Raw genomic sequence first — 72,089 nt, 5'->3', positions numbered from 1 at the left:
CCATATTACACAAATTTTACTCACCAAGCAAAGCTAAATTATATCAATTTGACCCAAACATACTTTGCATTTCCAAATCATGGTACCATTTTCCAGCACCTCTCAATTTTGGAATTTGAAAGCTGAAAAATCCAGCGCACCCTAAAGCCATGGTGCCGATGCAGGGCCTGTTTGCCACGGCCCCCGCTGCCTGCTGGTCTCTGGGTGGCCATTTGGGGGGCCCCTGGGCTGTGGGGGCCCCAGCCTTTGGCCCCAAGGCCTCCCTGCCTTTGCAGCAGCTCCCAGCCTTGGAGAAGCAGGCCCAGCTGGTTCTCCCTGGAGGTGGGGGGGAAGGGAAGAGGCCGAGCCGGACTGGGCTGCTGTGCTTGCGCCCGTGTGGAAGAGGGCGAGAGAGGTAAGGGGGTGGGGGGGCAGAAATCAAGCAGCCATGGGGCTGGAAGAGGGTCAGGGAATGGAGTCGCTGTGAGAAGGGACGGTGGGGGGGGGGTGAAGGGAGAATACTGAAGCATCCTGGAGGTAGAAAGGGGGACTGGAAATCTCCGCCTGCAGGGCAGCCATTTTGTGGCAGTGCTTGAAACTCCAAATTTCTGACGTCGTCCCGTGGGGCCAAGAAGCTTTCAGGAGCCTTCAGATTTATGGCTTCGTCGTGTTTTATTCCCTTCCCACACCTAAAGCCTGTTAATGTCGTTCTGCTCCCGGTATATAAATGCAGGTAGCTGGGAAACGTTGGTGCCGTTGGCTTTCGTTGAAAAGGGCATGGAAGGCGAGAGGGGGCTGGAGGGGATCCATCTGTCAGTTTTCTGCATTTGAGGCCTTATGCTCTCAAACTTCCTCCGCAAAAATATAAATAAACATAAATAAGAGAGGGTCAGAAATAAGAAAGCACATTCAATTTGCACACCTTTGTTTATGCTATGGTACAGACGAGGAAAAATAATTCAGATTGAAACATCCTTTTGTATTGCAGTGCAGATCAGATCATCAGAAGAAATAAGCATTAGTAAAAAATAAAAAAAAGATTAACTTACTATTTACTTTTTTTTAAAGACCTTTTCTGGCCTTTTTTTGCGGGGGAAAAATCAAACCACCGCATGAAAATCAATTGCTCTGGCAAAGTTTGATTCAACACTTAGCCTGGCCAAATCCACAAGACATTTCTGAGACATTGTAGATAATTATTAATTAGCTAATGTTTGCTAAACGACCTCTCAAGAAGCTACTGTTGCTGGAATTGTTAACAGTATACTTAATACTATTAACACAAACATTTGGAAACAGGTCACAAGCTTACTAGATCTAATGGCTTTAACTTGATTGATTTGATTTATTATATTTCTATGCTGCTTTTCATTCAAATGAATCTCAAAGCAGCTTACAAACAATAAATAACAAGAACATAATAGAACATAGTAGAACATCAGAAATACAGCATAAATCATAAAATAATTAAGAAATCATCAGTGAAACAATTACAATCTATAAAACACTTAACAAAGCAGCAACTAAAAAAATATGCTAAACATCACAATTTCCCTCCCAGATCCCCTTTTTGACCCTGGGCAGGAGTACAATGTACCCCCTGTAACCCCCCCCCCCCCCCCCCGGTTTCCATGTGTTGAGATCTGGAAACCAAACATGTGTCATTGTGTCGATGGGACTTTGTTCTGAGTAAATGTGCATTATTGTATGAGGCCAGCTAGTTGCTACTTCAAATCTTACTTTGAATTCAAATCTTACTTTGAATTCACAAAGTGGCCCTAACAATAGGTGGAAAACCTACATTCTGGGTAGTTCAATAGATTGCTGAGAATTGAGCTGGGCCTGAGTGAAAAGTGCTTGGAAGCTCCTAGAACACTTACTGTTGCAGTATTGTGCACCTGTTTGGCTTTCTTCTAGAATCTAGCCTGATTGCATTTTTAGTTTCTGTTCTCCATTCTCATTCAGACATAGTTGAAGATGTTTCCTCCTGCTACTTCCACTTCTCTGCTTTAAAAAGGTCCTCTTCTTTCTCAGCAAAACCATAGCTTATTTCTCACAAGGGCAGAAATATCTGTTGTGCCTTTCTCCCCCCCCCCCCCAATTGAAATTCTATAATATTCTTAATTTGATTACTTAGGTCTGTCTTGCCATCCTTAGTCTCTCTTCTTATTGACTTTAAATTGTTTTCCCCACACACATTTCTTCACAACACAGAAGAACCCACCAGCTGGGATAGGATTAAATAACAGGATGACCCACCCCCAGGAGAAATGGTACTGTATTGTAGTTCTCTGCTTATTTTAACAGGGATGCAATTTTCATATCCTTTACTGACCAAATTGGGCAGTATGCAATGTGAGGGTCTCCCTCTAATCTTTACTAGTGCTATTATGTGCCTTCTCCATGTAGGATCTAATTTCTTACCCCACATTATGCCTCAGTCTTCTCCTGCAAGGGAAGAAAGATTCAGACCAAACATATTTCTGGCAGCATGCTTGTGAAACAGACAGGATCAGGAAGTGGTGGGTTCTTTATCATTTGCAATATTTTTAGCAGCTGTCGGATTACTACCTGTCAGGGATGCTGGAATGGTAGATTTCCTGCATTGGGAGGGGTTTGACTAGATGACTTTTGAAGCCCATTCTAATTCTGTGATTGCACGATTGGCTACCACTAGCATGTTGTTGTTGTTCAGTCGTTCAGTCGTGTCCGACTCTTCGTGACCCCATGGACCAGAGCACGCCAGGCACACCTATCCTTCACTGCCTCCTGCAGTTTGACCAAACTCATGCCAGTCGCTTCGAGAACACTGTCCAGCCATCTCATCCTCTGTCGTCCCCTTCTCCTTGTGCCCTCCATCTATGCTTGTGCACCACTAGCATAGGATGAATAATGTTGAAGGAAAAAAAATCATGTCTGGACTATCAGATGTTACAGGGAAAGGGAGAAAGTTACAGGGAAAGGTGGATCCTTATCCGAGAGATGTTCACAGATGACGCAGACTTGACAGCACACTCCAATGAAACTCTACAGAGACTCATCAGCCATTTTGCCCAAGCCTGCAGGGAGTTCAGCCTTACCAATAGCCTGATGAAGACCAACATCTTAGGTCAGGACATTGCCAGCACTCCATGCATCAGCACTGGTGATCACACACTTGAGGTGGTACACAATTTTGTCTACCTACGTTCCACCATAACCAGCAATCTCTCCATCAGTGTTGAGCTGGCAAGGCAGCTATGACAGTGGCTCACCAATCCAAAAGGGTATGGGAGAACATGATGCTAATGTCCAATACCATGATAAAGGTTTACTAGGCTTGTGTGTTGAGCACACTGCTTTATGGAAGTGAGTCGTGGGCAACTTACAACCTATTTAGAGTGATGTCTCAACGCCTTCCACATGAGCCGTGTCAGAAGGATGTTGGGTATCAAATGACAAGACAGAATTCCAAACAAAGATGTGCTCACATTCTCAGCATGTTCACATTCCTGTCTCAGCTATGTATATGCTGCCATGGTCATGTCCACAGAGTGGAAGATGTCAGGATTCCCAAGGATGTGTTTCCAGCACCAGGCCAATTGGCAGACCAACTCTGCATTACAGAGATGTGTGCAAAGGTGACAAGAAGGCTGGTAACATCAGCCATGCCATGTCTCCAGGCACTTGCAGACAACTGCATATCAGGGCCGGATTTAGGTATGTCCAGCTGTCCTTTGTCAACAACAAATTGTCACTGTTTTTGTGTTGAATATATACTATATGGTAATTTATGGACCTAATGGGTATCTAAAGCCATTTGCACATAGAATCATAGAATCCTAGAGTTGGAAGAGACCACAAGGGCCATCCAGTCCAACCCCCTGCCAAGCAGGAAACACCATCAAAGCATTCCTGACATCACAAATAGGATCCTACACAACACAAAACACTGTTGCTATATGTAGGTTTCATTTTTTATTTTCTTAATCTTATATTTTGGAAATGTACATCCAGTTTTTTTCCTTTAATTTTTTTTGGGGGGTGCCCGAGAGATTGGGGCCCTAAGCTATAACTTGTTTAGCTTATACGTAAATCTGGCACTGACCGCAATGCCTGGAGACAGGTAATCAAATTGTGCATCCATAGCAGTGACCACAGGAGAAATGACCCTTGGTAGGAGCACAGAGAGAAGAAACACTATAGTCCATTTACAGCAGCCCAATGGGACGCCTTCGTCTGTCCCAGCTGCAACAAAACAGGTCTCTCCCACATTGGTCTCTACAGCAGGCACTAAAATCATCCAACAGCTTGACCTCACCCCCCAAAGGTACACTCCTCCTTTGTCTCCCAAGACAGACAGATTCCAACCTCAGTGCAGTCCAGCCTCAAAATGCAGGAAATTTTGGTCCTGACACACTTCCTCCTCCTCCCCATTCTGCCTCCAGTTCACCATCTCTGCACTTACTGCAGCACTACAAATGCATACCACACCTTTAATGTTTAAATGCAGAATAGTTTTTTGTTTTGTTTTTTAAGCTGCTGTTCCTGCCATTACTACTATAATAAACACCGCTGACAGGAGATATTTTCCAACTGGAAGAAAGTCAAAAGATGAATGGAAGATTGGCATGATGTTTATTGGACACATGACTAAACAAATCAGTACCTGTACTGGATCTGGGAGTTCAGAAAGTAGAAGTGGAGGCTCGTTCAGCCTGCTTCAGTTCCCTCTGAGAAATCTGCATGCAGAAAGAAGCAATCTGTTCACCATGGCAGATAGATGTAATACAATTCTAGCAAGACAGAGGCCTGTGGATGATTGGTTATGCTGTATGAGAATTATGTCAGTTTCCTGTTCTGGATGAAGCTACCTTCCCTCTGCAGGAGCATGTTTGTAGTCTGGGAGGATTCGTTGATCCATCATTGTCATGGAGGTCCAAATGACTAGGAATGCTTTTTACCAGCTTCAACCCATGTGCCAAGTCCAACCATTCTTGGATAGGGATATTTTAGCTACAGTGGATGATGCACCGGTGACCTCAAGACTGGATTATTGCATTTTATGTGGAGCTCCCCTTATGGTTGGTCCAAGAAAGTGGTAGGCAAGTGCAGAAGGCAGTAGCGTGACTTCTAGCTACTTCTGCTTTCCAACAGTATAAACATGTGGACATTATGCTACTAGGCCACATTTAATATTTTGCCATTAGTTTATAAAACCATAAACAACTTGATCTGAGGGATGACCGCCTTCCCTACATTTCTGTCCTGCCACTGTGGTCATCTGTAGACACCTTCGTGGTACTGCATTGCATCAGAGAATCATTTTGTGGCTATACAGGTTAGGTCAGCAGTGGGGATTATTTATCTTTAACCAGATATTTATCTCCCCTCCACCCTGCAGGCCAACTTTGTCAGATGGGTTGAGACCAGTCAAAGTTGCCCCATGGGGCTGGAAGTGACCAAACAAGATTGAACTCCCCACACATCAGCTGATGCACGGAGAGCTCAGTCCTGCTTCCTGCAGGGATCAGCTGTGCGAGCCACAAATCTATCTCTGCCTGCGCCACATCTGACATCGCACATGATGTGTGCACTAGATTTAAGACTCCTAAGTATTGCTAACAGCTGAGCTAAAGAAGGCCTCCTTCTTTTTCATGTGTATGGAGTAGGGAGAAAATGCAGTATCTCAATAAGTGCTAGATTGATGGAACTTGGCACTTGGCCAAATGTGCTAATCTTCACTTGAGAGACAGAAGCTGAGAAAGAAAGGCAGGGAAAGGCAGCAAAGACACTTTTGGCAGAATAGTTGCCTGTTCTTGCCTCCTGGTTGGCTGGGGACTGGAGCTAGTACAGGAAAGTATTTGCCTTTTGAGCAAATATTGTTGGGCAAGAACTTATTATGAATGGTGGCAGATATGTGAGATGGTTGGCTGGGAGCATCTTCCATGATAATCAGAGTGCCTTTTCCTGAACCGATCATCCATTGATAGAGCTCTTCTCTGACGTTTTCTGGTGCTGCTCTGTTTTACATCATAGTGAAACCAGGGTGTTCTGTCTTATGACAGACCCTGGGCATCTTATAATCCTAATTGAATAACATTAATGGAATTAAAATAGCACAAACAGGATGTTCTTGTGCATTCAGTACAGTGGATCTGGTTCTCTGTAGAAGATTTCACTTTTTGAAAGCTTTTCATGTCATGACAGCTTTGTCATGAAGAAACAGGTTTTCAGTTGTATTTTCTGCCTGATTTGTCTTTTTGTGTGTGCAAAATCCCACCTTTTCGTCCAAGAATGCAGCTTGCTGCACTGTATTTGGCTACATCTTTTCTTTTGCAACATTCAAAAAGGTCAATTGAATCTACAGCATTTTTGGTCAAGAGGCAAATTCAGTAGAACCATGAGGTCAAATGGCGTTAGAGCTAAGCTGTAAAGACCCCTTCCTTTAGCTTCCATACTCAAGGCAGAGAAATGGGGTGGCCAACTGGGCCATTTTTTGCAGCAAGAAGTGAAACTACCCTAAAACATTTCAAGGGGTACTTCAAGATATAGTGCCATACCTTTGTACCCAGCCACTCCCACACCACCCCAGAGTTCTCTCTCTTTTTGCTCCGTAGAGTTGAATGGGGACATCATTCTTAGCCACTGAAACTGTACCAGGTTTGGCCCACCCCTACTGTAAATACAAATTGAAACAAAAAATTTACTATTGAACAAAAGACATAATTTTATCAGATGCTTGAAGAAAGCACCCCTTTTTGTTGTGATTAATAACTGGGAGGGGGGAATACAGTTTTTCCCAAGGCCTGTGAGACTATGGTGGTTTGAAGAAGTGCCTGAAATGTGATTTCATGCAAATCACCATTTGCATAGAGCCCACGGCATCACTGATGTCACAGCTCCTCTTCTCCCCGATGTTTACGCCATGTTCGGATTGAAACACCAGACCTCAGTCTGCTAAGAGGCGTTTGCATGGCATAGGAAACGTCCATAGTTCAAGGCACAATGTGAAGAAGGTGCTTTAAAACTATGGCCAAAGTTAGTTTTACTTTGGGAAGGGATTAATCAGTAGTGGGTCAACATTGCACCTCACTCTGCCCTCCCAACAGAAGATAGCTGGCCTCAGGTGCTGCTCTGTGAATTTATACCTTTTGTCTCTGGAATAGCAACCATATAGTACCTGGGTAATACAGGGCAGAGAAAACCAGTCTCTGATCCCTAATTGAGAATACTTTGTTATACTTTTGAAATTGGCTAGCATCATTTTCAGACTTTGCCTTGAAAACCTCTCTTTGAGCCTCCTGTTTATATGTTGAGGCCCCTTTCCTCTAGTATTGTACAGGGGATATATACTAGTTCATATGCTGGCTTCTGTGTCCCCTTTGAGAGTAGGGTAGCCATTTTTATGTTGTGGACAAAGGAGATCTGCCTCTTGCAGAAATGCAGTGAGCACAGCTGTGGTAGATCCTTGCCTGCCCGTTTAAGGCACAGAATCTTGGCTTGTAAAATGGCAGTGGGGGGCACTATTTGAGTGTCATGGCAAACGACTTATACACACTCCATCGGGAGATGTTTGTATTTGTCCTATATTGAAAGACAGGTCACTTATAGGATGTGGGCCCTTTTGGTGGATACGAAGAATTGCAGATAGTGGCTGACCTCTGCAGAATGCTAGTTTTTCCACTACCTTGCCATCCAGCAATACTTTTAATCAGGGCTGGCTCAAGACATTTTGGCACCTGAGGCAGACCCCAAAATGGTGTGTCTCTCCTTGCCATGGAAGAAGAGGTAAGGGGATATCAGGAACAAACGGGGAAGAAAAATCTATATTGGGATCTGCTGCCCTGGTGGATCCTGCTGCCTGAGGTGGTCACCTCACTTTGCCTCATGGGTGGGCCAGCCCTGAGATCAACATCGGTATCTGCTGCCCCTGGGGATCCTGCCATGCAAGGCAGTCACTTCACCTTGCTTGATGGGTGGGCCAGCCCTACTTTAACATTCCTTGGGAGCATACAGAAGCTCTAGGGGAAAGATTCCAGGAGCACTGTGACAGATTGGGAAGGATGGTGAAAACATGCTGATAGCAACTCCAGAAAAATGAATGTGGCCCTCCTTTTTAGCACTGAAAAAATAAGTATTACCCTTATGTATCTGAGCTAGCTCACCCCCTCTCCACTGACCTTTTTGCATAGAAGCAGAGGCTATTGCTCAAAAGCCTTGAACCACATAGATGTGTCTACACTGATTTATTTAAAGTTTCACATCAGAGTGCTGAGTTCTTTCACAAATGAATACTGAAAATATGTGACTGCAACCCCTGGGAAAGGTTGCCTACCATTCTTCCTATATTGTCAAGGACTGTGTACACACTAAAGCTTTAAAACACATTCCAAGCACATTCTTCCCCTCAAGGAATTCTGGCCACTAAAGTTTGCCTGTCACAGAGTTACAATCCCCAGCAATCCGTAACAAACTAGAAGGCCCAGAATCCTTGGAGGGGAAGAATGTGCTTTGAATATGCTTTACAGGTGTTGTGTATACCCAGCCCTTGACTATGTACAAAGAATGGCAGGCATGCTTTCTCAAGTGTTGCAGTTGCATAGCTTTCAGTATTCACTTTGGAAATCAGGAGAGCTGGGTCTGCTTCCATCCCTGCCCTGATAAATGTCCCAAATGACCTTTGGCAATGCTTTCTTCTTACATAAGAGGAAAACTGCATACCTGCTCCCAGGCTGCTTAATGCATGGATACTAATGCAGTATGTTGATTATGTGTCTTTCTTCTTATTGCTGCAACAAAGTGCAAGAATCTTGTTAATGTTATGATTCTTTAGCCTTTGGTAAAGGGAGATTTGCACAGCATTTGGTTTGGGGTGGGGGCTGCCAAGTCAGCATTCCAGTGGTACCTTGGTTCTTAAACTTAAATCATTCTGCAAGTCCGTTCCAAAATCAAAGCATTCCAAAAACCAAGGTGCGCTTTCCCACAGAAAGTAATGCAGAATGGGAAAGTAATGCAAAATGGATTAATCCGTTCCAGACTTTTAAAAACAACCCCTAAAACAGCAATTTAACGTGAATTTTACTATCTAACAAGACCATTGATTCATAAAATGAAAGCAATAATCAATGTACTGTACTATAAAATAAATAAGACAGTATTATAGACACTGGAGACTGTGGAGGAGCATCACAGTCTGGAGAGGTTTATTGATCCCAAGTTCCATCAGTGGGTGAATCTGGTACAATAAACAATACAGTATTACCTTTCTGGTTTTTTTTTATAAGGTGGCACTTAATTGCTTGTCCAGATAGTTGAGGAATTGATTAATAGTTTGTACAGTATGTACAACGTCCTGCCTTCCTTTGTAACTGTTTTTTATTTTTCCACATTTGTGACTACATTTTAAGGGTTTGCATTTAAAAAAAAAGAAAAAAAACTTTATAGAGTCTCATCAGCTCTATTGTTCCAGTGCTGGAGTGCCCATCTAGAATTTTAAAACACCATCAGCAGTGCAAGCTTTCTACCTCCTTATGCTCAGCAAGACACCACCTTGGGTGTTTTTCTTTTCTTTTTATTCAGTTCTGTGAAGGCCATGTAACTCTCTTTTCAATGCCAGATTTCATTTCTACCTTGATCTTTTCCATAAAACAAAACAAAACAGAATAAACAACAGTGAGGCATAATTTTTAATTTTTTTTAATTATTTCTATGCATTTAGCTTAGATTTCTATTTTAGTTGTACATCACCTTGAGTCCCTGTCAGGGGAAAAGGTGGAATACAAATAACTATATAATAACGTATTTTTCTGTGAATAAGACTAGGGGTTTTTTTTACCAAAAAATTAGGTTTAAAATTGGGGCTCGTCTTGTACACGGGTAGTGCTGAAGGGTGTTTTCTTAGTTTGGAGTGCCCAAAAAGAGGGAGTGTCTTATGCGTGGAAAAATACGGTAATAATGATTTGCCTATCTCAATATTTTTACATATGAACTGGATTTCGCACTTGACTTTGAAAAGGAACTTGGAAGGGTATCTCACAAAAGCTAAGACATAGGCCAGACATTCTCTGTTTTCCCTTCTGAATCCAGCTTCTCTGGCTTCAAGATGATGATCCACGTTCCAAAGTGTAGCCAGATAGCAACTGCTGAACAAGTTTCTATGACTTCTGCGTAATGTCCCCCCCCCCCCCCCCGGAATGAGACACGCATTGTCTGGAGAGATAGCATGACAGGATTGTAGCTTTAAAATGAATGTGTTCAAATTCCCCACCCACCAGTCACTTCTCTGTATTGCCTAAGAGGGAATTCACTTAACCTCTTTCAGTTTTATTTCCTTACCCGTAAGAGAGAGAGGGTAAGCACAGTACTGTCACCAGGAACCAATTAATAGCTTTAATGGGTTTACAAGACACAAGCCCTGAGCCAAAAAGACCCTACTTACTTCTAATTGGGGGGGGGGTCGTTTCAGGATAAATGGGGTCCTTTGTGGCTGTTATCTTGAGGTGAACACCACACTTCTCTGCTTATGAAAACAGAAACTACTCAGGAATGAGTAACGGTTCATTTGGTGCCTCCTATCTCTTCTTTTTCTTCTTCATTTCAGTTTCCTTAGCCAGGGCCAGATTATATGATGTGTTACAGTGGGGCACACAAGGTTCAGAGAGAGAGAACAGTGAGAGAACATTCTAGCAAAAGGATCTGATCATTGGAAACTAAAAAAAAGGTATGTGTAGTAAAAAATAAAAAAGTGCCATGATTTGTGCACTTAGAGAGTGACAAAGGATCCTTGATTGTATGTGTAAAACAAAAGCACAATTCCTCATTGCATTCCATTTGCATTTAACATTTTTATTATTTAGAGGCAATTTTAAAAACTAATTTATATACCACTTGACTAACAAAAAACTAAGTAGTTTATGAAAATGTTAAATAAAGCATTAAAATGACCAGTGACAACAGTTAAAAACAGGTATTTATAAACATTCAAAACATTAAAATCAACAGTAGCTAAAAAGAGATAAAACACACATTATTTCTACATGTCTGGATAGGCTTGTCTGAACAAAAATGTTTTAAGAAGGTTCCAAAAATAGAACATTGCATTAACTGAGTCTTGAAGACACCAGTGCATGAACTACTGTGGCCAAGGTTTCCCCGTCCAGGAATGGCTGTAACAGTTACACCAGTCCCAACTCATAAAAGCCACTTCTAGCCATTAAGGCTACCTGGGCCTCTAGTGACAATACTGGATCTAGAAGCACTCCCAAACTGCGGTCCTGTTTCTTCAGGAGGAGTGCAACCCCTGCCCAGGGCAGGCAATTGACCAATTTCTGGAAAACAGGAACTTTGATCTTATATTTGTTCTAATTTTAAATACAGACCATAGGTCTGCAGAGGTGTATGGGGTGGTAGGGAAGGGGTAGAACCCAGGGGCGTAGTGAGCCGCTAGGCTGCCGGGGGTGGCAAGCCAAGCGGTACCCCCGGGGGCAGGGTGTCGCTCCGTGCACATGATGTCATGATGCATGTGCACGGAGCGACGCCTCCACCCGGGCCAGCAAGGAGGGGCGTCATGCTTGTGGCTGGCGTGACACTCCTCCTCGCTGGCCCGCCCCTCTCCATTCCCTCCTTGCTCGCCCGCCCCTCTCCATTCCCCAGCGGCTTTTTTCGCCACTTGCTGGAGGCGCCGATCGCGGGGGGTGGGGCCCCGCCCCGAGTGTCACCCCCCAGGGCACTACCCGGGGCAGCCTGCCCCCCCCCACCCCCTTGCTCCACCCCTGATAGAACCTCTGGTGGGGGAGACACATCATGCTCCTTCTGGGGTAGTTTGTCCACCTTTAGTCCCCAACCTGTACTCAGCTCTCATCTGTAGTTCCTAGAAGCTGTCAGCATGCAACAGCAACCACACCCCGGGAACTGGCCAGCTAAACTAGGTGAGGGTAGCCGATGGGTCTTAAACCCTCAGTGAATTCGGGACTTTCCCTGCATACAAGGACAGGCTCCAGCAGGTTGAGTAGACGAGACCAAAAGTGGGTCCAACGGCCAAGAAGGCAGTTTCTGCATGTGGTGTAGAGGGAAATGAGGGGCCGGTGGGCCTCATCAGCCTGGGAAGGTAGCCCATCTAAATGAAGGAAAACGCTGATCCTTAACCTTCATTGCCTTGTCGGATATCTTTGGGAGAAGAAAGACTAAGGAGTAAACCCTAATATGCAGAGTGGAGTCCCTAAGCCTCCTGGATGGTGCCTTGTATGCCTTCTTCCAGTAACTCTTGCAGCCCAACTGGCGCCAAATGTATTACTCTGCTTTCCTTTGGACCACATCAGTGAGGCTGAGGGGGGGGGGCGGCTTGTCGTCTTGGCAACCCAGGACTTCCATACACCAATGGCGTAGTTAGGGTGTGTGCGGCAGGGGCTGATCGCCCAGGGCGACACTGGGCCTGCAAGGCACTTGAGCTGCCGCATCCCTCCTAGGCACCCTCCAGCTGGGGGACGCCTGGGAGGGATACTCTTTATATTGGCACTCAGGTCTGTCCATCTTTCTGTTCTTGCATTGCACCAGGGTGTTTTGTTTTGATTTGGTTTTTTGTTATTATGTCAAATAGGACTTAGACAATGCCTTTCTTAATGGACTTATTAAATGAAGAGCCCTTTGACCATTTATCTGAAATTTGGCAGATGTGCTTCATTGGGGGAGAGGGAGGAAAATGACTGAAATTTTTGTGTCAGCTGGATGGAAAATTTGTGTTTCTTCCCTATATCTTATCATCTGATTGAAGGTTAGTGAAATACAAATGAGAATCCAGCACATGATACTTCTTTTCAAGATCTCCTGACTACAATAAAGTGTTTCAGATACTAACCACCCCTCAGTCTTTCTGGATTAAATGATATTTTAACCAGAGCCTTGTGGCTTCCTCAGACACTCCTTAATTCTATTACAGACAGTTCTTTCATTATGACCATCTTAGGAAAAGGGGAGCTTGCTTTTGTAAAATGGGATCTACATCAGATTTTGCTATTCTTGAATTGTATATTTCTACCATTGGAAGCATCTTGTGAGTGGAGTTCCATTCACAGGATGCTCCTGCTGGTCCCTACAGCCCCTGAAAATGTGCTCAGTAAGGGGAGCCGCAAGCAGAGGGGAGAATCAGTGAAAACTGCCTCCATTTTTCCACCCATTTGTTGGAATGACAAAATTTTACCAGTTTTCATAATTCACAGTTGTTCCAATGATTTGAATTAGCGACTCTACTTCTGCAGCCTGAAACATCTATACTTTCTGATATTGGTGACATTTGTGAACATTTGATAATGGGATATTAAGTTTTCCATTCTGAAATGACTTATTCCAGAAATACCTGCACAGAAATTACAGCTGCCAGCTGCTTTGTGAGTGCAGGGTAAAGGGGAATTATCTTGGACGACGGGAGGGGGGGGGGATACCCATCATTAATTAGTATAAATATGGGCAACTATCGGCTTCTTGCCATCTATTTAACTTTATTTCTGCCTACTCCTTGATGTGAGATTAACATTGAACATTTTGTGGTTGAGTCATGAAACCATCAGTGGTGCCTCTGTTTAAACAGTATGAGCAGCTGTTTACTAGCTTAGGATAAATGACTGTACAGTTCAAAAACCCATTAGTCTGGTACTTGTTGCATTAAAATTTATTTAGATGGACAACCATGTGTAACAAAGGTACACATATTCCTTGTGAGGTAGGTGAAGCTGAGAGCAAGAAGCAGCCACCACCCACATTATATTACCCTAGTCTGAATGTGTAAGAATTCAGACCTTTTCTGTGGAGAACAGCAGATCTGGGCCAGTTTCCTTCTGTTAACCAGGTAGCTTTAGGCACAAGTAGCCAACTGTGGGTGAGTGTGACTGTGGGCAGGCAAAACCTTATTCAGTCAGCTCCAGGTCTATCATTAAAAATTTTATTGAAGGCTTCAGAATAAGCAAGTAGAATAAGAAGCAGCATGAAATTTAAGAATAAACAAGTGATTTCTAGCTAACCACACCCTGATATAGATTCTAAGCCAGGTTTGATAATTTGGATGTAGAATCCCTTCAGGCGCCATGCAAACAAGTCATTGCAGGGTACACTAGAAGGCATTCAAAGGGATGACAGAAGCACCAGGGGAGATCTCATTGTGTGGAATTCAATGTAGCCCAAAGTGGGTATGCATGCATGCATGCCTAGAACAAGGCTGCCACCCTCTCTTCTCTCTGCATGCACCCCCTTAACTTGTGCTGGGGGTTCCCCAAAACCCTACAGAACAGATTTAGGGGATGCAAGGGTGGAATCCCATTGCACAAGTGGACCTCACTGTGGTGTACACTTCAGCTTAAATGAATCCTGCCCATTCTTTTTCTCTCTGGACATTCAAGAAAAGGGCTGGTCAGGAAGAAATGAATTGAAAGCCAATTCTTCTTGTGACACCTGAGGTACATCATGTACCGTATTTTTTGCTCCATAAGACGCACTTTTTTCCTCCTAAAATGTAAGGGGAAATATATGTGCGTCTTATGGAGCGAATGGTGGTCCCTGGAGCTGAATTGCCATGGGGCCAAAAGAGGATCATGCTTTTTATTTTACAAAGAGAAAAGGGGGTGTTGAAAGGATCCCGCTCAGCAGCTGATCAGCAAGAGATCAGGAGAGAGATAAAGAGTCCCGGCTCCCTTTCAGCCCCACCCTCCATTGTTGAATGTGCTGCAGAGGGAGGTTGTTTGTTTCCCCAGCGACATGTGACTGGCTGATTAAATTATCTGTCTGGAATCTGTAGAAAAGGCTCCCTTTCCTTTAGCAGCATCAGAAATGTGAGTTAAAAATGGGCCTTTTCCTCTTTGCTTTTCCCCCTTTGCAAAAAAAAGCTGCAAAACTTTTAGCTGATCCTCAAAAAAACCCCAGTGCTTTTAGAGGAGGAAAACCAGAAAAATATTTTTTTCTTGTTTCCTCCTCTAAAAACGAGGTGCGCCCTATGGTCCGGTGCGTCCTATGGAGCGAAAAATACGGTACACAGAGGGGAATTGACCATTAACACTTTCCAACAACCAAGTAAGCTAATAGAGTAGGTATGAATGGTAACAGTCTCCTCTTGGTCCCTATCCGATGAGATTAACTAAGAATAAACGCAACCTTGTCTTTATTGGGTGGGGTGGGGGTATGCTCAAGATGTGTCTTGTTCATTATAACAGAGTAGAAAGTTTCTAGACTGAGACGGAATTTCTTAAAGTAAAGAAAATCTGACCTGGTTTGTATAATTGAGGCCTGGGAGTCCCAGTAGCCAAGTCACCAGTTCCCTGAAAGTTTGGGTCAGTAGAGGGGATGGCATGAATCTGGTGTCCCCTTCTATTTTTCTGATCACTGCCATTAACTATGCCATACCTTCTCCTCCCAGAAATAACTTGCAGCAGGATATTCATACTCCCCTCCCACCATGCTTACTCCAACACATCCCGCCATGCTCATCACACCACAATTGCTTCTCCATGTATGTAGCCACATCCTCTGCCATGTCTGTCTGTATCCCACTGAGGAGTGACCCATTCACTCCAGGATCACAGATTAACATCCACAAACAAATATGTTCCCAAACAGGGTAGTGGCCCTGTTCCACACAACATCATATGAACTATTGATGCAAATTCTGCATTACAGTCCCAGCATCTAGCAGATTGCATCAGTACCCTCAATATATATACATATTTTTAAATTAATATTTTAATTTTAGGTCCAAGGAGACTGAACAAATTGAAGTGAAAGCTACCATCCGCTGTTATCGACACATTTGAATTCTCTGCTTCACTCCTCTCTTATTCCTTGTGAGTTATATTTTGTCTTATATATATATATACATATAGTTTTTAAAGGTGGTGAAAATGTGGGCCATTAGCCAAAATAATACTAATTAAAATAGGAATTTGTTCAAAAATGAATTGCAAAAGATTTTTTAAAACTGCACAATCTTTTTTATATTTTACTGTATAAAACTTTTATACTTTTATGAAACCATATAAAAATGGAGTTCTCCCCCCATTATGAACATTTCTTCACCCACCCATGTTTATTATTCTTGTTACACTAAATGGTGGTTGCCTTGAAACTTCTAAGCGCAACTGAAATTGCAAAGAAATTATAATAGTGAGTTGAGACTACTACTTGAGAGTGGAAGTACATTGCTTTATATTAAGATGAAACTTTATTCACACGGGTGGCGCTGTGGTCTAAACCACAGAGCCTAGGGCTTGCCGATCAGAAGGTCGACGGTTCGAATCCCTGCAATGGGGTGAGCTCCCATTGCTCAGTCCCTGCTCCTGCCAACCTAGCAATTTGAAAGCACGTGAAAGTGCAAGTAGATAAATAGGTAATGCTCTGGTGGGAACAGGGCCGTCTTAAGTATATCAGGCACCCTGGCGCGGCCGGCGATCTCATGCTCCTGCGCTCCGCCGGGTGCGGCCGGCGAACTTGCGCTCCCGCGCTCCGCTGGGCAGCCGGAGGGCACGGCACAGCCAGCCAGCTCGCACTCCCGCACTCTGCCGGGCAGCCGGAGGGCGTGGTGCGGCCAGCCAGTTCGCGCTCCTGTGCTCCGCCGGGCAGCCGGAGGGCGTGGTGCGGCCAGCCAGTTCGCGCTCCTGCGCTCCGCCGGGCAGCCGGAGGGCGTGGTGCAGCCAGCCAGTTCGCGCTCCTGCGCTCCGCCGGGCAGCCAGAGGGCGTGGTGCGGCCGGCCAGTTCGCGCTCCTGCACTCCGCCGAGCAGCCGGAGGGCACTGCCGGTGGGGCTGGAGGGTGGAGGCGCCCTCCAGGCCATTGTGCCCTGGTGTCTTGTGCCAGTAGGCTCAATGGTTAAGACGGCCCTGGGTGGGAAGGTAAACGGCATCTCTGGTTCGCCAGAAGCGCTTTGTCATGCTGACCACATGACCGGGAAGCTGTACGCCGGCTCCCTCGGCCAGTAAAGCGAGATGAGCGCCGCAACCCCAATCGCCCGTGACTGGACCTAATGGTCAGGGGTCCCTTTAGCTTTACCTTTTTATTCAACTTTAGTGCCTGACAGTGGTCTGAAAAGCAGGAATACTGGACTTCATTGTTTAACAGTAGACATTTCAACTTGTTATATACCCCCATGGATTGTTATAAATTGTTTCTTTCAACAAAAAGCTCTTACTCTGGGAGGGACATGGAAAATGATAGTCATGTGACCATCCCAAAATGTAGTTATCTTCCCTCTTCCCAAATATGTTCATTTGGATTCCCAGAGTTTTTCACTGCTCTCCCTGTGAGCAATTTTCCCTTTGGTCTTTTATTGGAAGAACTGTACTCTCAGGGACAGACCTATCACATGCATGTAGTGTTATATTTATTGTGATTTATTTAAAATATCTTCACCTCACCTCACCTCACCTCACCTCAAAAAGGGTTCCAGAGCAGCTTACAAAGATAAAATACAAGAACATATCTGACATTGTCCTGATAATCTGAAAGATACAAAACAAAAGAAGGCATTGAGAGGGAGGGAGAAAGAAACACTCAGTCACTAGACCTCAGTGAACAAAGTTCTTGACCACCTGGAAAGGAGCAGTTCAAGAAAAGGAGGAGCCAAAAGTTGCTCATCTCCCACGGAGGGTGTAGCGACACTTGCTTCCTCTCTGCTGCAGCTTGATGGGATGAAATGACTGCTGCCAGGTGACAGTGGATGAGGGAGGAACATGATGCAGGTGGTTTAAAGAGATTACTAAATTCCTTTAGGATGTAGGGAAATGTTACAGTATTATTTTCTTAAGTGATCCAGATCCTTTGTCTTCAGTATTATACACTGTACAAAGGTCTCTATTACAGATTTTTGCTTCTAGCTGTTCCAGGCTCTAGTCCCAACCATACCTGGACGGCAACTTCACATGTGTGACAGAGAGAGTGCATGGGCAATAAACATATGGTAACAGTGCATTGCAAAGTAGACCCAGATTGGTCATGCTTGTGGAAAGTAAAACATTAATGCACACAGCGAAGAAGATTTAAGAGGTTTTCTGGTGCCATGTATGGCAAGTTGAAGTATAACATAACCACCCACTCTTTGATTCTATGATTCATGCCATTGCGTGTAACATTTATAGACCAATCAAAGTCAATTAAATCCCATTTGGGGAGAAAACTGAGGGTTATGCATGGGCTTCTATCATAGTTTCTTCCTAAAGTTTGAAACACATGGTTGTCTTTCTTACAAGATGACTGTAATATTTGATTAGCTTTCCCTGGTGGAAGGCTTACCCTGCGAGGTGGCATCAGCAGAATCCAGGCAATCACTTTCACTCTCAGTTTCCATGGCTGTTCCAGATTTGTATTGCTGCAGAATTGACTCCGCATATGTGCCAACGAAGTACTCAATAGTCTTGTCAAAGAAAGGACTCAGATTGTGGCCTTGTAAGCGTCCATCACTGATTTAGGTTAAAACTGAATGCTGAAGGCTTTTTGGATTGCTGAGAAAACAATCATTTCTGAGGGGAACGAAAGGAAGCAAAAAGTGAAGAGAATGCCTAAGCTTTCTTACAACACAACGTCACAGCAACATGCCTGGGGCAGGCAGTATTGCTGAACTGAGCTCTGTGTCCTTCAGTCATGTTAATCCTTTCGTCTGAGACATTACATAACCATTCCCTTCCATATTTCTGTCCTGTCTGGCCTTTCAGCAGCCTTGGCTTCACGTTGTGCTAATACGAACATATCCCAGGCTGAATCTGGTAGCGGTGGCTTTCATGCTAAATAAATAGCTTTGTAAGCCAAATTATGTTGTGTAGTCAAGTAGAAATTCATCTTTTCTTATGAGCATTTATTGGGGGAAGTCATTGAAAGCTAGGACTATAATTTTCTCAGTTATGTACTCTGAAATTTGGAACGCTACAAAACCCAGAAGCTTTAAAAGAACAGAAAGCAAGGCAAACTTACCACACTAACAAAGGAGGTACTTGGGGGGGGAATCCATTGGAATCCAGTAAGATCTTATTTTGACATGGGTAAATAAGGCAAATTTGTTTGTTTGCAGATGTGGGTATTCTAAGCAATATATAACATGTGTTCTCAGCTTCAACTGGAGGAAGACTAGGTTTTGAGAGTCCTGGGGACAGTTTGAAAGAGTGATCGCATCTTATGGTGAATATAGTCATCCCACCTTCTCTACTAGTAAACAGGTTTTGCAGTTTTTTGTATCTTTTCATTTCTATATCTCCCTCCCACAAGTTGTGACCATGATTGACTCATAATAGAACATAACCCTAGAACCACTTCTGAATAAGAACGTAAGAGTAGCTCTGCTGGATCAGATCAAAGGACCACCAAGTCCAGCATTCTGTTTCAAGCTGTGGCCTTCCAGATGTCTTTGGGAAGCCCACAAGCAGGACATGAAGGCAAGAATTCCTCCCCTAATGTAGGTGTCAAGAATCTGGTGTTGAGGGATGCTAGGCTCCACCTGCCATGCAGGGGAATAATTGAGAAGGCCTTGCATATGCACAGAAGAACTTTGCTTTAGAACTGAGTAAGCAACAAGCAGCCTGCAGGGATCTGGGATAAAGAGAAAGCTGTAGGGCAGACCTGAAACAAGTCTAATTCCTGTTGCTTCAAATTCTGTCATATAATTCTTAGCTATATGCACTTATATATGTGAAGGTAATCACTAGGAAGTAAGCAGCTGCTATAGCAAAAAGTTATTTTTCCTGAACTCATTCCAGCATTTGGATCCTGGCCTGTTCCAGCAATTGGTCAGTTTTGCTTGTACATGGAAGACTGCTAGTTGCAGTGTCTAATGCTGATGTTGTTTTATATACAGAGAGAAAATGAAACATGCATTCTAAAAAAAAGTTGCATTCTGCAAGCATATATAAATGCAACCCATGTTTGCCTTTTAGATATAAAAATGCCCTATTGTCACTGGGTGTCTCAGAGAAGCTGACATTGCATTTTTAAACATGTTTACATAGAGATCAGTCCCACTGTTGTCAAATGGTTTTTCTTTCTTTCTAGAATTGGGAGCCATTTTCAATGGGGTTCCATTACAGGACATGTGTAAGTGGGGATTCCCCCATTCTGCCCACCACCACACCCCATTCCACCCTTTTTGGTGCAGAAAAAAGAGGATTTTCTGATATGCAGAAAGCATGGCTGACATGAAGAGGGAGAGAAAGAGAGAAGGAGGGCATCCCACGGTACCCCATACCAATTGTTCAGTCACCCAATGGTGCCGAGACACACAGGTTGAAAACCTCTGGTTTAGACAGATAAACAAGCATGTATCTAGTTATGACTGTTTTATACTTTAAAAAGAGGAACCCTCCTACTCTGAAGCATGATTATTTCCTTTTAACAAATGAAAATACTCCCCTTAAAATATTTGTATCTGTACATTACATGAGAAAAGACAGTCATTTCCAAGGTAATAGAAGGACATGATACAAATGTGAGGGATAAATAATTACTTGGCCACATCAGGAAATAAAAATTAGCTGCCTCATCACACACTAGTGCTTCTCATCCCATTTCAGCAAATAATAGCACCACACTGCAAGGATCAATATTACAAGCTATACAATGTAAACACCATCAAATCAAAGGAAAAATGCCCCTTCCTTTTTTCTAAGTCCATAAGCAACAGAGTGAAGGTGAAATTTGCAGTGATTTGCTTCATATCTCACACATACCCACTGAATACAATAAGGTGAGGCTTGATCTGGCAAGCAATAGTTCCTACTCAGTTATTTCCCAAGAGAGAAGCATTCAAGGGCTTTCACCTCAACTTTTATCTTATCGTACATAATCAGTCTTATCTTTCAAGTCTACTTCTCATGTTTCTTTTTCTGGTGCAGAGACAATCTGATGTTGCAAAAAGTCTGTATCTTGTACTGTCTGATTTAATTTCACCATGATTCTGCAGAATTCAGCTTCCTGAGAATCTCATCTTTCATTTGGAAAAAAAGCATGTTTCTTGCCCTTACCTTGATGATAATATGCTTGAAAGTGCATCTGCTAGGTCAGATGTCAGAAGTCCATTGAAATGCTAAATAACATCTCCAATGATTGGGGGAGTGGGGAAAGTGTGCAGGGCTTTTGTGCCCTGCATATGTCATAGAATCATAGAGTTGGAAGAGACCACAAGGGCCATCCAGTCCAACCCCCTGCCAAGCAGGAAACACCATCAAAGCATTCCTGACAGATGGCTGTCAAGCCTCCGCTTAAAGACCTCCAAAGAAGGAGACTCCACCACACTCCTTGGCAGCAAATTCCACTGTCGAACAGCTCTTACTGTCAGGAAGTTGTTCCTAATGTTTAGGTGGAATCTTCTTTCTTGTAGTTTGAATCCATTGCCCTGTGTCTGCTGCTCTGGAGCAGCAGAAAACAACCTTTCTCCCTCCTCTATATGACATCCGTTGATATATTTGAACATGGCTATCATATCACCCCTTAACCTTCTCTTCTCCAGGCTAAACATACCCAGCTCCCTAAGCCGTTCCTCATAAGGCATCATTTCCAGGCCTTTGACCATTTTGCTTGCCCTCCTCTGGACACGTTCCAGCTTGTCAGTATCCTTCTTGAACTGTGGTGCCCAGAACTGGACACAGTATTCCAGGTGAGGTCTGACCAGAGTGGAATACAGTGGTACTATTACCTCCCTTGATCTAGACGCTATACTCCTATTGATGCAGCCCAGAATTGCATTGGCTTTTTTAGCTGCATCAATAGGAGTCCTTGCCCTCAATGCTTAAAAAGACACATACTGAATTTATAGTAATATACAAATTGATTTACAGTTAATACATGGATTGCTTAATCAGTTAAAATATAAATGACTAATCAACTAAACATTCATCCCCAGGCGACACCTTATCTAGACTATACTGCCTTGTAACCACTCTTTTTGACACATAGGAAGTCAAAGAATAGATTTAGAATATTCTAGGAGAAACAGTTAGCTGCATACATGAAATAAAGAGCTGAAACTGGAGTGCAGCTTTATCCTTTTAGATACTAATACCACTGTTTCACAGGAACTATTTTTAAAAAGTGCCAGTTCTACACAAGGACCACTCAGGTGTAGTAGACTGTACTCTTGTATACTTGTTTCATCAAAAGCAATGATCTTTGCTCTAATGAAGGTTGACATTAAGGAAAGTGCTATATAAATATTAAATAGGGATCACATTTAGAGACAGAAGAGATTAGTATAATTGCTGTGCAATTTTTGAGTTTCCTCTTCCCTGGACTGGCCCCACCATTAGGCAGATGCTTGGATGGGGAGTTGGGCAGGGTGAGATATGGAGGGGCAGCAAAGTGGAGGAAAATAGAACTGCATGTGCCACTTGCCTGCCCTGATCTCCCAAGCTAACCTGCATAATTGCATAGTTTAGCTACCAGTCCAATTGGCTTCTTTATGTAGAATGGGAGAGGAGTGGCACCTTACCCTTTACCTTAGGCATCAAAGTGTCCTGGGGTGATTGCAGCCCTTCTCCAACCTCTGTTGTCCCTGCATCTTGAAAGATGGGTCAGAGAGAATGTTGTTTTGATCACTCCCAAATGATCTCGGTCTAGTCATTGAGCCAGTATTAGCTCCTTGAAACTGTAGGGTCTATAGCATAAATGGAAGAAGACTCATAAGGATTACGTCGGAACAGAGATGAAAACCCACTTGCAGTCTTATTAAGTTGTGGCAAACAAATTATACTTTGCCACCACTGTCTGTTCAACATAGTCCTGCAGAGATCTTTCATGTAGTGAAGGGCCTCCTGGGTGCAGACCTGGGGAGAGATTTATTATTAAATTTCTATACCGTCCTTCATCCGAGGATCAAAGGGAGGTTTACAGTATAAACGCAAAAATACATATTAAAAAACAAAACAATAATCCTCAAAGAATTAGTTAAGTAATTAACAGATAAAGTCATTGCATCCATGCCTACTTTGATGCCATAGTTGTGACAGTGTGCGCCATATGGTCATGTCGTGATGGATGCCTCACAGCTTGTGAAACATGAAGATGTGTACCACCTACTTGGAGGGATAAGGTCTACTATTTGTCTTCTGGAGTCATGCCTATCTTAGCTGATGAAAACTGCCAGGCCAGGGCTGGGTGTGTGAATCTTTGATGTCGCGAATACCATTTTTGGGGGGTGGGGGAGAATGATCCCTGCTATTTTTAAAGAGGCAGTAGTGAGACCCATGGTAAGCAGCTTAATTTAGACATTTGGTTTGAGAGCGCTACCTCCCAGTTTTTAATGTTCCATTATTGGTAAGCTGACGTGAACGGTGTCAGGTGATAGTAGTCTGGTTTCAGGCCTAGTTTTGGAGCAGAAGCAGCCGTAATTGCCCAGATGGATGACTTATGCTGGAAATGGATGGACTGGGATGTAGTGTTGTGGTAGCTCTGGTTCTTCTTGGAGAATCAGTTACAGAAGGTGCTGCTGAATTTCTGTTTCATAGGCCTTTGACTTATGCGGTGCCTCAGTTTTATTCTGTCGCCCATATGTTTTAACATCTACATGAAACCACAAAAAGATATCTACCGTACATGCATAAATGAATTGTGTGTAAGTGAGGAGCACCCCACTACATCTCCAGCTCATGAAGAGACCTTCGCCAGAACCCAAAGGAGACATTCCCTTCAGGCTCCACGGAGGGTCTCCTTGTGAGCCAGAGGCACAGCAGGGCTTTGATAAGGCTCTTCAGGTCTCCCCCCCCCCCACTTCTGGGTTTCTGGTTGCACATGACTTGAACACACGTGAGATGCCTGTACACTAATATTGATCCAGTTCTCCGTTTCCATGCCCAATTCAAAATGGTCATGAATTTTAAAGCCCCAAATAGTTTGGGGCAGGTTACTTACACCTGTATCAACCTGCCTGTACCTTAAGTTCTACTCTAGAGGACCTGTTGAGATACCCACCTGCAGAAATCACTATGAACGTTGAACAGAACCTTCTCTGCAGTGATTCCCTCAATTATGGAACTTGGTTCAGCATGAGATCAATTGCTCATGAAGAGGACAAATGAACCAGCAGAGACAGCAAGGAGGATGTAGTGGTACTTGTAACATGGAATGGTACGTTCAATTGCATGACAGCTTCAGTTACAGAAACTCCATGTCTATTCCAGTTTTCTGGCATTTAGGTTCACCTAAATGGCCACTGGTAGCCATACAGCCCCAACGTAGTAGTGAAGCTTTGGCTAATCATAACATAGGACACCATCCCATATCATATCCACATTTGAGTTTTTAAATCCTTAATAGCTGCAATTTTCTGGTATTTTGGAGCTTGGATATATATGGAAATCCCTTAATACAACATGTTAAACCAAAATATTTTTTGTTAGTTGAATACATGCAGAAGTCTCAAAGGCATGGCCTCTTCAATAGTTTCTCAAAGCAGATGCAAAAATGGTGGGAAATTACAGTGATTCCCAAATGGTGATAGAAACCTGATGGATTTATTGCAAGGCTACTGGTAGTGGACGCTGGATACATTTTAGCTAAAAGGAAGCCTTAGTGATCAAAGAATTAATCATAAACACAGGCTTCCACTTGTAAAACAACAACAGAGCTTAATAACAGTTTGATGAACCAGAGTTTTGTAGAGTTTTGTAAAACAGTAACAACAGTGGTTAAAATGGTGAGATTGTGCCAAACTATCTTTTATGTCTAGGATGAGGAATACAGAGTTCTAAATCTTAGGGTCTATGCGTGCACAGGCTTCCCTCTTCAGACCTTCTTCCAAATGTGCAGTCAGAGACGGGCAGCAGGCATGGCCAGCTTGCAGAGTTTTAAGTGCACAATTTTTGACATCTAAACGGTTTCAGAACTACTATGGGGAAGGATATTTGTAAACATCAACTATGCCAAAACCAGTAAGTCAGTGAGTTTTGTTAGGAACTGCCTGCTTATTGCAGTGGTTAAGATGTTTTTAAGCAAGGAAACCTGCAAAAGATTCTCATGATTCTGAATGGACTGATTTTTTATTTGTTGCATAATTTTCAGTTTCTTATCTGCAGTAGGAATTCAAATTATTCTATAATCAAATTTATACAAACACTAAAGGTCGTGCTGGCTTGTTCGTTTGTAATCTTAAAAAGTTATTTAGTAATCACTGGATTTGTCACATACATCAATGAGAAGGAGGTAATACCTTTGGATTTCTTATGTATTCCTTCCATTACATATAAGAAATCCAACTTCCGTTATAAACAATCTAAATATGAAATCCTAAGCCTACATTTAAAATGGGGAACCTATACAACTGATTCCATACATTCAAGGGGCATTAGAGTTTTGACTCTTGAACATGTCTAAAGTATCTCTGGATCCTAGCCCTTAGAAACTTGTGAATGTCCCCAGAAGAGGGAGACCAAAGTTTTTCTTATTAACTACACATGGCTTCTACTTATCTGAGGAAACAAAATGCATTATATTGATCTACATCTACGTTTCCCAGCAGCTTCCCTCAGTTACATCCCTTGGCACCTGCCAGCTCCCTTGCCTGGAGTTTGGCTTTGTTGTTGCTGTTTTGTGGGATGACATTGCCTGTAGTTTTGGGTGAACTATTGCCTCCTTTTTTCTGTGTTACTTATTTTTGGAGTGCAAATAGCTGTTATGCTGGAGGGGCTGTTGCATGAAGGAGTGGTCAGAGTATCACTAGTTTTTCTGGTGTGAATTGAGCACTTTGCGGTACCCACAGCAGTTTCTTAGATTTCCAAATCTGTTCCCAGGCCCAAAAAGATTGGGGACCCCGATTTACATTAAAGCAGAGCTTTCCAAACTGTGTGTCGTGACATGTTAAGTGTGTCATGCAAACGCTCCCCACACTCCTCCTGGGGCTGGAAAGGGATTAGTTTAACCTCTGGTTTGCTAGTAAAACTCAATTACTGTGTCACGAAATGATGCATGCCTAAAAAGTGTGTCACCAACATGAAAAGTTTGGAAAGCTCTGCATTAAAGGCTATATTTTTTCTGAGCTCAAAAGACACATGCTATACAACTATACTCTGAGAACTTTGCACTGATCTATAAGTTTTAGCAGGATGATTAATATATACTGACATTAAACTGCATGGCATTAATTTAGAAATTTGATGACATGAACTCTCTTACACAAAAAATATAGTCTATAAGACATAGTGCTACAGTGTGAACTAAGAACTTGTTTACATTTTCCTGTATGACTTGTGTTGGGAGGGATGGTGTAACTGCAATTCTATCCTAAGTGGGGTTACTTTAAAGTTGAACTGAACCCTTAATTTTGTTGCATTCGGGTGAGAGAGGAGTAGATGAGCTGAAAGTGCTGGAGGGGGCAAGGGGCTCCATACTTTTTAGATGAAAAATGGACTGGCAATATAGAATCCTAGCTCTCCCATACACTTTGCGATTATATGGCTCACTTCACTGCTGCTTATAAAAGCAACATGAGTCAGCTGCTATGGACATACAACCAACTCAACCGAGTCTATTTTAAGTTTATACAGTACATAAATTGTTTCAGTGTACAAACATACCACAACAATGCTCTCAAACTACACTGCTTTGTAACAGTTTAACCTCAAACTTACAGTACATGAGAGCTGGATTGACCTTTGGAACCTGATGACCCTTACTCCTTTCCTCCAGAAATAGCTTTCCCCTTCCATACAATGTTCTGAACTGTTGTCCTGTTAATAGCAATTATTACATTGATTTTGGTAATGAAGTGACTATCAGAACTAGCAGATGTCTTGTAGAATTTAGACTGGCTGACAGCTGGAGACGATATGCAAGGATCCATTTCCTTGTATTTGTGCTGAATTCTAATGAGAATTTACTCCAGCAAACCCCTAGAGAAGATACTGTTTTGGTGCACTAATTGCTTGTGTGTGTAATTATGCCAAATGTAGATGAAAAACTGAAGCCCTAATTTGCCCTGATGATAGTGAAGGAAGAACAGGAAAGCAACAAAGGAATTGGGGGGCTTCCAGACAAAAGAGTTAATTTTGGAATGAATTCGTGAACATATGTCCACATAACATTGTGGGCATCAAAATGTTAGCTTGTGTTTATTTATTTATTTACACAAACACACACTTAATCCAGATTTCCCCTTAATGTAAAAAATCTGATAAGTAAAAATAACCCACCCACCCATCCAATCACCCCGGTAGAAGATTGTTAGTGTATTTTTTTGAGTTGGCCTTTTGTCAGACATGATGTTTCAATGAACAGCCTCATATCACCACACCCCTAATGTCTATTTGGCCCTCACCTGAGCACAGTAGATGGTCACTCATCACGCCAATTTCCTCCAATTGCTGTACGCTGAAATTCTGCTACCTGTACAACTCTTAAACAAACCTTATGCAAGTCAGGTAAATACCACTCTTCCACAAGATCTCAGTATTTAAACAAAAAACAAAAAAACAGGGATGGATATTGCCTCCTGCAAATAACCACAAGCTTCCATTTTTCCTATTGTGAAGCAGAATAACCAAGGCTATTATTATTATTATTATTTATTAAATTTGTATACCACCTTTCATCCAAAGATCTCAGGGGAGTTTACAACAGAAAAATACAAAACAGCTAGTAACATTTGTTCTTGTGTGCTTCCTGGGATTATTTTTATAGGTGCACACAGGTGCAGAAATGCCTCTGTACATGCCCAGAATGGAAAGAGGGCTGGCAGACCTGTGACTGAGGAGCGGGCCAGAAATATACAACCCAAACAACCAAAACCCACCCACCGGTGAAGAGGGCAAGCACCAGAATAGCCACGGCTGAAGAATCAGGAATGTGGTGGGGCTAAGGTGCCAAACCCACGTGGGGGGAGGGGGAAAGGATCTTTAAGACCCGTTTACACGGAAGGCCCTTGCAGACGCCCTCGTTAGCATCTCATCCGCGGGGTTTACAGCAGAAACCCTACCAGATGCTCCGGGGGGGGGGGCATCCTGCACCTGCCAAGGTGCCTTAAAGCCCCCCATCCCGGCCGCCTCCGGTTACGTCGAGCCCTTTCAGGGACGTGCTTAGCCCCAGCGGCTGAGGGAACTTTGAGCAAGTTTGTTCAGATGTGGCCGCAATGGGCGCGTTTCCTCGTTAGATCCGCAGCCGCTGTTTCGCGGGAATCGCCAGCCTTGCGTTTTCCGACGGCCGCGTTTCGCTCGCGCGGTTTCGCCGTGCTCTTCTTCCCAATTCGCCACCCGCTCCCTCCTTTTCTAAACTTGGAGCAGGCGCAGGGACGGAGCGGGACTCTTTCTGGCTCCCCGTCTCTTCCCGCCTCCCCCCGAGCGCGCGAGGCCTGTCTCAGAAGCGGCCGAGGGGCCGCCCAGGAGGTGGAGCCTGGCTCCCTTCGCTCCTCTCCCCGTTTCCCGTCTGTTTCCTCCGGTGGCAGCGGTCGCGTGGCCGCCTGAGGGGCTGCCTCGGGTTCCTGCGCGAAGAGGAGCGAGAGGCTGCCGGGAAGCGGAGCAGCCAGCCTCGGAGGGCACCGGAGCAACAAGTCGCCGCGCCGCCCGCCCGCCCGCGCCCACCTGACGAGGCCGGCGCCCTGCCCTCCCCTCGGAGCAGGTAGCGTCTGGCCAGCATGTCCCCCGGCACCCGGGGAGGGGGCCGGCTAGCTCGCGGGCCCGCGGCGGTGTTGCCGTCGCCGAAGCTGCTGCTGCTGCTGAGTTAGGCACTGTCAGCATTGCGCCTTCCGAGACCGCCGCCGCGCTCTCCTTCGGAGTCGCACCGCCAGCGAGGGAGTGAGTCACTCTCGCGCGCAAAAGAGGGAGGAGGGAGGCCGGCGGAAGCGGCGTTGGCGGCGTTTCCACCCTCCCTTTCCCGGACTTAAACTCTCCCTTCCCTGCTGCCGTCGGGGAGAGCCCGGCGAGCCGAAGGAAGCTGCGCGCCCCGCCGCCAGGCCTCGAACGCGCCGCGCTCCGGCTGCTGCTGCTGCTGCTGTTGCTTCGTCCCGCACCGGCCTCGTTCCCGGCGAGAAAAGCGGAGGGAGTCGCACCTGGGGGTGGAGTGGGGTGGGGGGGGGAGGCACGCCGGGCCGCCGCTGCGGAAGCGGCGCGCAATGGGAGCAGCCGCGGCGGGTTCTGGAGCCCCCGACGAGGCCATCGCCACCTGAAAAGCGATGGTGGCGGATCCACCGACGACGGCACGAGTAGGAGCAGCAGCGGCGGCCCTGGCCATTGTCTGCCAAGGTAATGCAAGCCTCCATGCCCAAGGTGTGTGTGTGTGTGTGTGTGGATCGAGGGATGGGGTGGGTGGGTGAGGTGGGGAGACGCAGGGCTGGAAGCGCGGCGACAGCCCCCCCCCCCCCAGTCTGGAAACCTGGCGGGCTGCTCTGGCGTAGTTGGAGGAGAAGGGGAGGATGCGCTTTTCAGCCGGGCGTCGGAAGGGGTCACGCGCAAGTAGTTGGCTGAGTTGGCGCCCTCCCTCCCTGCCCTCCCTTTCCCAGCCACAGACTCAGGCGGGCGCCCTCACGCCGCAAGCCTGCCTCGGATGTTTTGCTCGCTTTCCACCCCGCTCCCTGGGTGCTAAAGGCGGACCAGATTGCATGTGGAAAATTCTAGCTCAGACTGTGGCTTCAAGAATGGGCGTTGAGGTCTACAAGACAAACTGGGGCATTTCCTCTTCGGGCATCCTAGGTGGCCGCGTGCAAGCCGCCAGCAGTGAGAGGTACTCACATTTGTGGCGTTGAGATTGGAGCCTGTCTTGTTCTGGTGTGGTTCTTTTCTTCTGTTTCTCTTCTCTCTTACCCCACCCGCCCCTAGCAGTCCGCTGCTTGTCCGACTTGCACAGTCTATTCATCAACCTTGTCTATTTTGTATTCAGGAATGGTAGAGTTCCCATGGGCGCAAGTGAACATGTAGAGGGGTTTTGTCTGCAAAGACATTTAGGTTGCAATCCCATACACGTTTACTTTTACGTTTGATGGAGGGGGCGACGACTTCTAAGTGCATATGTACAGTATATAGTTGCCCTGTTGGGAGGGGACTGGGAGTTGACTAAGGGTGATGGCGAAATCTGGATAATAAAAAGAAGTTGGGCCAGATTTCTGCTGCTGTTACTCAGGTATCAACATGACACAGAGCTGTTTCTGTAGCGTGTGCTTGAGTGAAAAAGTAAGTTGGCCTTGAGATTTGTTTTCTACTCTCACACTAAGCAGTGCTCCCCCTAGTTACAAATTTGGAAGGAGGAATAATAGCAGGCGCTTGCCCAGGCTGCTCTTAACATCGTGATCTTCTGGCATTGGTCATGAATTATATTGAAGAAAATTGCAACACAGAGCCCTTGTTATGAAGTGGGGCGGTTCTACTGACAGTTGCCCCTTAGAAGCTGCAGCCCTCTTCTGTAAAGTGGAAAAATAATTCTCTCTAAATTGGAAGTGGCAAGCACATGCCAATTTGCTCCAAACATAGAATTAGGAATTAGATAGGAGTTCTTTTTTTAGCATCTGTGCAGGTTTTATTCTTTCACATTTAGTGGAGTTAATTTTATTGTAGGGTTTGAGACTTATACATAGATGTAATCTTTTATCTCCCCTTGGATTACTGCCGAACCCCTCCTCAGATTTGGATACTTGTAATGTGGCATGCTGTGACTTTCACAAAAATGGTTGAAGTCTGCTTTGAAGATATAGTGTGGCTAGAATGTGTGCTTCCACAAGATCATGTCTAATTCTGAAAAACTTGACACAATGATCTCACTCTATGAGGGTGAGTTCACGCATAAAGAATTTACCACACTGATACAGGTATAGACATCAAACATGAATAAGCGTTAAAATAACCTACTTTAAATTTAGTTGGTCTTTAATACAAGAATGTCTAGCAGAAATTGTTTAAAACCCTTTAGCATGACCTCCAGATAACAGCCTACCATGGTGTAGTTTAATGATTAACTTTAGGATTCAGCTAGGTAATATGGGATCTGTTCTGACAACAATTGGTTACCTTTCATCAGATAAGGGGAATCCTTGATTCTTTTGTACTCTTGAATCTTTCCATTCTTGCCAAAAATTACGTATTGCAATGAGTTTTTGTTATGTTATGGAGCACTTTATTAAAAGTGGTAAATATTACCGTTTCATAGATAGGGATATAGTCATGGTTATTTATGTTTTCTTACCTCTACCTCTAACTAGTCACCTGCATGGCAACAGTAATGTTAGCTTTCATAAAATGTCCCATGCTGTAGGTTTTTCCCATTAAGTGTCATTTAATTTTCATAGAAAATTTTGATTTTCTTTTTTAGACTTGAGTAGATTATATCTGGTATAGCCTAGGCGAAAGCTAGCAAAAGGGTGTCTTATGAGGCTTCTCATAATCCAAGGAAGTAAATGGACTATTTCCATAATTCCCTGGCGTGTCAGTGTTATCAAGGTGTTAACAGGCCTTCCCCTTTTATGTCACATGCTGGGTCGGTTGTACAACAACCTGGAGAAAAGTTTCCATGCTGCAAGTAGGGAGGGATCAACTGGCTACTTAAGAGTAACCAAAGAGTAGCATGTAGCCATGGTAGAGAAATTAACTTTTAACATAAGCAAGGGGGAAGGCAAAGGTGCTGGAATTTTGTGGTTTGTGATATACATGAAAGAACCTCAGCCTGCTATAAGCATGTATTCTGCATTCCTCAGGTTCTGGGACAGAACTTAACACAGACTTACTTATGAGAGACAAACACACATGATTCTAAGACACTTACTTTTCTCCTTGGGAATACAATCATTAAATGCCTGTGTGTCCACACTGACCTTAAGGAAGGGAGGATGTCTGTCTATTGTGGATATCCTCACCTGTTTCGTTTTGTACATTACAATCAAAAATATTTTAAAGATTGGGAAAAAGCTGAAGTAACCTTCCTCAACCTGGTACCAGCCCGATGTTTTGTGTACTTTAAACACTCATCACCCCCAACCAGGATGCTTAATTCTTAGGATTGATGGAAGTCGTAATCTAAAACCAATGTTGGGCACCAGATTGGGGAAACCTGGAATGTTGGGGGAGAAGGAACTGTTGGCAAGGGAGTGGTACTGGAGAGTATGGAAGGCAGTAGCAGAACAACAGCACGCTGACTGGAGCCGAGGCAAAATGAAGACCATTATGGTGAATCTGATTCCTGGCTATAGGAAGTACTGAAGCTCGATAACTGCGATCATTCTGTTTACAGACACTGGTTAATGAAGGCAACTGCTCATTTTCAAGTGTCTTCCAAATATGCTGCTTGGTAGTACAGTATTTGCATATGTGTTTTCATGAGAGAAACCTTAGGGTTCTTTGTGCATGACGCAGATTAAAGGTAGATTACAGAAACTGAAAAAAGAGTGTTTATGTTTGGAAGTAAATCCTGTTTAGTAAATCCTTTGTAATAACTCAGTGAAAGTTATTATTGAATGAAGGTTTAAGTGTACGTCAAATGTTTAGATTTATGGACAAAGGACAAAACAAACCTAGAGAAGTGTGTTAGTTAATGCATAGCTCTTAGATGCCACCCCACTTTTTCAAACTTTGAAATCTATATGCTATTTTGTAGTTAATCAGCATTGTAAAACTCAGGAGTCTGCTAGTCTGACACAAACACTTTAAGGAACAAGTTATAATAGAAGGTGAGAATCTCTTAGAAGACCATGTTCTTAAAAAGTCAGGATGTTCTGTGTGGGTGGATCAAGGGGATTTAAAATCATGCTTTGAATTGCCAGGGGAAAGGGCTGATTATAAAATGTCATGAATGTTTAACCCTGTCTTGGTTGCTGTAACAGTTAAAACTTACAGAATCTTCAAACTGTAGTAATGTAGTCCAACCCCCTGCAATGCAGGAATCTTTTTGCCTAACGTGGGGCTCAAACCCATAACTTTGCGATTAAAAATCTCATTCTCTTCTAACATTATCAAAGAACCTCTGGTCATGCTTCCGGGAGTGTAGCCCACACATGTGAGCTGCAATGATTTGTGATTGCTTGGGGCAGCAATTGTGAAATTAAGGATATACCCAAGCAGCATAACACATGAAGACTTCACCTGTCCAGAAGCAAGGACTGCTAGATAGTTGACAGAAATGTTTCTCCTTGTTACAAAAGTAAAACGTTCTTGCCACCTGATTGACAGTAAAGATAGTCCTAGCTTGCCGTAACAATACACCACACATTTTAGGGTGGGCATACTTTAGGCTGATGGGGTCTATTTCATTTTTTCATTCCAGAGCCCCAGATTCACCAGCTGGAGTTGCTCAAAAACAGCAACATAAACATAAGGGTTAGTTGCGGCAATTCATAAAATAGCAGGTCAGATTTTAGCTGAATGTTGTAGGCCTTATAGTCCTTGGTGGGCCAAAGATTGTACCTGGAATAAGGTAAAGGTAAAGGGACCCCTGACCATTAGGCCCAGTCGTGTCCGGCTCTGGGGTTGCGGTGCTCATCTTGCGTTAATGGCCGAGGGAGCCGGCGTACAGCTTCCAGGTCATGTGGCCAGCATGACAAAGCCGCTTCTGGTGAACCAGAGCAGCGCACATTCAACAGCATACACTGCATGTTTACCCAGAAGTAGCCCTGTCAAGTTTCTAGACTTGATTCATTGTGTTAGTGCTTATCTTTTAAAAGCCCTATGTAGATTGGGACCCAGGTACTAAAGTACTGCCTTCAGCTGAATGAACTGGCCCGTATGCTAAGTAGGCCTTTGGAGAACCTTTTCTCTGTATATCTGCTTTCTTTGGTGTTGGCTTCCTGCCTCTGGAATGTCTTCCTTAGGGAAGCTTCTGGCACAGGCTCTTACACATAAGTGTTGTTATGCAAATGCCTGCTTATTTCCCCAGACCACCTTGGCTGAATTTTGTTTTATAATGCTGTTGCAATTCTATGCTTTTGCTATTTTATTGCCCTTTGATTTTATTGTTTCTAACTGCTTTATTTGTTTAATTTCTATACTGCCCTATACCCGAAGGTCTCAGGACGGTTCACATAAAATATCAAATACATAAAATCAAAACAAAAATAACAACCCAATAATCCCCCCCCAAAAAAAAGAACCAGCATTTTAAAAAGGGTATAGGATGTTAAATCAAGTCAGGCAAAGGCCTAGTTAAAAATGAACGTTTTTGCCTGGCACCTAAAGGTGTATAGTGAAGGTGCCAGGCAAACTTCCCTGGAGAGTGCATTCCACAGACGGGGAGCCACTGCAGAGAAGGCCTGTATGTTCTCGTGTTGCCACTCTCCTGACCTCTCAAGGAGGAGGCACACGAAGAAGGGCCTCGGAAGATTATCTCAGGGTCTGGGTAGGTTAATATGGGAAGAGATGGTCCTTGAGGTATTTAGGTTAGCCATCCTGGCAGCAACAATGTCACTTCAGCAATACTGAGGAAGGGGGTAAAAATATTCCTAAATAAATAAGCACCACTTATTCTGCTGGGCACCAACACAATGTAAATTCTGGATCTGAGAGAGGGGGGAAATACCAATGCATGATACTAATTCAACTACTGTGAGAGAGAGCATACTTCCAATGAGTACTTACATAATAATATGAGATAACTGAGCAGAGAAAACAGTCAAGAATAGGGCTGTGCAGTTCTAACCTTGCTGGCCTAGACAAACATTGCAGTTGCTAGCCCTACCCCCACCTGTTATAACCCCTACTCTGATCCAGAAAGAAGTAGGGAGGATCGTGCACTATTGGGCAATATTTCCTGAATGCACACAGTGGGCTTTAGGCCCTGGTAGCAAACATTTTGCCTGCATGCCTCTTTCACCTGACGGCCACATTGTCTTCTGGGCAACTTTCCAGGGACCTCATGTAAATTGTGGGCAGGGCTAGAGGCCAGGGTGGGAAAAATAATAAATGTAATCATGTGAGTTTATACAGTAGGCTACCTTCTACACCCACACCCACACCATTCTCTCTTCCATCCAGGCAAGCTAGGGCTGCCATATTTCAAAAGGTGAAAATCCGGACAAAATCTCCCCCCCCCCAAAGGAAGTTGTTGAACTATTTTTTTAAGGGAAATTGTCAAAAACAACACTGCTGACATGGATTGCCATACGTCCAGATTTTCCAAGACATTTCAGCAATTTCTGCCCAGACACATTTCCTGACGGCTGAATCCTGGCTATGTCCAGGAAATTCTGGGTGTATGGCAACCCTAAGGTAAGCAAGAGTCATTGTTAGAGTTGAAGGACACAAGCAAGGTCATTGAAGGATGTGGCCTGAGGAGAGTTCCTAGAGCTAGTCAGAGATCTTGAGGGCCACATTTGACCTTCAGGCCTTTGGTTCTCCCATCCACGATATGTAGCCTTTCTCCAAACCTTGGAGCTGGAGAAGGAGTGGGGGGGGGGTCACCACACAGTTGTTGGAGATCTCTATGTACTTCGGCACTTTCAGAGCTTGGAGGGTGGCTGGCAGTTTGTCATACTAGAGAGTAGCAGCATTCCTGCGTTGATGAATGTGCCCTGACCAAAAACTTGAAGGCACTTCAGCTGGTGGCTGAGACTGATAGACGCTACTTGTTCTTAGCCATTGCTCAACCAGCCATCATCACACTTATGATACAAGCAGAGCCGTCTCATCCATTGGGGCTGGTGGCGCGGCGCACCAGGGCGCAATGGCCTGGAGGGCGCCTCCGCCCTCCAGCCCCGCTGGCAGCGCCTGCCGGCAGCGCCCTCTGACTCCCGGCAAGGGAGCTGGCCGGCCACGCCCTCTGGCTGCCCAGCAGAGCACAGGAGCTCTGCGCGCCCTTCCAGCGCTTCCGGGACGGGAGGCGAGGGCAGCCGGCTCGCGCTCCCGCGCGCAGCCGCCCGGCTACCCGCCCGATGCAGCGCGAGCTGCCCAGCCGCGCCGCGCCGTCCGGCTGCGCGCGGGAGCGCGAGCCGGCCGCCCTCGCCTCCCATCCCGGAAGCGCTGGAAGGGCGCGCAGAGTCCCGCGCCGCTCCAGCGCCACGCCCCTCATCCCCCGCTCGCCCACCCCCCTCCCAAGGGGCGGCAAGCGTGGGAGGGAGGCGGCGGAGAGGCGGCATGGCGGGGGCGCCGGAGGGATAGCCGCGCCAGGGCGGCAGATCCCCTTAAGACGGCTCTGGATACAAGCTCTACTATTGGAGTGTCATTCAGGATTGCAGACTACTCTGCATTCTGCTACCACTTGACCAGAAAAGGAGTGAAGCAACTGATAGAATATAATAATATTTATTTATTTATTTATTTATTCATTCATTCATTCATTCATTCATTCCACGCCCATCTGGCTGGGTTTCCCTCCACTACCATTTCAAATTATACATGTGCCCACAAGCAGTTTTCCATGCTTTCTCCCCACCTTCCCTGCATGCATACATGATCTCTGCTGTTATGGATGGACTAGCACAACCTGAGCATCACACTTAAAGAGGGAACACAAGTGACAGTTTCTACCATGACCAAGACAGTAATCAACATGTCCCCACCTCAGAGCTCGTGACCTATTTACAATGGCTTCACCTCCAGAAGTCAAACATTTTTTGTCCCTGGGTTTGTTTTTAAAATAGAAAAACTTTGGGTAGTATTCAACTAAATTTTACTCTGAGTAGAGCCATTGAAATGAATGAACATGACTGTTAGATCCATTGATTTCAGTGGGCCTACTCTGAGTAAAACCTAGTTGAATACCACTCAAACTCTAGTAAAAAGTGTTGGATGAAATTTAATGGGTTCAGTTCAAATAGATTTTGTGTTTAGACCTTTAATAATGCAGTCACATAATTTCAAACCATGACATTTTAAAATGAAATGTGTTGTTTTATGTTTATATTCTTCAAAGAATCTGATTTAATAAAAGCTTTTGCTCCCATGTAGCAAGTGTGTAATGATTGCAGTCCTAATATTTTCATCTTAGTTCTGAAATGTGGTTACTTGGGTTCCCTTTCAGATAAGAAAAACTTAACATACTGGCTCTTTACACAAAGAGTTTTTTTTCATGTGCATCTTTAACCAGTGACTCAGCTGACACTTCACAGTAAGCCAAGGGTTGCTAGTGTGGCACCCATGGGCAAACATGTGCTAGCAGAGGCTTTCCCCCACTTTTCCTGGTGTTTCCTTTTTGAATGTCAAGTGGAGAGACAGCTGGGAGTGGGAATAAGAGAATGAGAATAGAAGGAGGACAAAGTGTGACAAAACAAGTCATAGTTCCTTTGGTCAACTGCAGGCCATTGAACCTGGCCATTGTGTACATTGGACAGAACAACATGGATAATAAACAAATGCTAAACTTGTAAAGTAACTATTTTCACTCTGGAAATTAGCGCTAGCATTGGTGGCAACAGCTAGATAAGTCAAACGTCTTTAGAACATTTAGATGCAGCACAGAAGATGAATAATGAAATGTTGCATTACTGTATATTCAGCTAAGAAAAAATAAGAACAGAAACCCCTTGAGAGGCAATTGGTATTTAATCAAATAGAAGTCCTAACCAGTGTTTTAATGCTGGTTGGATTTTTTTTTTAAGCAGAGGGAAACTTGATGAAATAATTTCATCATCAGTAGCTTAGTATAGAGCCTAATTAGACATTAGTAGAATGTTACTTGGCATGGTTAAATATTTCAGAGGTCTAAACTTACTCATGGAAAACATCAAGGCTTTATTTCAGGCCCCTGCAGTATAATGTGGGTGATCCACTAGCAGATTGCAGCACCTCTTCAACAGTTGTTGGATAAACTGGGACAAAGCTCACCTGCATTGTGCATGATCCCATTCCATGAGCGCTGAGCAATAACTGCTCTTTCTTTCCATTTTTTGTTGGCCATCTCATATGGAAGGGACGTAAGCCAAGTAGCCCAGTTTAGTTCAGAAAGCATAAGATTACATGGGTATAGAGCAGGGGTGTCCAACAGGTCGATCGCTATCTACCTGTCAATCATGGGGTGTACCTGGTCAACCGCAGGACCCTAATGCCCCCCCCCAGCAAGCAAACTCACTCACTCAACAACAACTTTGGCTTATCCTCCCCCTAAAAAAGCTCCACAACTCTGGTCAATCCAGTGGGTAGATTTGTTTATATCCAGTTTGTTTATAGTAGGAGTAGATCACAGTCTCTTGGAAGTTGGACACCCCTGGTATAGAGATATAAACGGAGGACAAGCATGAGGGCTCCTGTCTAGTCTTTGTGGCTGGTTTTTTTTTCTTTTTTTCTTTTTGTTTCATAGTTGAAGAGTTTGGGTTCATCGCTGTGGAAAGGTTGTAATTTTAGTCACTACGACACTTGGAAAGTGTTGCATTACTCAATCCTTTCTTTTTGACACATCATTGACTATTCAGGTGTTACTAAGAATCTGAACACATGATGGATGCATAACAGAGTGCAACACAGGGTTGGCCCTTCTGAGCTGCCCTCATTGAATTGCTGATATTCTTCCACAAACATAGTCAAAGCAGTTGTAACTGGCTCATGGTGTTTACCTGTTCACAACATCACTGCTTATCTTGTTAGATGGTGATGCATTGCAAACAGTAATATTTGGGTTAAAGATCTGTTCTTTGCTGGTGGAAAAAAACCCAAAAAGTTTCAGAAGAGGCAGCCAAGCAACTAGTGATCCATTTAACCCCTCTTGTCTTCCAGCTTCTGTTAATTAGTAGCTGAACTCCAGCTTTTTATCATTCTTTTTCATAGTAGTATAGCTGCTAGGAGCTCTGCAAGCTGTTGAAAAGCAGTCGGAGATTAATTCAAACTCTACTGTCTTTAATTTTGACTGACGTTACTGAAATAAAAGTTCTCTTTTTACCATATAATTCATTATCCCGACCATCAAAAGCTAATTGTAAATTCCGTCATATCATTTTGTTATTTCTTTTAAAACAATATTTCTGAATTTTATTTCAGTCCCTTGATGCCCATTACATGAATTTTGTAATTTTGTGGTGCTGCTTACAGCATATCAGAAGGTTCAAAGTATACAGAACACATTTCAAGGAACTGTAATACAGGTTTACCGCAAAAGAAATTGACTAAGAATTTGACACAGGCATGGGCTTATGAGAACTAAATTAACCAGAAGCTGAAATTCTTTACTATTTCTACCTTTACTGGCTGCAGTCTTAAATATTCTTACCAAAAAGTACCTCGTGGGATCCAGATTCTAAGTGAACCTGTTCAAAATCAAGGTGAATGACAGGCAGAGCAATCCTAAGAATTCTTTCTCAGAAATAAGTCTTTTTGAGTAAATAGGACTTACTCCTTAGAAAGTATGCATAGGCTTCTAGAATTGGATACTTGAAAACTAGACATTAACTTACGTAAGTGCAAACTGAATTTTGTGCCTTGTGAGCAGAACCTGTGTTCCAGGAAGGGAGAAAATGTGATTAAGTAATCAGAGTTTCTATAGTCGTATCACAGGAACAAAATTACCGGTAACCTACCGGTACTTGGGCATCTGGAAATTCCCATGCTCTAACCAGTTTGATCTCACTATCCAAATACCATTGATTCAACAGCTTTTTTCATCAGCATTACAAAACAAGCATTTAATATTATCCCTTGGACATTGTGGCTGGGGTTGGAAGGATTCTGGCTGAAAAAAATTAATACTTGCATGATTGACTTTGTGTATCTTAACCCTGTTTCTTCTTTTCATGTGGAGGGGCTAAGGCAATGGTCTGAGTTTACACAACGAAGAATTAATAAGCCATTTATTGCAGTCTGTACAATGTAACATAGTCGACACTAGAAAGATCTTTTTGGTGTAACAGTAGATAACCGATAAGTAGCCCTTTTTGAGAGACTAACAAATAAGCTCTGGTTGACATGTGGACAGATCAAGAAGGGTGGCTTCACCCCAGTGGTTTGATTTTTATTTAAACAAGATACTCACTTCCATTCTCATGTTCAATAATATATCAGTACCCAATTTTGCCTTATTTGTAACCTAAAAAGAAAATGATTATTATCCATATTCAGTTTTTAGCACAACCACAAAGATATTTGATTGGACAGTTGGCTATGTGATATTGAATGTTAACTGTTACTTTTATCTTGTTTAAATTAGTTTATAAACCAGGAACCTACAGGTGAAATTCGAAAAATTAGAATATCGTGGAAAGGTTCGTTTCTTTCAGTAATTCAACTAAAAGGTGAAACTAATATATGAGATACTCATGACATGCAGAGTGAGATATGTCAAGCCTTTATTTGTTACAATTATGATGATTATGACGTACAGCTGATGAGAACCCCTAATTAACAGTTTCAGCTTGAGGGTTTTCACCAGCTGTACGCCATAATCATCACAATTATAACAAATAAAGGATTGACATATCTCACTTTGCATGTCATGAGTCTATCTCGTATATTAAACTCCAGTAGCTAATGAAAACAATTGCTTACATAAATGGACTTCTCCACAATATTCTAATTTTTCGAGTTTCACCTGTATATATTGGCCACTAACCACAAACCAAATGTCTGAGATATTTTTGCAAACGTGATAGCTATTTTTGTTATCCATGAATGATGACACAAGATGGTTTTGGTCTATTTATTTGGTTTATTTATTTATAACTGTGGTCCTTTATATAAAACCCGATAAAAAATTATTATTTTTTTAAAAAAACAATACAGCCAGTAGCCAGTGAAAGAAGAAAAGTTAGAAGTATCTCTTTCTTACACTGTAATCCTTCCCAGGATTAAAGCTGCATAAAACAAGTGAAGCAGTTTGAGGATTGAGCTGCTAACTTGAATTTATTGTTGTCTGACACTTGGAAAATACTCTGCAGAATATTGAAGCATTAAGTTGGCCTTCCCCAATTTGTGGCCTTTAAAATGAGACATAGCTCTCATCAGCCGCGGTCCTCACTGTTTAAAATTCACGAACATCAACCCCAAATCTTGATTTGCTTGTTGCCCCCCTCCCCAATCCTTTTACTTCCACAGAACTTTGCATATAATTAAATTGATGATAACTTTACTGTTTAAGTGCCGGGTTAACAGAGGCTAGCCATAATTCCACTTTTATAATAGAAGGGAAACTTTTTTCAATAATATGAAAGCTGCTGTATTTACTTATTTATTTGTAAGATTCCTTGCCCTTTGCCATAAATTCCCGGGGCGGGTTGCAACAATATACAATTACAAAAAACAAGTATAGCAATTATAATTGTTAAATGCCGGTAAGTAAAACACATAATATAGGTAGCAACCATTTTGCACAGGGGTTCCATTCCTGCCCCGCCCCCCAACGTCAGTGGATCGTACTTAAGCTTACTGTGTTCCATCCCTTGTTCTGCCCTCTTTGGGTCTCAAAGGACCCAAGTGTTGGTGGTTGTGTGTCAATTGGACGTGCGCAAAATGGTCGCTGCCTTTACAGTTACAATAACCTGAATGGTACATATTCAACAAAATGCATCCACACACTTAACACCTTTTCTGCGGTGGCTCCCAAGCTTGTGAAATGCTCTCCCCAGGCACCTTCATTACATATCTTTAGGTGCCAGGCAAAAACATACTTCTTCTTTCAGGCCTTTGGCTAATTAGCCAATCTATGGCCTTTTAAACTGTTAGAGGGGGTATTGTTTTTGTTTGTTGCTATGTTATCTTTTTTTTGCCTTTTTTAAGATTGTAAACTTCTCTGTGATCCTTGGATGAAGGGCAGTATAGACATTTAATAATTCATCATCATCTTATCTAGTTTCTCCTTCCCACCTAGACTGTCTTAGGAAGTGGAGGCAGCTGAAAGTTAGGTGGAGAAAGCAGACCATGTGTTGAAAGTTGAGGATCTGAAGGTGAATATCTAGAAGCCTTGAAAGCAAGTGACGCTTTAGGAATCACATACATTTTTGTGCTTCAATCCCAGAAACAATGCGCTGTGCCTTGTAATTTAAAACGATTTCATAGATTAACTAAGACTGCAACCCCAATCCCATTTACCTGGCCTATTGAGTTCAGTAAGATGTATTTCTTAGTGGACACGTTTAGGATTGTACTGTTAAGTTTCTAGAGATGGGCAGCCTGATCCTATGCATGTTTACTCAAGATGTACCGGTAAGCTCCACCAAATTCAGTATGACTTGCTTCCACATAAGTGCATAGTCACACATCATTATGCAGAAGTTCCATTTAATGCTGTGGGCTTCATGACACACTTTGTATTTATAAAATTTAGCTCAAAAAAACAAAATAAACTACACATATGTAAATTATTGTGTAAAAAATTGTTTAGAAGATTTGTTCTTTTTCATGGCAGTTTAGCAGATGACATTTGCAAAAGCCTCTGAATTACACAATCTCTGCAGCTCCAAATATGGATAGCAGTTACTAATATTGGCCTACCTGAATACATAATATTGTCCTACCTATATAGTTTGCTGTTACTTGAAATCAGTTTTCACGAGTGTGTGGATATCTAAAATCTTACACTTCCTACCCAATTGTGTTGGTGCTGGTACATGAAACTCATGCTGTGTTGCTGACGGTGTCCCTTCTTTCTGAAGTCTGGAGAGGACTTTTAAATATCATTTCAGTGTACCCAGCTCCTAATATGTGCTAACAATGCACTCTGATGTCATGGCATACAGGAGAAAGTGCCAGTGCAGTTTTATGTAGCAGCTTCACCCCTATATGCCTTACAATTTTTCTGTTAGGAAGAGTCAATACCAAATCATCTGAAATTGTAATAAATTCAGGTTTGCTAGCCTGATGCCATAGCTCATTAATGCCATCCTGTCTGTATTTTATATAGTAGTTTGATAGTCATTGAACTAGAATGAAGTTTTTTATTTGCTTAATTTGAGTATCTTCCATATTGCCTTCAACCATCTGGAAGTACTTGGTAAGTTTCCTTTTGCTATATACAATATTATTAACTGCGTATCTGATTGGCTGTTGATTCATAGTCAAAAGGCCAACTGTGTGCCATCTGAAGCAGTGAGGATGTGTTTGCACATAATACTTAAGCCATGGATTAAAATGCGGCACGTAAAAAACCTAATTCAATCAGTAAGAATGCTGTGCGAAACTTTCTTCTAGGCCCGCACTGAATGAAGTGGATGAGGAAGACTAGCAGATCATATGACCCATCATCTTCTAGCCACAGGGCCAGCCAACCACCACCATTGCTATTAACAAACCAGCTGGCTGTCCGCTAACATAATTAACTGGTCTGCCCATCTACTGCTGCCACTTCCCCCATCTCACTCACCTGCTTGCACCAGCTGCAGTGGCACTAGAACACCCGGCTTCACTCTGACGAAGAGTTCCTTAGAGTGAGGCCTTGTGGAAGCAGTCACCCAGAGAATGCTTGCACAGTTGTTGCTTCAGAATACATGTCAACATTTTCTTAAAACTTCAGTGTTTTGAAGAAGTTTATAATTGTATATTTAAGCTGTGTATTGAAGTGCTGCAAAGTGAGGGCCACACTGGCACTCTCTGGACGACCTCTTCCACAATGCCTTGCTCTCCCTTTCCTCAGAGAAGTCAGGAGAATTCTCGGGTTTGGTGAGCAAGGAAAGGAATATACAAGGCAGCACAGCAGGATTAGGAAGCTGGGCCCAGTCTTAGGTGTGCAATGTCTCGCCCCCCACTCTGGTTTCTGCTAATGTTAGTAGAAATCTGCTTCTCTGCATTTTCCACCCATCTGTTCTAATCCCACTCTCTGGAGCAACAGGGAACACTTATACATGAGAACCTTTCAGATATTTGAAGACCACAGTCATGTACTCCTTTAATCTTCTTGAGACTAAACGTACATAACTCATATCACTTAGTTACCAGACCCCTCACCATGCTGATCTTCCTTCTTTGGAAGCACTGTAGCTAATAAGTGTCATTCGTTTAATGTAGTGCCCCCAACTGGGCACAATACTCCAGGTGCAACTACCGTAAGTCACATAGGACAGGATTCAGCCAACGAGTCCCATCAATGGAAGCCCAGTGCAAGGGCTTCCAGTTGTTCAACAGGGCTTCTCCTTTCCTCCTCCTCCTCCTCCTCCTCCTCCTCCCCAGCACCCCTGGAATTGGCTTGGGGGGATCATGAGAACCACAGTTGGGCTAAAGTCATGGTTTAACTTTGCATGCAAACACAACCCTTAAAGAACCCTGCAGTCTGCTTTATCTAAACAAGTGAGTAAAATTTGCTTAGCTAGCCAAGATTCCTTCTTCTTAGTGTGCAACAAAAGCAGCCGTAAGATTGATGCCTACCTTATTTTTTTTGCACGTCTCCTGTGGAGACTCAAATGGATTAATCACTTTAACAGTCTATAGATTTATTTACACTTAAATAGCTCAGTCCTGGCAATTATTCTGGTCATAATTATTTTGTTTTTAGAGGTGGTTTTGTCCTGGAGTTCAGTTAATTTATTTTTCACTATTTATTACAGCATTTTTATACTATCAACAACAATTACTCTCCTCACACTATGTAACCCCCCCCCCCAAATATAAAATATAAAAATACAACGTGAAGATAAAATGAAAAATTTAAGATTATGCCTTTATGGGAAAATTCAAATGGATATTTTAACGCTGGGCTTGTAAACAGCCACTTGCCTGATAATCTGTGGTGAATAAGAATTGCCACCAGAATGGCTGCATTAAGACTTTAGGTTGTTTATAGTGCAGCATGAATGTCCCGCTCCCTATACACCCCCCAAAGCTTATCCCAGGTGTTGAGGAATCCCCAGGAAATGGTTGGAACTGGAGGAGGAAAAAATTGGTATGAAGCATTTATAATTTCCTATCTAACTGCTCTTGATGGATCTAGTCTTGCTTCTTAGATTTCTCCCATGGTTCAGCAGTAGTGAGGACTTAAATGGTGGGGACCCTAACTTCTTTTACTTGCCTGCTCCTTCTCTGATTTTTGTGTGTGTATAGGAAGCATGCAGGAGAAGGAATGAGAGCAGTATAGATCACCGTCTACCTGTCAAGACACCTGTAGGCATACCAGATGAAGGTGGCTACAGAACAACACGCACAGTACGGTTGTGTGCCAGGGTGCAGGTTGGATCCAGACAGCCGCTGGCAGGGGGCGGGTTTCTCAGCTTTTGCCAACTCCTTCCAGTAGTAGCCCCCCATGTTGTTCCTTAGGGTTTACAAGCCCTCTGGATTGGCTTTTCAGAGGGAACAAGGAGGAGGTGGGAAAGCGTCTAGTTTCTTAGGATCCATCTTGATATCAAGCTACGTTTAAGGTAAGCTTACGTTCCTGCCACTGTTCCTCATTCACAGTTTAGTATTAAATACTGGGCAAAGTTACTGCCCCAAGATAAAAGCATATTTGCTTTTATCATCCTAAAAATAATTTTGCTCTCTTTTAAATAGCTATGGAGCTTGCCTTTATCTTCAGAATGCTTTAATTAAAAATTGGGCATAAAATGATTAGCTGGTAGTTAATTCCACAGACTATTTTGACTCTTTAATTATGAGGAAAGGCTGTGTTCTCTTGCATTTTGGTGGATGAGTGGGTGTTTTACGGGGGCAGGGCCTCTTCATCCATTGCACACAGGCTCTGGATCTCCCTCATCTCTGATACATCTGGCCTCTTCGCTCCTGGCTTCTATCTCCACACTAATAGCCCAATCCTATACATTGCCACTCAGAAGTACAGTATATTCTGGCGTATAAGACTACTTTTTAACCCAGGAAAATCTTCTCAAAAGTCGGGGGTCGTCTTATACGCCGGGTGGAAAATCTGTGGTTGAGTATATCTCAAACTCTATATTTTAACTGGAAAAGTTGGGGGTCGTCTTATACGCCCAGTCATCTTATACACCGCAATATACGGTAAGCTCCACTGACTGATTTCAGTGGAACTTAGTCCCAGATAAGTGAGTATAATATTGCAGCCAAAGGCTGTTTTGAAGGCTTTGGGAATAGTTTGCTTTCAGTTTGCTGCATTTGTTTCTGCGCTTGTTTTACTCTCAGCTATTTGGGTATATCTATCCTACCTACATGAGCTTTATATAAATATATCATTGAGATTGTGGCCACTTCTTTAAATGTTCTGTTTAGCAGAAAAGCATGTTGTAAATATTTTTAAATGAAAGTAATGCAAGTGGCATAATTCCAAGGGGCATTCGGGAATTCTTTGTGCGATATCCAACTGAATTAATGCCCTGACTACCATTGCCATGAGTATTTTTTAAAAAGAAATTCTAATTGCTACTCTTGCACATTCCCGTAGGCCTGTAGGGTAAAGATTGCTGCTTAACCAGTACTGTACGGTGCAACTGGTATTACAACTTCCAAACAAGGAACTTTGCTGCTGTTATTTATGTGTCCTACGCTGTAAAGGGCCACAAATGTCTAAAGGCACCTCTTGTTTGCTGGTGCTGCTCTTCCTGAGCTACGTGCATGTGGAAGGGTTTTGGTATTATTTAGCAAACAGCAAACCTTCCTCCGCTGAGAGATAGTCTGGTACAGATGGATGTGTCCCATCCTGACCCCCCTACCCCCCACACTCATTTTTATCCTTGCACCAGCCTTGGTAGTTGGTTATGCTGAGAATGAGTGGCAGGCCAAGGTGAGCTTCATGACTGAGGGGGGATTTGAACCTGTGTCTTTCTGGTTCAAGCCTGGCACTGCCACACTGGCTCTAGTTGTAGAATCTTATAAGGGCACTGTTGCAGCTACAGAAGACAACCAACCCTTGGGTCTCTGCAGTTGAATGATAAAATTTAGGAGCAAATTAAAAATTAAATTCCCAGTCTACTGCATTATAATTCAATGCAAGCTTTTATATGAAAGGGAATTTTGAAATATTTTTCAGGGAGGGGAATGTTAAACAGACAATCCTTCATATAAATTTTAAGGTGCCAATATATGAACGGTCTCTGTCACATAATTAGCATGCTTAAATCAACTGTATACATCAAGTCTTACTTTACAGACTCCTTCAGCCTTTCCTGACCCATAATTTCCAGTTCGCGCAATATGTTGGCTGGTGCTGGTGGAAGTTGTAGCCCAAAACATCTGAGGGGGCAATAAGTTGGGGAAATTGTGCTACTTTTTTTCCTAGGACGATCAAAAGCAATATTTTTGGATCCTCCATACATGAAAATGAAAGTTCACAAAAGCCTCTCCTTGTTCAAACACTCCATTTGGAAATGGGAGGAAAAAACTGAACCAGTGAGCTAGAGCTATATGAAGGTAAACTCAGGCTAGTTTTCTAACCACTTACACTCTTGGTGTGAGCTGTTTTCACAGTTGCCTCCTTTAGAGTAAGATCAAACATTGGTAAGATGGGGTTCAGGGGACTTTCATTAGCATCCTAGTTATTTAGCAACATTTTACTTAATTTGTTCTTAAATTACAAGTTCATGTTGCAACAGTGACTTAGAATTAGAATGGTCATGGCAAGATATTTTATCTGATCATATCGAAGAATGTCAAAAGAAGCATTGTTATCATCCTCCGAGATCTGCTGAGTGCTCTTCTGTTGAGATTTGGACAGTTGAGATTTGGCCATGCCCATTCACTGCCTGTGGATCATTCTCCCCAAGGGAGCTTGTTCTCCTGCCCCCCCCCCAAGTCTCCTTGGTGCCAGAGAGAAGCCTTTCTTTTCTCAGAAGTCTTTTAATTGTTTTCAGCATTTAAAAAATCTTGGCATCTTTTTCAGCCAGCTTTTTATTATTGCTTATTGGAGTTATATAATCTAAGAGCGATATGTGTGTGCTTGTGGTGGGATTGTGTTGCTAGCTGTAGTTTGATCATGATGTTCTATACTGTTAATTTGTTTTAAACTGTACTGTACATTGCCTAGAGGCATACGTAATACTTGTAATAATAATATTTATTCCACAAACTGCAATGTAGCATGTGGGCAGTGCTTTGTAAGTCAAAACTTATAATGAAAACTACAAGTACTGGTAGTACCATGGAAATAACTTTCTCTGTTTGTTTTATACTCCATATTCAGTTCCAGTTTGGTGGATAATATGGTATGCCTTACCAGTAATACAAATGACTAATCCAGTACATTAAGAACTATTTTGTTAGGTTATATCCTAGTCAGATATAAGAGCATGTGTCTGAGAGAGAGAGGTACCCTTGAGGTTTAGCTGGCCTCTATCAGGGCCAAACCTTTAATGTGTGTGCCCCTGCCCTGTGGAACTCCTAGCTTATATATAATTTTTAATTAATTAATTAATTAATTTCCATACCTCCATACATCCGTGAATCACAGGGCAGTTTACAATATAAAAACACAAAAATGCGTAACATAATGGCAAACAAAAACAATTCCTCCCCCTAGCATTTATTTTATTTATTTATAGTAGTTTGGCAGGAGCATTCCTTGCACATTTTTAGACACCTTCTAAAAACTTTTATTCAGACAGGCCTTTCAGATCTGAGATTCTTTGTCAGTCAGTTCTCAATGATACGTTTCACATTTTTATTTTAATGCTGTGTTTTTAGTCTGTATATCGCCCTGTGATGTTTATATGAAAATGTGGTTTATAACTATTTAAATAAATTGCAAGGGGTTGGACTAGATGACCCTTGGGTCCCTCCCAACTCTCTGATTCTATGAAATAAATTCTTGTTGTTTGTTCAGTTTTATACCTTTCATTCATACTGGTTGTTGTAAGCAGCTTGTGCATTACTGTATTCCCTGTTCAGGATGAGATTTTGATTTACTGAGCTTTGCATTCTTCCAAATACCTAGTCACACAGTAATTGCATTCATCTGGAACAATATCTTGCTATATACCATTACGTGTTTTTCAGATGTTAATGGCTCTTTCTTTTTTTCTAGATATGAGACATGAGTGTTGGACGCAGAAGATTAAAGTGGCTGGGAATTCTAATGATGGTCAACTTCTTTATATATGTGATTGTGGAGGTGTCAAAGAGCAGTGGCCAAGCAAAGAATTCAAAAAGACACGTTATAATACCGCAGGCCAAATTCTGGAGAAAATTTGTTCCTCACAAGGCATATTGGAATAAACAGCAGCAGAAGCTGGAACGCTTATCCAATCCCATTTTTGCATTGCTTACAAATATGACAGTGGAAGAAAGCTTTTTATCTTCTAATGGCAGCTTTTCAAATGCCTGTGATCCTGACCCATTTGTAGCGTCACAAATTAAAGGCTTTAAAGACTTGCCAGATAGATTTAAAGACTTCTTGCATTACTTGAGATGTAGAAACTATTCATTATTAGTGGACCAACCCCACAAGTGCAAACACAAACCTTTTCTGCTTCTGGCTATCAAATCACTTATTCCCCATTTTGACAGAAGACAAGCAATCCGACAGTCTTGGGGGAAAGAAATTAAATCGGGAGATGCAACTATTGTGAGGGTCTTCCTGTTAGGCCAGAACTCTCCGGAGGATAACTTTCCTGATCTCTCAGATATGTTGAAATTTGAGAGTGAAACCCACCAAGATATTCTTTTATGGGACTACAAAGATACTTTCTTCAATTTGACCCTGAAAGAGGTACTGTTTCTGAAATGGGTGAGCAATACCTGCCCAGGTGCCCAGTTTATTTTTAAGGGAGATGATGATGTTTTTGTGAACACGCATCAGATCCTGGATTACTTGAAGAGTTTAACCAAGGATAAAGCCAAAGACTTGTTCATAGGTGATGTGATCAAAGATGCTGGACCTCATCGTGACAAGACACTGAAGTACTATATCCCGGAAAGTATTTATGAAGGCTCTTACCCTCCATATGCAGGAGGTGGTGGGTTTCTCTATTCTGGTGATCTTGCATTAAGATTAGCCAATGCATCTGACCAAGTCCTACTCTATCCCATTGATGATGTCTATACTGGAATGTGCCTTCAGAAACTTGGGCTTGCTCCCGAAAAACATAAAGGCTTCAAGACTTTTGGCATTGAAGAGAAACACAGGGATAATATTTGTTCCTACACAAATCTAATGTTGGTCCACAGCAGGCAACCCCAAGAAATTATTAAGATTTGGACGAACTTGCAAGATCCAGATTTAAGTTGTTGAGTATATATATGTCCAAAAGTTCTCTCCAAATTTGGGTTTAATTTATTGGCTAAATGGTTAGTACTTTGAATAGTTTGTTTTGCAAAGCAAAACTCGCTATAAATGGTTTGTCCAGAACTTCTAAAAGAACAATTACATCAGTAACAATGCACATCATGAGGATATGGCACGTAGATGCAGTCCTTTTATCTTTCCACTGTCATGTGTTCAATACTTTCACCCAATAAAAAACTGAAAAAGCATACCCTTCAGAAGTTGTGATTAAACTATTAATTTAATGACCATTTAGCTCAAATATTAGAAGACCTTTCCTGTTTTCTAATTATAATAATTATTTAATTGTGGTGATAGAAGCTACACACTGATTTGTTTTCCTGAGATAAGATATCTCAGAGACTGTTTTGGAACTCAAATTCAGGAAAGTAACTTCAAAATAAATAAACATGGGTAGAGTGTTCAGCTCCCATACTCTGAGTACTCCTCTTGGAATTAAGTTACAAGTAATTTAAGTTTATGGATCTAAATGGACCTACTCCTGAGTAAAATGCAACCCATGCCACCAAAAAGTTGGTTTTTATGGCTTTCCTTTTCCACTGTCTCGTTATATCATCCCACTGAACAGTATTCAGTTAAATGTGATGGAGATCCGTGTAATCTGTATGTAACTGTTTAAAATATCAGATGATACATATCTATGGCTGAGAAGCTGTATAGTTTAAAGTGTATTTTGGGAGGTTAAGTGTTGCTTTGCATCAGACATCAGGCTTAGCTAATGCTCAAGCATTTTACACTTTTCTTAAACTGGCATCAGACCTACACAGTCTCTTTATTTCCACAGTAGGCTTAACATTGCTCTGTTGTCTTTTATGTTGTTAAAAAAAATCAGGCAACTTCACTGATAAAATTAACTGATATGTGAATTGTTAATTGGCTTACAAAAACTGGGCCTTTCTTACAGTCTAGGGTTAGAACCTTATGAAAATGCGCAATTTCTGAGATTCCAAATCACTCAACCCCTGCAATTATTAAGGGTATCTCAAAGGCACAGGTCCTGAAACACTCTATCTGCCATATCTTCATCTGTGTTGTATCAGACAATTATTCAAAACAATGACTGCTTTCTTTATATACGTAGAAGTGCCTGTATTTATTGTTCAGATGGAAGACCAAAACATTTTCTTAAATATATTTAAGAAATATTTGTATAGTGTTGTCAGTCATATTTAAATAGAGTACACTATTTTAAATGTGTTGAAATATAAAGAGTTAAATAAAGTTAATTGTTTTCGAATTTCAAAAAGTATATGTGTGTACATCCCAATTTGTAGAGACAAGTTTAGATAATTCACACTATAATGATCACCGTCAGTATGTCAACTTTAATTTACTCAAGAGCTCTTATGGCCTAGGTCCGTGGCTTGTTGCCCCATAAGATGGGTCCATGTTCTTGTCCATCACACTGGTGCAATTTCTACCACTGCACTGCTTGCTAGGAGCAAATTATAACCAGTCAACAAGGAGTGACATTTTGTACTGGAAAAGCCCCTCTGTTTCTGTGGGTGCAGCAAAGATGTCCAAGTTCATTTCCTTTTCCATGGTGTAGGGGAGGCTTAGTGGTATTAGGCGGTAACATTTCAGTGGCAGAGAGACTGAGAAAGATCTACAGGCAGCAGCCTTGGTAGTAAAGGGGCTTACAGGGGCATATATAATGCTCGTCTTGACGATAATCCAAAACTTAGAGCAGTGGCATTCTTCCACATTGTTTTGAGATAGAAACCCCTCTGAGGAGACTGGGGCCTATCTTTTTGATGTTTAGATTTGAAGGGAAATCTGTTCATTCTTAAAAACATTCTATCCTGATAGAGTTGTATGCTTACGTTAAGAAAGAATATTGCTGAGGGAGGAATTCATCATGGCAGTCATTAGCACAAGCTTTTCAGCTTGCAAGAGGAAACCCTCTTCTACCCCCGCATGCATTTCTGGAGGTTGTTCTTATACCCCACAGCCAATTTGGGGTGGGGGGTGGAGGAGAGGAAGGGGGAAGCCCCATTGCAGTAGCAGCAATCATTAGTTGAAACCTTCCTATATTCCCCTACCCTAAGGCCACTGTTCTGTGCCCCCTTACATGGAACAAGCACTATTGAACTCAAAGGGGCTTACTCCTGAGTAGACATGTAGAGGACTAGACTATAAGGCCCGTATCCTGTGAACACTTGCCTGTGGATAAGCCCCAAATAATACATTGCAACACACTTCTGAGAAAACACACACTAAGCCTGTTCATCTTAGTCCTTGCCGCTCACCTCGTTTTTCCCCATTTTTCTGTATTCTGTTTTGTTGCTTCACGCTTACTGCACCACAAAGTTCATATTGTCTGCAATCTCTATGTTTTATCAAGAGATAAAAATGAGTTTTTAAATTCTATTTTTGTAAATAAATAAAATGTCTTTGAATTTGAAAGTGCGTTGCTGTAAGATTTGATTAGAAACTTGTTTGTAGTATTTTAATACTTTGACTTTACAGCAGATTGGTTCTATCTGGTATGTTCTGTGTATGCAAAAGCAGGAACATATTCCACTTTATGTTGGTGGCAGCACTTTGACTCCACTGAAATAGGTGGGTCAAGTTACTTTTGACTTCAGTCTCATTGATTTCAGTGGAAACTAAGTGCACCTGACTTTGTTGAGATCCAAACCGTAAATTTGTTCATTTCTAAGGTGCTGAAATCACTGGACACTATCCAAAAATAAAACTGAAAACTGCACCTGGCCATTGAGTAAACTCCATGTATGCTGCTCTGAGCTTCTTAGAGAAGAAAGATACAATACAAATGTGATTAAAATAAATGGTAAAGCAGTTACACAACAGTAAGTTCCCAATAACTTAATGAATGTAATGAAATTCAGACAATTTAGGCTGTTGCCTAAGGCAGTAATTCCTAATAGGGAACAGGTGCTGTAAATATAGGAACAGTCCAAGCTGTGTTGTACCTCTTAAAAGCAAGTTAATGAGAAACACACAACAGTCCCATTTCAAAATTACATGTGCAGCAGCCCAAGTTCATGTTTTTTCAGAAGTCTTCCTACTTCAGTGGCACATACTCCCTTTCCCTTCATCATGGGGTTCCAGACCTGTTCACGAGGGCAGAACGAGTAGTTTAGAAGCATTATTACAGCTGAAATCTATGATGAATGCAGCACAAACACACTTAAGAATCTGAAAGCATATGCTGCCAACTTGTACCCATTAAAGTGGTACACTAGAGCTGTAGCTATAGTGGTCTATTGCAGCAAAAGCAAAAGAGTCTTGTGGCATCTTAGAATGTTTGGCATTAGATTTCCCTGGAAAAAAGGAACACCACTTCCAGATGCACTATAATCCCTGTACAATACTTGGAGAAGGCAGAACAAATGTTACAAAAATCGATTTAACCCACAGCTCCAAAGTTCTTAAACGTTCTTAAAATTTAACCAACTATTTTAACTGCTTGGAATAGATAAGCTGAACTGAAAATGATACTGAGAAGTTAAGAAAATGACAGAAGAAAAATGATGAGTATCTGAAATAGCATCACAGACACAGCAAAAAATAAATAAAATCCACAGATTTTAAATTTAGAGAGAGTAGGTGGCAAAACTGTGATACAGGAGCTTGTCTGGATTAGAAAAGCATATAGCTCAGAGTTCAGTCATATAATCTTCATACCTCCAGCACAAGAGCACCTCTGCTTTCTAAAAACGGATGGATGGTGTAGCAGGGAGGTCTGAGCTAGACTTGGTCCTAGAGCTGTAGTCTCAGTCATCTGCTGCTGCCACCATCTCCTTTTGCGTCTTCCTTGGCAACATGCAGCACATAACTCTCTGTCACCTTTATTGTGAATTATCCATGGTTGTCGTAGCTCCAAGTCAGGGACCCCTGTTCCTGCGGTGGTTGCTTGAGTATATGCTGAGTAGGGTGGCAGGGAGTCTTAATGCTATGGCCATTACTAAAACCTGACTTGGAATGTACCAAAATCCTATTACCTTAATTTGGTTTGACTGAGTATGCACCTTGTTAATATCCTTCAATAATTTTAAAAGAAACATTTGCACCATTGAGAGTAGACCTTTGCTGTTAAGATAATAAAAATATAAACCCTATAATAGATGGATTAAATAACAGTAGTCTTAATAAAGACATACCAACCTCCATAAACCATGGATCAAAGTAGTTTATTGGGCAGACTGAGCCTTGGGAACTCGTTATATCCTTTCTTGGCTTTGAGAAGATACTATGGGACTGGTTCTCACTGGTGTGGCAGGAGAGGATGGCAAGATCTGGCAAAATTCAAGGACAATCAAAGAAACATTTAAACATTTCAGATAATATAATATATATACCAGTATATATGCAGAATATGGATAGATATCTTTTCAAAATGAGAACAAGAGTACCAAGTGATATTTAGGACATATTGTGGACAGAGATTTTCAACTGACAAATACGATAGCTCAGAAAGAGAAAGGTTTCTTTTCGTTGATTAGGAGTTGATTTCTTTCTCTCAAATTAGACCTAAAATAAATGAGATTATCCAGCAGAAGCAAGTTCACACCTCTCAATGAGTTTGTACACATATTAAGGTTCAACTATAAGAGGCTTGTTTATAATTATATTTTGGGAATGATTCATGTTCTATGTAGTTGCATTATTTATACTTTCTGGATGTTCCATGATCCTATTATAAAGTAATTGTGTTCTGTATTATGAATCAAGCACTGCTAGGAGTTGTTTCTTTTTTGTTTTTCAATATATTCCTTACCAATAAAAAAATTGGGTGCGGTGCAAGTTTATTCTGAAAGTATGGCCCAGAGAATTTTCTTTTTATAACCGCTGTACTGTGGTTTGTTAAACCCGATCCTGGTTTGTAAGCAGTACTTGGTTTGGACATCATGGAAAGCCATGGATTAACAAACCACAGCATCTTCTGCAGCTGTATCTTTATATATCATTGTATGATTGTGCTATAACGCGATCAAATAGCATTGTAATTCTCTGACAACAATAGTTATGACTTTAGTTCTGTTTGTTGTTAATATCTGTAATTAGGTTTCTAAAATAAGTTAATCTTTCACTGTAGCCTTTTCTCTCCCAACATGTTTCATGAGCAGAATATGTTAAGCATTCTCCACTTTAGAACAGCAGTTTAATATGGAGATAATGTTAGATGAGGCTGTGTAAATAAATACTGGAGTGGAGAGTGAGAGACAGGGTGCGAGCTTTTCAGATTTGAGTGCCTTCAACTTGACCTGGCACAGCAGGACCGGATAAAATGCTTCTTTCTTCTTTCATCTTGTTTTGAGCAAGGCATGCCTGGGTTGCTTGGACAATATTCAAAAACATGCTGCTTGTCTGAAAAGGTTCCACAGGGATCAATTAGACAATGGTAATAGCTAGCAAAGCACTAGTTAGGTACGTGCATAAATGATAAACAAATCCATATTTTAAAGTAGTTCCTTCTCTTACGAATAACATTGGATGAAATAATTTAATGTTCACAAAGGCCCTTTTCAAAATGTGAGTGCACTTCCAGCTTTTCCACACACTTAACTGTGGAGTGTTTTGTTTTTTAGGGTATACATAGGCAGGCAATGTACTTCAGGTTCTAAAGTGAAACTCACATTATAATGCAAGGTTTAAATACTTTAGAAATTTAAACAAATACCAGAAAGATCTGTTTGAAATGCTCCTAGAATGGATGTTGAATGCTCCTACAATTATACACTCTCCTGTTTTTGGGGAGCAAGCATGCAGTTTATGAAATGCAGGAAGATCAGTCTCCTCTGCTGTGCATCAGGCTATATGTCTGTTCTTTCTTAGCATAAGCAAAAGTGAGCCTGTGAACTAGGAACACATGAGGAGGGCACAGGGTGCGAAGAATAGTGCCTGTTCTAACCTGGTGCTGATAATATTCTTTTAGGGTCATACTAGGTGTGAGGTTAACTACATATTTTAATGCAAATACAGGGAAGCCCAAGCAACTTTTTAAAATACTGTTTTTATTTATTTTCATGGTACAGAAAATTTTTGAGAAAACCAATTGTTACAACAGTAAACAACTAGTAACTTGTCCTGATAAAATTACAGACTTTTATCATGCCAGGTGTTGAAGTTTCATTTGATTATTCTTAAGAGATCACGCCACATTTTCCCATGAGTGCTGGGTGGATTCCTGCCACAGCCTGAACGATTTATGTATTCAATAAACATTTTCCATATGTTATACAAGGAATATGGATTGTGTTTGCCCTTTACCGCAAGCCTGAGCAACTTGGAGGGGAGGGGATTCATAGAATCATAGAATCTTAGAGTTGGAAGGGACCCAAGGGTCATCTAGTCCAACCCCCTGCAATGCAGGGATTGAATTGATGGTTTCCTCTCTGAGACATGGTTGCATTTTTAAAATGTGGTTTTTTTGTTGTTTTTCGCTGTTTGCATTTTGAAAGAAGCAAAGATGGTGGCTGTGAAGGCTTCCCATGAAATGCAAATAGCTGCTTCAGAAAGACAATTTGTTTTTAAGATTGCAGTGGGTGGAAGCTAAATGCTTTCCCCCTTTCCACTCCCAGGACCCTCTGGTTTCCCTGCAGTGGCCACTTGCATAACAACTGCAACAATAAATATCACATAGTCTTTGGTCCTTAGACCACTGGAATAATAGAATTTTCCTAAGAACCATGCCACCAGATGTTGCTGGACTGTAGCTCCTATCCAGCCTGCCTATTGCCCATTCCTGGTGAGGGGAAGCTAAGAACATCTGAACATCATCATGTGGGTTGCCACTGGCATGGAAAGTTCAGCAAGAAGCTAAGATTGAAGTAAAAACCTAGCACAATTAAAAGTCGTCATGTCTCTCTGTGTGCAGAATTCACTGGAACTAGAGGTTTATTGAATATATGTATCTCAGGATTTAAGAGGCAAAGGGGGGAAAAAAATTACGTCAAGGGTAACGCCGTTCTTTATCAAGCTCTGATTGGTCCCAAGTGATTAAATTACAGCTCGCTTACATGAGACCAAGGGAGCTATGTTATTTTTCAACACAGTTACTTTAATTTTCTTTGCTCATAGGAGAGGAGCGAGGCTGGTGGTATCCTTGGGAATGCTGAGCCCTGTTTCCATGGAAAAACAGGTTTATTGAAATGGAAACACAAAGAGTTCTTTGAAAGAGTGGTGGACAAAAGATTATCATGAATTATATTGTAATTTTGTGTGAACTGCCCTGAGATCTGCAGATAAAGGGCAGTATACAAATTTATGATGATGATGATGATGATCAAATGCCATGTCTCCTGTTAGGAGTCTTAAATTATGAATTGGGCGCCTTCCAGTTGTACTTGCATAAACATAACTTGTAGTCCATCATTTTCACAAAATAAATACAGGTGGAAAACAATCTTAGTTTTGCTTCCTGAGTAAGAAAGTAATAAGAAATTAAATACATACATTTTCTTTACAAGTGCTATTTTACTGTAGTAATATGGCAAAAGTGCACCTCCAGCATTCAAAAGTAATAAAGGGATATTCCTTCCCTAAAGTGGTGTGGTCATTCAAGAGAGTTGCATCATTCCGAATTAATCTCATAATATATAAATGCTTTGAGTCTCTGTAACACGTCACACAACCACTTTTTGTGCTGCAGTCATGATGGCAATAAATGCACTACTGTGGCTTGAGACATGAAGGATGTTTGCAACATGAAACAAAACACCACCCTGTAATAATGGAGGAGGGAGGAGGGGAAGAATTTGGTATGCAAAAAGGTATCTGCAAGCAACTAAGCCACATTTAATACCTTTAGTGGGAGTTAGGGTGCTTCAGAGAAGACATCATATTAAGCATGGGACAAAATTTGGTTTAAAAGAATAATAAATCAGGAATTCTCCAACCAAGCGGCTTTGAAAGAGAGAGGGGAAAAAATCAATTATTTGACTAAATGTTCAGACTTTATGTATGATTCTGCCTGAGATAAAATCGAAAGAATTCCATATGACATGGAAATGCCTTCTACTTGGCTACTTTGCTAGAAACGCCAGTGCTGGCTGTGAGTGAAAGAAATCCAAAATTGGTAAAACAGCATCTCAGTCTAGCTTTGGATTAACCTGCTTTTTAACTTATTATTAACACAGTTCTCATTTCACATTGTGCTTCCCACCCCCCTTTACTCGATGCTGTTCTTGGCCCAACCAGTTCCCCTCCTCCTTCAACTAACCTTCAGTTGTTTTAAACACATAACATTTTGCCTTACATGGGTCTGGAGGTGAAATGTATACACCTTCTGCCTCAAAATTGCACAACTGTTTTGTACTTCCACGCATATGCAGCAGAATACTACGGCATGACTTTAATATGCCTTTAATACACAGGTATTGTGTGCATGATTTGAGGGTATTGTGTGAAGCAGCTGTTAGATTTGACAGAAGAGTTTTCCTGTTGCTGGATTGGAGACTGGATAGGTAGAGTACAACTCTTGGCCTGCTCCTAATCCTTTGTTCCTAATTTGCAGCCTTCCACTGATTTGGAATAAAAAGTGAAAAAGTGTTAACATTAGAAATCTAACATCAGCACACAGGCAAAACTGCCTTTTATAGTACCTACCCCTAAGGCTGAAATCCAGCACATTTCATTTATACTAGTACAGTACCTGCCTCTCCAAAAAGAGTTTCCTCTCATCGGACTTCTTCCTTGGCTCCCTTATCTCTCCCCAAATGCTGAGCTGCTGATTCAGCAAGGCCATGCATAGGTTTATCTTTCTCTAGTCTAATTAACCATGTGGGGTGTGACTCAATGACTGCTCACAGTTCTGTATGGCTAGCCAGTGTGGTGTAGTGGTTAAGAATGGTAGACTCATAATCTGGGGAACCGGGTTCGCTTCTCCGCTCCTCCACATGCAGCTGCTGGGTGACCTTGGGCTAGTCACACTTCTCTGAAGTCTCTCAGCCCCACTCACCTCACAGAGTGTTTGTTGTGGGGGAGGAAGGGAAAGGAGAATGTGAGCCGCTTTGAGACTCCTTCGGGTAGTGAAAAGCGGGATATCAAATCCAAACTTCTTCTTCTTCTTCTTCTTCTTCTTCTTCTTCTTCTTCTTCTTCTTCATCATCATCTTTGGGATATTTTAGCAGGGTTGTGTTGCATCATGCCATTCTGTGTTGCTCACTGGACAATTCTGCTGCAGGAAGCAAATCGCAACCCTTTGACTTGGGTATCCAATACTTCTTAATCCAGTTTGCGTGTCTGTAAATAGGTGACTACGCCAACTCCAGTGTGGCAAACAGCAGGCAGGAGAGTGAGGAAGCAGCGCTGGTGGGAGGCCTTGAACCAAGGAATGGGGGTAAGCATTTCATAGAGAGGTTTAGCAAGCCACTCTGTGAAGTGCCTCCCTCTTTTAAAAGCAAGTGGAGGATGGGGGTGATCTGTGAGTGAAGGTGCTTTTGGCAAGGGAAGAGGGGCAAGGGGGGGGCAGTGTCAATGGGAAGGAGTTGGCCAGGGGTGGCAGTCCCTTGTATTTCATAATTACATCACATTTTAAATCCTCCATACCAATTCACACGGAATACTTTTAGATTGCATCTTAATTATTACAAGCTATAGTGCTATATCTTTGCACCATGACTGAGGCCTGATTCAGAACCATTTGTACATACCGGTAGTTACATTAACAGGGATAGATTTCGGCATGTTCTAGGCCAGTCACTAGATGTTGCTGCCTTTTGTTCAGAAACTAGCTGGTGGAAAATGTTGCAAGCCCTGAGTTGTTGTGACCAGAGTTGTGTTTGTGGAGCATGTGGGACTCCCAGCTACTAGCATGCTACCTCTAGTATTGGAGCCTCTGTGCCTCTGAATACCAGTTGCTGGGAATTACAAGGTTACCCACAAGTCCCACAAGCAGTGGCATCTGGCTGGCCACTGTGGGAACAGAATAGTGAACTAGATCGTCCTCTTATTTATGTTCTTAAGCATACTTTTTTTTTTGGTAAATCAGTGAAAATCAATTATGTTAGAAAAGGGATATTTAATACAAACATATTTCATGCTTTAGAACTCAAATGAATTGGCTTTACAAAAGAAATTTCCTGCCAGGTGAGCTTGCCAGGTAGCAGAGCACAAATAATGAGATGCTATACAAACAGAAATTGTTGCTGTTATCAGAATCTCTTTTCAGTGTTTAGTCATGATGAGGGCAGGGAATTATGGATACCACCAAATGAATCACATACGTTGCACTCACTTGGTCATCATAAAAACATGTGGATATTTGCAAGTGTTGTTCCATTGGACCAATGCCCATTACACCAATAAACTGGGTCATCTTATGCAGTATGCACCGGTTTTACCACCTTGTAACTCACCTCCCACACTCTTGCAACTCAACTTTTCCCTACTTGGCAGGGCTGGGCCAAAACCGCTACAGTTCTGTAGAGCATTCCTCACAGGCAAAGAAAGCTTCCTCCTCAGCTCTTTCCTGTCTGGCAACATTGCATTGTTTCTACAGAACTCTTTCAACAAAAATCCTCTACAGAATTCTTTTCTTAGTGGTTCTATTTTGTGCTTTTGTCACTGAAATGTATTCCAGTGTTTATGCAGGAAAGCCTGGTGTGATCAATACAGTCCCATTAAAAGATAGTTCCTGGATAGCTCAGTTGGATAGAGCATGTTGATAATGCCAAGGTTCTGGGTTCGATCCCCATATGGGACAGCTAAACTCTTAGGTTGGGATTCAACTAACAAGCCCCACCAGCAGAAGCCCATGCAAGAACTTCCTCTAGCACAATGAGGCTTTGCCCTTCCTGTCCCACCAAATTGACTCAGGGGAAATTGGGAGAACCCCCCAGAACAGGGCATGGGAGGAGGAGAGGGCAGATCATTCCATCTGGCAAGTAGAAATGCATGCACAGACAGAGCAATCTGTTTACCGTATTTTTCGCTCCATAGGGTGCACCTGACCATAGGGCACACCTCGTTTTTAGAGGAGGAAACAAGAAAAAAAAAATTCTGGTTTTCCTCCTCTAAAAGCCCTGTTTTTTTGAGGATCAGCTAAAGGTTTGCAGCTTTTTTTGCAAAGAGAAAAGCCCTGGTTTTTTTGAGGATCAGCTAAAGGTTTTGCAGCTTTTTTTGCAAAGAGAAAAGCCCTGGTTTTTTTGAGGATCAGCTAAAAGTTTTGCAGCTTTTTTGCAAAGGGAAAAGCCCTGGTTTTTTGAGGATCAGCTAAAAGTTTTGCAGCTTTTTTTGCAAAGGGGGAAAAGCAAAGCTCCTTTTGCAAAGAGGGAAAAGCAAAGAGGAAAAGCTCTGTTTTTATGGGGTTCAACTCACATTTCTGCAGCTTCTAAAGGAAAGGGAGCCTTTTCTACAGTTTCCAGACAGATAATCTAATCAGCCAGTCACATGTAGCTGGGGAAACAAACAACCTCCCTGAGCAGCACATTCAACAAAGGAGGGTGGGGCTGAAAGGGAGCCGGGACTCTTATATCTCTCCTGATCTCTTGCTGATCAGCTGCTGAGCGGGGTCCTTTCAACACCCCCTTTTCTCTTTGTAAAATAAAAAGCATGATCCTCTTTTGGCCCCTGGGCAATTCAGCTCCAGGGACCACCATTTGCTCCATAAGACGCACAGATATTTCCCTTTACTGTTTAGGAGGAAAAAAGTGCATCTTATGGAGCGAAAAATACAGTAAGTGCTACACTGAATTCCTCCCAAAATGAAAACATCTAATTTTCACAAGGAAAATTAAATGCAAAGCTCCCCACCCCAAACACACACATACACAGCTCACAGCAGAGAGCCCTGCAACTTCATCCATCAGAGGTTTCCACCCATGGGCTGGTGCCTCCTGTTGTCTCTCTGGCATGTGCTTCCAACACCATCTTCTAATGTATTTTAATATTTGTTGGAAGCCGCCCAGAGTGGCCGGGGAGACCCAGCCAGATGGGCGAGGTACAAATAATAAATTGTTGTTGTTGTTGTTGTTGTTGTTGCAGCAATGCTTGTGTCACCTAAGAGGTGGTCTTCAGACAGCCTTGCAGCTGAGACATCTAGCCGGGCCCTCAGAACAGCAACCAAGGCTAAACAGTTCTGGTACCGGAGGAGAGGGAAGATTCCCCCCTCCTCTGTTCATGCTCAGCCACTGTAAGAAATGACTGAGGAGGCCTGCATCCAAATGCTGCCCTCATCCTGGACTTACTGCATAGACTGTTAGACCATATATTTTTTACCACCTCAGATCCTAATTTGTAAAAAGGGAACAAATTATTGTATGGGCGTTGCTGTCACCCTCAAAAGGAGAGATACTTTAACATGAAATGAGCAGAGATGAGCAATAAGGCACTGACTCACTGGCTCCTTTTTTAGCAGACCACTTACTTCTGTGGAGGGCTGGGCTGGTTTCATTTAATGTCACCCTTGTGTGTTACTAATTTTGCAAATGCAGTCATGTACTGTTTGAAAGGTTTTCTTACATCACTGCACAGATGATGTGAAATATGTATTCTGAGCATACATGCCTTGTTTGCATTCTCTAGGTATCTGTTTCACACTTTCATTCTACAATGCTCAAGGAACATCTTCAGGTATGGGATTTTCCCTAATGCAGATTGCTGGGATGAATCATCAGTCAGTTTGAGTGACTACAACCTACGCCAATGTGCTTGGAATTAAAGAGCAGAGGTTCCAAGACATATAGTAATTTCCTCCCCCCAAAAGGGAGGCACTATCTAAATTTAAGCACCTCCCCATGCCTGCCTGGTACCTCTTTGAGGCTCTGACTGAAATGCCCCAATGACAAGATGGCCATGTGTTCTACTTTACAGAGGACAGGCTTCTGTTTGAAGGACTCTCAGTCCATGTCCAATTTAATTACTGGTATAAAGAATTCTTACTCTTACATTGTTACTTCTCTATCCCAGTGTTTCCCAACCTTGTGCCTCCATCTGTTTTCGGACTACAATTCCCACCATCCCTGACCACTGGTCTTGCTAGCTAGGGATGATGGGAGTTGTAGTCCAAAAACAGCTGGAGGCACAAGGTTGGGAAACACTGCTCTATCCCACCTTTTCCTAGCCATGGAACTCAGAGTGGCCTAGTGGTTCCCAAGCTGTCACCCATCTAGAAACTGACCACACCCAGCCCTGCTTAGCTTCAGCAAGGTTGTGGCCTCATGTGTCTTCAGACCATACCCAGCCTAACCATAAGAAGGGAGAACTGAGGGCTTGAAGTTCCCCATCAACACTTAGTAGCTCGGCAGCAGACTGAGCAGACCAACAGGTAACTTGGTCACAGTCTTCAAGTGAGAGGGGAGAGATGGGGTGACTTGTTTGGGTTTGATGGGGAGTGTTGCTTCAGGGCTGATCAACATTACTGGCATATTATTGATTATAATACATTCATATATTGCTATTTATACTGTTTTGGTTGATAGATGGTATTTGTTATACCTTTATTGCATTTTTTTCTGTATTAGGTGGTTTTTTTTTTGGTTTTTTGTTGTTGTGAGCTGACTGAGCTCAGTTTGGTTGTTGCAAAAGCAGCATACAAATATTACTTCAAATTGAAACAGTCTACCCCATTGCAGCAATATGAGTAGTATTTATATTTAATTGGAGTGATTATTTCTAAATTTGCATCTCTATACTAACATACACAAAGCTTTGTCCTCTCTTTCCAGGAGGGAGACAAAAGAGCATCAGTCAACCCATCATCTCCTTTTCCCCACAATTCAAAGACCAGCCTCCTGTTCCCACCCCATCACCTGCCCCTAAGCAGGGGAATTCCTCTATCAAAGGAGGCTACCAAGACCCCTGGATTCCTCACCTTCTACTCTTCAGCAGTCTCCTACCTGCTTCCTATGCATTCCTGGGATTTCTGGAGACTCAATAAGAAATGCAGCCTTCTCAGAGTTTACTATGTCATTTGCAAGATTTTTGTGACCAGAAGATTGCAAAAGTGACAGATTGATCAAGAAAGATCAGTAAGAGTACATCTTAGTAAAGAAGGTAAAGGAAAAGGACCCCGGGACAGTTAAGTCCAGTCGAATTCGACTATGGGGTGCAGCACTCATCTCCACTTTCAGGCCAAGGGAGCCGGGTCATGTGGCCGGCATGTCAAAACTGCTTCTGAAGTACCAGAGTGCACAGAAATGCCATTTACCTTCCTACTGCAGTGGTACCCATTTATCTACTCACAATGGTATGCTTTCGAACTGCTGGGTTGGCAGGAGTGGGCCAAAACAACATGAGCTCACCCCATTGTGGCGGATTCGAACTGCTGACCTTCCGATCGGCAAACCCAAGAGGCTCGGTGGTTTAGACCAGTGTTTTTCAACCTTTTTTGGGCAAAGGCACACTTGTTTCATGAAAAAAATCACGAGGCACACCACCATTAGAAAATGTTAAAAAATTTAACTCTGTGCCTATATTGACTATATATAAAATAATTTTTCAATTTTTCCCACGGCACACCAGGCAACATCTCGCGGCACACTAGTGTGCCGCGGAACAGTGGTTGAAAAACACTGGTTTAGACCACAGCACACCTGTGTCCCTACAGAAGAAGAGTTTGGATTTGATATCCCGCTTTTCACTACCCGAAGGAGTCTCAAAGCGGCTCACATTCTCCTTTCCCTTCCTCCCCCACAACAAACACTCTGTGAGGTGAGTGGGGCTGAGAGACTTCAGAGAAGTGTGGACTAGCCCAAGGTCACCCAGCAGCTGCATGTGCAGGAGCGGAGACGCAAACCCGGTTCCCCAGATTACGAGTCTGCCACTCTTAACCACTACACCAAACTGGCTCTACAGCTTAGCGATAGAAGTTGAATAAACAGAGCCACCCTCTTCCAGCCACCTGAAGGTTTCAGATTCCTCACTTTTAAAGGCTGGGCAAGATTTGGGGACTTGTCGGGAGACAACAGAGCTATCAATAAAGACAAGAGAGAGAGAGGACACTGAGTGAAGACTGATAAAGAGAAACTGGAAGACCAGGCCAGTGATGTCATAATCATATTGAGCAATATGGGGTGTTTCCAGTCTCATCTGTTGCTAGGCAAACTTTAAAATACATTTTTTTAAAGCTCCAACAACTCCAGCAATGATTTCAATTCCTCCAGCTATTCAGTGTGTAATTATGTATTGTGAGGTTGGTACTGAAATCTGAGAATTAGCAGAAAAACTCCACTATGTCATCAGTCAGAGGCTGTTACCAAATCTACTCACAGATACATACACACACATGAACCTGATCTTTCTTACAGACATTTCACAGAACTATTACTTTCAGGATCTTTATATGGCACAGAAATGATTGCTACTGGCACAATTACATTAGAAATGACCCATATTGCTTTGCTCATTTGGGGGTAATTGGCAGGAACCAATAAACGCCAATTCCTGCCCACCCAGCAGTTCGAAAGCATGTCAAAGTGCAAGTAGATAAATAGGTACCACTCCCGGTAGGAAGGTAAACAGTGTTTCCATGCGCTGCTCTGGTTCGCCAGAAGCAGCTTAGTCATGCTGGCCACATGACTCGGAAGCTGTACGCCGGCTCCCTCGATAAGTAAAGCGAGATGAGTGCCGCAACCCCAGAGTCAGGACATGACTGGACCTAATGGTCAGGGGTTACCTTTACCTTTACCTAATATACGCCGATATTGTCTTGTTTCTTCAGAGGAGTTAGCAAGGACCCACACCATATGCTATGCTTTATTATTTTATTTGTACAAAACGACAAAGAGCAAACAGGAATGGCTTTGTGGGCTTGAAGCACCCAATACAGAAATGCAAGAGAGTCAAATGGTTATACATTGTGCGGCGACCCAATTCTCATTGCCTGGCCCCAAGCTTACACAGTTCCAACTACAGAGAGAGTTAGGTATTTCTCAGGCAGGCATTTAGAGACCCGTGAGATTGCAGAGGGGGAGAAGAAACAAACCAGGAGGAGGAAAAGTTTGCCTGCAAGTTAACGAAAGTCCAGGTCTCACAAGAGCTTTAGGTAAGTAAGTAAGATTAATGAAACATGAAAAGAGAAGTGAGAGGGATGACATGCAATGGTTATCTGTCTTTAGGATGAGGGAAGCAAAGAGAAGCAGTTTCTTTGGTTTTTACTATGACCGTCCTAAGTTCACTGTCATGGCTGGGTCCAGAGCTGCTGGCAATGGCTTAAGTTGTTGATTTCTGGATACTGGAGACCCTGACGGCTATGTACACCTAAGTTGGTTTTAGTTGAGCTTGATAATTGAAACGCACATACAGTATCCCCATTCGCATTTTCATGTGGAAAGGTGACCAGGATACTAACTTCACCTGACAAGCAGTACAGCAATGGATGGCTTCCAGCATGATCTGGGTGACATTCAGTGGGACTGTTCAGTCATCTCATCTTTCCCAAGCTTCACTGTTGCATGAGTAGGAAACATGCTGTATTCAGTAAATAGGACCCCCACTCTGTTTAGCCAACCCTGAACACCAAAAACTCATCACAATAGTTTTAACCCCAAGTTAATTCTAAGGACACAGTGGTAGGGTGTTTCACAGAATACCTTGCCCACGGTAACAAACCACACCTTGAGTTTCCTGAACTGCATGTGGCGGAGGTGGGAACGACATGGTTGGCCGACAGCAATTACCAAGTGACCGGCCCTGGCAGGGGAGCCAGGAGTTCAGAAGATCCATTGCCGGGGAGCGATTCTGCCACTGTGCAGGGCCTCATCCGGCACCGTCCTCCGCACAGGAACCAGATGCATTCAGTGGTAAGCTGTTGAGTGCAGGACTTCTGAATGAAAGCTGTTTGGCTCCCATGCCGCAAAAACTTAATCCGGCATGCAAGGCCCACCTGGCACTGCGCACCTTCTTGCCCTTCCAGCAGTTCTCCTTTCTGAACACATCTTTTGTACACTAATATTGTCCTGCTAATATTCCATGTCCACTCTTCCCACTTCCTGTTTATATGGGCTGCTATCCATTTCATAGGAAAGGCAGCCTTGAATTAACTCCTTTAATTATTCACTCACCTCAGTAGAAACATTCAGTTATTACAATGTGTTTCCCCCTACTAGAAGTTAACTCAGTCCTTCGGTGCTGTGTGTGTGTGTGTGTACCCTGCTAGTTCCACAGACACTTCTTAGAATATGTTGCACTCTCAACACTGCTAGTAGCCTACAGGCAGTGCTGGGGTGGGTGTGGGGAGATAAGCTATGCTTGACATCAGGCAAGATCAAGCACACTTGCGGGAGGGTGGTTCCACTATTTGATAAATTGGCTGCCCAGCACAGGGTAGCATTCCCCCTGAAAGAGCAGGCATGCTGTCTGGGTGTTTCTGCGTCCAGCTTAGAATCATAGAATCATAGAGTTGGAAGAGACCACAAAGGGCCATCCAGTCCAACCACCTGTCACTGGAAGCCCAAGTAGCCTCATGGCCTAGAAGTACCTTTTATGAGCTGTGACTGGTTATGGCAGCTATGACCGTTCCTGGACCAGAAGAGCTTGACCCACAGGAGTGCTGCAGGCATTGGGGACATCAAGACTGGATTACTGCTGTGCACTCTAGATCAGTGTTTTTCAACCTTTTTTGGGCAAAGGCACACTTGTTTCATGAAAAAAATCACGAGGCACACCACCATTAGAAAATGTTAAAAAAATTAACTCTGTACCTATATTGACTATATATAAAGTAATTTTATATATATTGACTATATATAAAGTAATTTTTCAATTTTACCCACGGCACACCAGGCAACATCTCGCGGCACACTAGTGTGCCGCGGAACAGTGTTTGAAAAACACTGCTCTAGATGGGCCTTCCCTAGTCCTGGAAACTGCAGAATTCTGTAGCCTGGTGTCTAAACTTCAATAGATGAGAATCCAAGCGTGTGCTTGACCGGCAGTCAACATATCCATTTATTATGTGCATACCGGTATTCTTTCTAGCTCTGGAAGAAGCTTGCTGTGAGAAGGAATAATGGCGGGTCCCTCTAGTACACACTCTTGTTACATTTGGGCACAGCCTGTTCTCATTTTCCTATGAATGCAGATCACACCTCTGTGTTGGGTTATTTAGTTTGCCACATCATAAACAAAGCAAACCACCAGCATTAATTGGCATCTGCCTAAGTGATGCTTTATAACTCTAAATTACAGCATCGTAAGACTTCCTTGAGTTTATCACTGTGGCTCGATCAGACTGAACTCCGAAAGCTCAACTTTATATTACAGCGAAATACTTTCACAACTAATTGGTACACTGTATGTTAGGACTCCAGGTTCTGCCAACTTCAGGCTTGGCAGGCCATGAACCCAAGTGGGACTTGCAGGAGGAGAACAGATGCCAAGTGCAATTTGACAAATGAAATGGGTGGGGAATTAGGGAAGATGCTAAACAAGTTCAGCACAATATTCTGAAGAGAATGCAGATTTCTGCATACAGCCTGACATTGATGTTGTGGTTGTTACTACTACTGCTGCTGCTACCATTATTTTGCGTGACCTTTCTCAAAGAGTTCCTTTTGTACCTAGAGGCTCAGCTTCCTTGGGAAGAGACTGAGTGTTTTTGTGCTATTTGTTTATTTACAAATGCACAGCTTGAGCAGGGGAGGAAGCATGTAGGCGCGCAAACAGATAGTGCTAGTGGCATCATCCTGCCCCGCAAATCCTGGTGCCCATACACCTTAATGCTGCTTCTTGGAAACCAGCAATATAAATGCAAGCTGTTTCACTTCATCAGGCCTAAACCAAAGTGCCTCTTTCTTTTCCATTAGTTTAAAGACCAAACCTGCCTTTTGCTCCCACGAGGGCTGGCAAGTGCCACATCCTCAAGCTGGCTTCTTAATTTTTTTTAAGAGGATCAGCCATACCAAGACCTGAGGAGAGAGCTACTTTGCACAATCAAAGTGGATGTTTACAACATCATTATTGCATGCAAAGTACATTTTAAGTGGTTTACTCATAAAGAAACTACTTGCCCCAAAGATCTCAAAGTACTTTTAATGGAAGGAGAAGAGAAAAATTAGAGGGGCAATTAAAAAAAGAAGCAACAAGCTTTCAGTAAAATAATTTTAAAAAATTGTCAGTCTGTCTCTTCTAGTTTACTACTTTAGTACTCTTGTGACTGACAACCTAGGATGAAGACAAGTGGAAGCCGTAAGGGAAGGGGAAGTAACAGATAGTAGAAATAGACAAGTATGGACAGAAGTAAGGAAGAAAGAAGTGTTACTAAAGGTTAATGGAATTGATTTATATGAAATATAGAATTGGATGTTATGTTTTGCTTTGTATTATTTACAACTGAATTTTTGGGAATATAGGAAGACATCAATTGAATGCATTTTGTGGTTTTTTAGGAAGAATTCAACATGTAATTTTTTAACATTGTTATTCTTTGGTCATTGTTTGTTTGTTCTTTTATTCAATGTTCTTTTTTCTTTTGTATAGATGTATAAAGTAAATAAATAAATAAAATAAAAAAATAATTTTAAAAAATCAGTTTTCCAAGTTGTTAAAATGTCTGTTTAAATAAGATTCAGTCTCTCTCTCCCCCTCCCCCAACTTTTTGTTTATTTCACTGCCCTTGGAGTCAGGCCTTGATGGCTGGTTAAAACAAGTTTATTACCCAACCTCAGCAATACAGCTCATGAGTTCTTTTATTGTACAGTGGTACCTTGGGTTACATACGCTTCAGGTTACAGACTCCGCTAACCCAGGTTAAGAACAGAAATCGTGCTCTGGCGGCGCAGCGGCAGCGGGAGGTCCCATTAGCTAAAGTGGTGCTTCAGGTTAAGAACAGTTTCAGGTTAAGAACGGGCCTCCGGAACGAATTAAGTACGTAACCAGAGGCACCACTGTACCAGAAAGAGTCTGTGTTATGTTATCTACATTTTGTGGTCCTACCCATATGCTCAGCTCATGCCAAAACTAGTGAAAGTAGCAGCATCTACCAATATAAACTGGCCATTTGCAGACTTAGAATCACTGGAAGGGTCTTACACTGGTTTTCCTAGCCAATTTGCAAATTCTCCCACTGGACAATGTTCAAGGATAATTTTTCAAAAAGATGCTTACTGTTGTTTCTAATAGCCTGAAATGTGTCCGCCTGTTAATGCTATAATAATAATAAAACTTTATTGCAGCTATAAGCTCATACATAAATAGACACACAAATCATACCTGCCTTACAATCCATGCAAAAACAGCTAAAAGAATTACATTAAAATAGAAATCATAACATAAAATATTTACAATCAGGAGAAATAAATATAATTCAACCTATGATACCATGAGGAGTTATAGGCCCAAAAGGGATGGAAAAGAACCATTAGGATTCCTGTAATAGGCCATTTCGCCTCTTATGGTTCAGAACCGAAGTCAGATACCTTGCCACTTGCAAGGTTAGTGTTGGGTTAGAATCCTGGAGTAAAAAGGTAAGCTGGATCTCAACTGGAAGTCCAGAGAATTTTGGACCAGTGGGCTCAACAAATTTCTCCTGACATCACTGTATAAAGGGCAGCTAAAAACAATATGCGGGAGGGATTCCCTTGACAACTCATCACACGAGCATAAATCTGATACACGGCCCCTAGAAAATCTATGTGACATGACCCCGTAAGTGCTAATTTCTCTTTAAAACACAAATGACCAGGAAATCCTGTGTAAATAACATTAATGTTTATTTCTCATCTTCAGCCTTTTAGCACTGATCTTTCGGAAGCCAACACAGCAACAACCTGTGCGCAAGAGAAAGGTACTCTCTGAGCTCAGGTGAACCCTGAGACGCACCCAAATAAAATAAATATTTTATTTTAAAGTTTGTTTGTTTTTTTAAACCCACCCCAGTAGTGCATGCATGGGATTGTGAGGTGGGGGAGCAGGGTGGGGTGGGAGAGCAGAGATCAAGTGCAGGAGGGGGCTGGTGCAGCATCAGCTGAGGAGAAGCAGAAAAGAAGCTGAAATGGGGGGTGGAGGAAGGCAAGCAAGGAGACAAAGCACAAAGGAAGTGAGAGGTCTGTGTAAGGTACAAAATGCTTTTAATTGATCAAAGCAAAGCGGGTGGAAGTGAGGGTACAGTTACACACACAGAACACAGGGAGGGAGGAACGGCTGCCACTGCCGCCTGCCAGCCAGCCTTATTGCATCTCACAGCCACAAGCAGATTTTCTGCCAGTCTCTTTCTGTGTGTCCTTCCAAGCCCACTCCATTTCTTCCCTGAAAACAACCTGGCTAAGCACCAGGCTGAGATGCCCTGTGGGTGCCCTGTCTCCCCCTCCCTCAAATTCCATTCTATAAGCAGCACAGGTAGCAGGAGATCTTCCCCGCTTCCTGCATCCCTTGAAATCCCTGATCCTCTGCAGGCCTACTAAGAAATGTCCAGCCATATGATGCTCAGTGGGAGGACTTCCGGCGCGATCGCCATTGCCGGCGGTTGGGAGTCGTCTCGGGTCCGAGGCGGCTCCGGTTTTCTCCGGGGTAGGAGCTCCGCAACCGCTTCGCGGGGCTCCGAAACCACGGGAAGAGCGTCCCGTGGCAGGGTCCTCCAGCTGGCCCCATTGCGCTGACCCTTTCTCCGGTTCCCCTTGTAAAAGGGGCGCAGGAGTGAAAGGGCAACGGCGCGGGGCTGTGGAGGTTTTGCCCCAGCCGGGGAAGCTAAGTGGCGGCTGCCGCCGGCGATGAGCGTATCGTTCTTACCTAATTGAAGCAAAAAGAAGAACCCCGTAAGCTGTAAGTACGGAGTTTAATTGGCCTTAAAAAAAATTTAGTTGGTTTTTGGGAAGGAATGTCAAAAGGAAGTCCGTTCCTCTCCCTGCCGAATTGGAAGAAAGTAACAATGTATCGGGCTGTTGCTGCATTTGGCTGATACAATGTTTCTATTGGAGTTTCTCTGTCAAAACCCCTGCTAGGGGAGGATTGAGACTTTTAAAGCATTTCTTCTCAAAGTTGGTGGAATATAATTTTCGCACCCTGATTAGGGGGAAATGGCGGCTGAAACTTGAGACTTAAGATGGAAAAGTACTGGACTTTGTTATTTCCTGCCTGCTTCTGCCATTTTTGGTTTCGCTTTTAAAATGACTTTAGATCCGGGAATGACCCAAGGACAAAGGATAATTCTTTTGAAACTAGAACTTTTAAACCAGAAATTAGAACTGCTGAATCAGAATGTCGCCGAAAAGTTTTTTGGAATTGGTAAGGTTTCTGAGAACTTTGCTAATGAACCTGAGGAGAACCTTGCTAAGGAACTTGAGGAAATATCTGGAG

At 42.6% G+C, this 72,089-nt stretch overlaps 1 protein-coding gene across 4 annotated transcripts; it reads left to right on the top strand.

Annotated features, from left to right (window-relative positions):
• Window positions 1-15,761: 15,761 nt before the first annotated feature.
• Window positions 15,762-52,295, top strand: B3GNT2 (UDP-GlcNAc:betaGal beta-1,3-N-acetylglucosaminyltransferase 2). Of its 4 annotated transcripts, none has more exons than XM_033145629.1 (2): window positions 15,762-15,782; window positions 48,630-52,295. In XM_033145629.1, the coding sequence occupies exon 2, from the start codon at window positions 48,639-48,641 to the stop codon at window positions 49,833-49,835; it is 1,197 nt and encodes a 398-aa protein (XP_033001520.1). In that variant the 5' UTR covers window positions 15,762-15,782; window positions 48,630-48,638; the 3' UTR covers window positions 49,836-52,295. The 4 variants fall into 4 exon arrangements, with proteins under 4 accessions (XP_033001520.1, XP_033001517.1, XP_033001518.1 ...); XM_033145626.1 differs by lacking the exon at window positions 15,762-15,782 and adding an exon at window positions 28,965-29,134; XM_033145627.1 differs by lacking the exon at window positions 15,762-15,782 and adding an exon at window positions 28,965-29,158.
• The last annotated feature ends 19,794 nt before the right edge of the window (window positions 52,296-72,089 follow it).

This window comes from Lacerta agilis, chromosome 3 (genome assembly GCF_009819535.1).
Source record: "Lacerta agilis isolate rLacAgi1 chromosome 3, rLacAgi1.pri, whole genome shotgun sequence".
NCBI lineage: Eukaryota > Metazoa > Chordata > Lepidosauria > Squamata > Lacertidae > Lacerta > Lacerta agilis.
The sequence above is the reverse complement of the archived record's forward strand: the minus strand, read 5'-3'. Positions and strand labels throughout refer to the sequence as shown.

Coding starts and splice junctions, on each gene's coding strand:
- B3GNT2 (XM_033145629.1), top strand. CDS start 48,639: ATGAGTGTTGGACGCAGAAGATTAAAGTGGCTGGGAATTCTAATGATG.